The sequence below is a fragment of the Eleutherodactylus coqui genome, chromosome 2 (assembly GCF_035609145.1).
Source record: "Eleutherodactylus coqui strain aEleCoq1 chromosome 2, aEleCoq1.hap1, whole genome shotgun sequence".
NCBI lineage: Eukaryota > Metazoa > Chordata > Amphibia > Anura > Eleutherodactylidae > Eleutherodactylus > Eleutherodactylus coqui.
In genome coordinates this window covers 268,993,531-269,065,184 of record NC_089838.1, presented here as the reverse complement: position 1 = coordinate 269,065,184, position 71,654 = coordinate 268,993,531, and the positions used below count along the sequence as shown (strand labels likewise).

The following is a 71,654-nucleotide window of genomic DNA, read 5'->3' as shown; positions in this document are numbered from 1 at the left end:
GTTATCAAAAAGTCGAGAACAGTAAGAAGAGATTATAGTGGCAGACACAGACTACACAAAAGATGTTTGTAGTCTGTTACCATGGAGATGGGTAGGCCTGCATTAAAAACTGCAGACACAAAACTGTAGGCAGTTTTTCCATCAAGACTATTTGCAAATTTGCTTCATTTTTCATTCTATTGTAAGGCGTAGGCTTTAGGTGTTTAAATTACTCAATGCATTTAGAAGCGCCAAAGCCAACCTAGCCACTAATTAGCCATTTCATTTATTTAGACTCAATATAGAAAACAGCATTTACGAAGAGCAAGAAAGCATAGTGGTAGCATGCAACTCACATGCAAAGGGCTCAGTATCCTCAACGGCAGTGCAAATACAGCAGCAAAGCTGAACCTTCTTACTACATAATAATAGTAGTCTTTATTTGTATAGTGCCAACTTACTGCATAGTACTTTCAAGCACAGGAGAACGCAGACAAATACAGATTACAAACAGATTACATACGGTATACAATTAGTTTGAAAAGAAGGGGTGGGGGTGATACAGGAGGTAACGAGGGCGGGGAGATATGGTATGGGGGAACACAAGCAGTACGGGAATTACATGTGGAAATTAGTTATTAGGAAGCAAACGCGGTGGAGGCTGTAAGGAGGTACAGGGGTAGAGGTCATATGCGGTAGGCAGGGTGGAGGGTGGGGAGGGGCAGGGGAACTACGTCAGGAGATTTGGTATGCCTCCTTAAAAAGGTGCGTTTTTAGGGCGCGTCTGAAATTTCGTGCAGCGGGAATTGTCCGGATGCCTTGGGGTAGAGTGTTCCAGAGGATGGATGCTGCTCTGGTGAAGTCCTGTAGGCGAGCATGTGAGGTTTGTATTAGAGGGATATTTAGTCTGAGAGTGTTAGCGGATCGCAGTGTGCGGGTTGGGTGGTGTACAGTCAGGAGGGAGGTGATGTACAGTGGCATGGCGCGGTGGAGAGCTTTGTGGATGAGGTCGAGGAGTTTAAATTTCGTTCACCAGTGGATGGGCAGCCAATGCAGTGACAGGCATAGCGCAGAGGCATCTGAGAAATGGCTGGATAGGATGATGAGTCTAGCTGCCACATTTTGTATGGATTGGAGAGGGGAGAGTCTGGTGCGGGGAAGCCAATGAACAGCGAGTTGCAGTACTTGAGTTGGGAGTGGATGAGAGTGACAACAAGTGTCTTTAGCGTGTCTGTAGTGAGGAACAGACGGATTTTAGCAATATTTCTGAGGTGCAGGTGACATGTTTGGGCCAGAGATTGGATGTGGTGGGGTAAAGAAGAGGTCAGAGTCCAGTGTGACCCCAAGGCAGCAGGCGTGCTTGTCTGGGGGTTATGTTGGTGCCAGATACTGATATGGAGATGTTGGGGGGAGAAAGACAAGGAGGTCAGTGTTTGAGAGGTTAAGTTTGAGAAAGAGATAGGACATGGTGTTAGAGACAGCAGATAGTCGGTGATGTTTTGGAGGAATGGTGCAGATGTCTTGGGAAGAGGTGTATAGCTGGGTTTCGTCAGCGTAGAGATGGTATTAGAGGCCAAATTTGCGGATGATTTGTCCAATTGGGGCTGCATAGATAGAGAAGAGGAGGGGACCAAGGACCGAGCCCTGGGGAACCCCAACAGCGATAGGAAGTGGAGAGGAGGTGGAGCCAGTGAAGGAGACACTGAAAACGTGGTCAGAGAGGTAGGAGGAGAACCAGGAGAGAGCAGTTTCCTTTAGGCTTATAGAGCGGAGCATAGTGAGAAGGAGGTCATGGTCAACAGTGTCAAATGCAGCGGAGAGGTCAAGGAGGATTAGTAGGGATTAGTCGCCTCTAAACTTTGCCATCATCAGGTCATTTGATACTTTAGTGAGGGCAGTTTCGGTCAAGTGTATGGGGCGGAAACCAGACTGGAGGGTCGAGGAGAGAGTTGTCAGAGAGAAAGCGTGTGAGGCGGGAATAGACCAGGCGTTCTAGTAATTTGGAGATGAAGGTTTGAGATGGATCATTAGTTGACAGCATCTGTTGGGTCAAGGGTCGGTTTCTTTAGCTGTGGGGATATGATGGAGTGTTTGAATAAGGATGGGAAAATACCAGAGGTCAGGGAGAAGTTGAAGATGGTGGTGAGGTGGGTAATGACAGCTGGGGAAAGGGACCCCAGGAGGTGAGAGGGAAGGGAGTCGCTAGCGCAGGTGGTGGGGTGAGCAGCGGAAAGCAGCCTGGGGACTTTCTCCTCTGTCGCTGGTTCTAATATAGAAAGTGAGTGGGTGATCGATGCAGTGCTGAAGAGACCAGGATCGGGGATAGCCATGCAGTTTTTGGAGATTTCTTTTCGGATGCTGTCGATTTTTTTCTTTGAAACAGGCGGCAAGTCCTCCAACACTGAGATCCATCACAGGGCCTGTTCTTTGTGGCTGAGGAAGGAATGGAAGGTGTTGAAGAGTTGTTTGGGGTTGTGGGATAGAGAGGAGATGAGGGAGGTGAAATAAACTTGCTTCGCGTGGTGGAGGGCGAAGTTGTAGGTTTTAAGCTTGAATTTGAAGTGGAGGAAGTCTGCGGGCTGCTTTAATTTTCTCCACAGTCGTTCAGCGCACCTAGAGCACCGCCGGATGAAGCGCGTTTGGGACGTGAGCCAGGGTTGCCGTGGTCTGCGGCAGTCGGCTCGGGTCACGGGGGGATGCCACTTCATCCAGGGTGCACCTGAGGGTAGTACTTTGGTATTACTCTGGAGACATCAACAATTTCAGCAAGAACATCAATTTTTTTGTAGGACTTTGTTTGTGAACTATGTGTTTGCTTAGTATCCTCCATGCAGGAGCAATAGAAGACATCTATCATATGAAGTGTAAAGACAGTTAACCTGATAAAACCCATTAACAGTCTATTAGCAACAACTGTCAGTTCAGCCAATGAAATGAATCCTACAATTCTTAATGTTTCTTTGGTTCTGTATCTTATCCTTACTGAATCACTCCAAAACACAGACAGAGGTCAACATAAAGTACAAGAGGGCAGGAAGCAAAGACTAGATCAGCGCAGGTCTGTTAAATTACCCGGATGGAATAGCAACTGCCTCCTTAAACGTATTAACTGCGCTAATTAAAGGCTTGTTTTGTTTAGGACCCTCATCAATTAGAGGAAAGGACAAATTTACAGACTGTCTCTTCATCTGAAGGTCCCAGCATGTCAAAATTCTATAGACTATACATTAGGAAGTGTGTAATGCTTCATTTCTCCCGTAGAGGCACTGTAGGGGAATAAATGCTTTTTACAGGGTTCCGCATATATTACATTTAAAGGGGTTCTCTGGGTCTTTTTTCTATTGATGACCTATCCTCAGGATAGGTCAACAATAGTTGATTGGCGGGGGTCTTCCACACAGGATCCCCAGGCCAGCCGTCAGTACAGACAGCACTGTCTGCATGGCAGCAGCCCGGTTAGGTACTGCAGACAATGGGAGCTATGTCTATAGTGCCAAACCTGACTGCTGCAATGTTAACAGCGCTATCTGTTTCCAGCGTTGTCCGTACTGACACGGCGCTGGGGATTCCAATGGGTGAACCCAGGCCAATCAACTATTGATGACCTCTCCTGAGAATAGTAAAAGTCCTGAAGAACCCTTTTAATCACTGGGGTGAGGGCACATATGATGGTCTCCATGGACTGTATCCATAGCCATATAGCTACAGTATGAAATACATATTATATTTAGTGATCATTGCCTTGCCTGCTATAGGGGTTGGCCATGGCTTTCCTAAGAGACCACAGATTACTTGGGTTGGCACCAAATCATCCCTTACTACCGCACCAATTCCTGATTGTGTTCATTGAATGACCCAGGAACTGTAACCGAAGGCATCTGGTCTGGTCTCATATGCTGAGCTATTTCATTATAATGTAATTCCCTCATACAACTCGCTAGTAAATCTGCTAACAGTGCGAGCCCGTTATACAACAAGTTGTAACTTGCACCTTATATAGTCTGTCATCTACGGATCACTATAAGGAGCAGTCTATAGTCTGACAATATGGTGCCCTGGCATCTCCAACCCAGATATACAACTGAAGCTCCTTTTTGTTTCTGCAACCATCCCAAAATCTGCAATGGCGGTGGACTGTGAGAGACATCCAATTTCCAGGGAAGATGCATGGAGGGCATATGTAAGAGGGTGTTTTTTCTATATGTTATTACTACAGTGTATATGTTCCTTTAAAGCGACCCTCTGATCCCAAACAAGATGGCTGCACCGCTTCTCTGACTACCTGATGCATTCTGTGTATTAGTATGTATCAGTAGTCTAAGACATTACATGCCGATCTGACTGGCCAGAACTGCTCATGTGGGCAGCACTGGCCGATCAAAGCAGGTATAGAGTCTCAGACTAACAATTCATAGTAATGCATCAGGTAGTCAGAGAAGTGATCTGGCCATTTTTGTTTGTCCAGGACCGAGGGTCGCTTTAAGAGAGGAGGCTGTGCAGGTGGCTCGGACTAAGAGGACTGAAACGGAAGCACCGGAGGCGCCATCTTTATGGTGCAGATGGCGCTAGCTGAATGAGCAGATGTGTGGAGGGGACTCCTGTGTAGAAGGGGGCAAATACGTATGCTTAGGTTGTCTCTGTGGGCTACCATATGGGTACCCGCAGATCTCGTTGGAGGTCGTTGTACAGTGCCAGAGTACTGAATCTATTAAAGTCTGTACCTTAAAGATGTGTTTCCAGGCACAAAATGCAAATTCTGAAATCTAGGAGGTGCAGCTATATAGCAGCAACTTGTACATTATATCTGCCATTCCGGACCCTCTTCTTCATTCCATACAGCCGCTGATCTGCCACACTGTTTGCATGCATCACTTCTGCAGTAAACAGCGCTGCGGAATAAGTTGGCGCTATACAAATAAAGATTATTATTATTATTATTATTATTAAACGCAGCAACAGACTGTTACCTACAACTTCCAGCATGCATAGAGCCTGTTTCCCACCCAGCGCTGTAGCTCCGCCTACAACTCACAGGTCCTACAACTTACCAACACCAACCTCCCTCCCACTCAAAGAGACAGAGAAAGCTGTTGAAGCAGACAGATGGGAGATTTCGGCACTCTGAACTGCACATGGGCTGTACACTGGAGTGCTTCAATCCCTCTCTTCCCATCACGCACTGCTCACAGGATATTGTAGGTTATGGATAGTAGTGGGGAGGAAGTAGTAAATGTGGGCAGGATGTCAGAGGAGGTGGAGATATTCTTCAGGTGAAGGGTCCCGTGACATAGATAGAAAATGAAGAAAGTAGCTAGACTGGGTACAGTGAACCTTTTACACAATGACTAATTATGAGGATGTACATTATATTTTAAGATGTTTGTCTGTGTCCGGAACACCCCTTTAACTTCCAAGCCACTTGCTGCTTCCAAAGAAACTGAGTAGGCTTTGTACTGGTTCTGATTCTGAATCAATAGATCTGTTCAAGTGTGCAGCATGGAGCGGACAGGCCTGTCTGCTTCCATTATGACATTGTGTGTTCAGGTAAGATCAATTCCAGGCAGAGGCGCTATAGACAGAGGTCTGGTCACCACCAAGAAGAGCCCCCGTCACATCAACAGAGGCTCAGGATGGCGACAACTACAAGTAGGGAAAGAGTTATTTTGGATCTACCCCAAACTTCCAGTATGGAAGTCCCTCAGCCTATGCTAGACTCGATGGAGGTCATGCTGACCCCGGCCCTCTTCAACATAAAGGAGTACCAGGAGACAGTGCCCATTTTGACTTTACTATGCCCCCATCTGTTTAAGTCTCTATTAACGGTGCCAAATCGAGTCTATGGGCAGCTTTATCCTCACCATATAAAGTTAGACGTTGTAAAACACTTTGCAAACAATGATGCAGTTATGGTACAGTACGTGCCCGGCCAGCGATGGGAACACAACTCCTCAGTGCCAAGAAAGGGCATGCTTTAGTGAAATGAAATTGCGAAGGCGAGAGCTGTGACTTCTTGGCTGCACACGAGTTAAAGGTTGGAGAGAGAAATCACACGCTCTTTAAGTGCTGTGTGAGAAAGGAAGGGCTGTCGGAGCTCATTAGTTGTCAGAACTAACAATACAGAGCTGACAATGAAGGTAATTTGGAGCCTTTTGGCCATTAATCATTTTCGTGACAGGCCTGACTGCAGCGTGGAGCCTCTGCTCAGTTTAGGGTTACATGTGTGTCTGTTTATACATGTGCATGACGGATGCCGATCCTCATGTCAAGGAGCAAAAAAAACCTCATTAGTCAGGAATTCTGCGCTGTTAAGTGGAGTCGGTGACAAGGTCCAACAGTTGCCGCGGATGTCACAGTCAGACAGACAGAAGGACGGACTTAAAGGGTGAGCAATAATATGAAAACGCTATTACATAATAGGATGATTGACAGATCCTACCGGGCCGATCACCTCTACACTGCACTCTTACACGAGTCGGAACGCGTAAATGACTGCGGTTGTCAGTAAATAATGATAAACTGCTGATTACTAGGCTACCGATTTTGGCTTGCCACTCGTCTCACCTGCGGCGCATGGAGCAGCCCTACATCCCTCATCTGCCAACCACTACTGCAGATCTGCAGGGGATATCAAGTCAAGATCTGCACCATTGGAGCAGACGTGGAAAGTTTTGGATGGGGGAAATGCTATGGATTTTGCCCTGGATAAACGTGTGAACATACCCTTAGGCTACCTACACATGGGCGAGAGCGATATCGGGCCGGGAAACTCAGCCTAAGGGCTTATTTAGACGACCATATATTGGCCAGGTTTTCACGCCTGACCGATATACAGTGTCCCTCTCTGCAGGGAAAGGAACGCCTGGAACTTAGCTCTGCCCCCGTCTTGCCCCCTTCCATTGCAAATAGTGGCAAGGGGCAGAGAGGGGGCGGGAACTCAGTGCACTGCTCCGGACTCTTCCAGCCTCCTCCCCCTGCAGAGAGGGACACCGTATATTGGCTGGGCGTGAAAACCCGGCTGATATACGGTTGTCTGAAGTCGCTATAATATCGCACTTATGAACGTGCAATTTACTAGTGGATGCGAGGTGTTTTTCAGGCACCGCATCTGTGAAGTTCCTATCCTCACGCGTGATACAGGATCGGTAGTGTTTCCCATTGATTTCAAGGGGAAATCTTGAATCGCATGGCACGCGAGTCATTAAAGGTCCCATTGAAATCAATGGGCGCTGCGTTCCAAGGAAAGCAAAACCGGCCTTAGGGTACTTTTACACATAGTGGAATTGCTGCGGACTTTCCGTAGCTGAAAATTCCGCAGCACTTCCGCAAAAGACACAAAGTCAAAATCCGTACCATCAGTGCTTCTCATCTCCAAAGTCTTCGCACTCTCAGCGCTTCCTTCCCCGGCTACCTGGTGGCTTCTAATGAGCGCTGTGCCGCTGGTCAGGTGATGCGGATACGCAGTTGATTTTGAGTCAAAATCCACACCGATGCCGAAATGCTGCGGAATTTACCCTTTGACATCTTCCATAAGAGTGGGCTACTTCTCTGTGGCCCATCCTGTATCAAGGCAGTGTCACAGTGTGTAGGATCTGTCCTGGAAACCGCTTTTGACAGCAGCAATATATAATATCAGGCTGTAAATACAATGCGCTGCGAGGTTTATTAGCGCAGCTATTTATTTGCAAGGAGCAGGTTTTTTTGCACAGGGATTTAAGCACAAACCTTCCCGGCCCGTCAAGGAATTTGCACATTATACAGTATGTAAAACAAGCTAATAGTAAATGCGCCAGCGGGCGATTGTGTTAATGCAGCCTTCTCTCATTATTTCAATCACAGTCTTAGTACAGGGTTTACATTTAGGAAACTAATGATTCCTAAGCTGGAAAGTAATGCAAGGTATTAAAATTCTCAATGCAAATTCGAGCATTACCCTCCCCTAGACCTGATGGGTAATAGGTTCTTATCCTTATGAGTACAACTAAACTAACAGACAAGTGATCTTACTTTGTAATATAGTGTCTTCAGCTACAAGGGATAACCGGGGGGGGGGGGGGGGGGCGTGGCTTCAAGCCCATAGGTTGTTCTATATGGCAACCCTATATCTGCATAGATCCCTATGGATATAGCTATAGACAAGATGTCAGTCAGTAGTCTGCACAGTCATGATCCCTGTGATCCGTCTCTGGGACTGAATTGTATTACAAGTTATGTTTTGCTAGTACTAACACCGCACATTTAAAGGGGTTGTCCGAGATTTTTCCTACTGATAACTCCAGATAGGTTATTGATAACTGATTGGACGGGTCTGCAGTTTGGGATCTCTGCTGATCACCGGGCTGTTATCAGTGTGGACAGCACTGGAAGCAGATAGCGCTGTCTGTATTGCAGCAGCCCGGTTTGGTACTGTAGGCACAGCTCCTACTGAATTCAATGGGAGCTGTGCCTGCAGTACCAACCCAGGCCACTGCAATGTTGACAGCACTGTCCGCATTGACAGCTGGCCGGGTGATAAACTGATTGGTAGGGATCCTGAGCTGCAAGCCACTGCCAAACAACTATTGATGACCTATCCTGGGACCAATCGATGCAGATTTTAATGTGGATTTTTGAGCAGAATTCACCTCCTTATGTGAAGAAGTGGCATCTGTAACGCAAGTCTATTGCAGGATTTAAATTAAATGCCACATGTCAATTTCTGCATGGATTTGGGGCAGAATTTCTCCACGTGTGAACAACATTTTGAAAAAATCTCATTCGTAATGCTGCTACTGTAAATTCTGCAGATCGTAGCAGCATATTTTTGGCTGCACCTCTTTGTATCACCTCATAGTAATAGTGCTTGATAGTGCCCCTCAGTGACCTCCACGCACATTACTAATATATCCTGAAATAAGTCTGATACCAGCTCTACCCAGTAATAGTGATTACACTGCAGTTACCTTTGCTGATCACAGGTAGTGTCGTCTGATTGGTGTCATTCTCTTTCCCTTTTCTTCTCTATCTGGGTCCAGACTGCCATGATGATTTCTCCGGTACACACAGCTCGTCTCTGCAGGAATTGACACACATGTCTTTGGCTCTTTGCTTTTGCATCACCCTCCACGTGTTTTCCACACCTCTACACAATACATAACTCCCCAGATAGTAAGTAGGCCCAACACAGTAAGTGCCCTGTTTTATACCCATCAGTAATAATGCCCCCTTTTCTGCCCCTATAAGTAATAATGATGCTATTTTCTGCCCCATAAAGTATTAATGCCCCTTTTCTGCCTCCATAATTAATAATGCTGCCTCCCCCCCAGGCAATAAAACTGCACATAAACAATAATACCCCCTTTCTGCTCCCAGAATTCATTAAGTCGCCTTTTTTGTCCCCAAAAAATGCCCTTTTACAGCCTCCATAAATAATTCTAGATGTTTTCTATGCAACTACTAATGACTTATCCTCAGGACATCAATAGTTGATTGCTGGAGCAGATCTTCCGCTCAGGATCTCCAGCGATCCGCTGATCATTCAGCCCATTGTCACTGTACTGAGACTAGACATTACATCGAGGTCGGAGCAAGAATTCTAAGAAATGGCTTTGCTCCATTGAAATCAATGGGAGCGAAGCTGCCTACTACAGTGGTAATACCCCTTTTGTGCCCCTAGACAGTAATAATATCCCTTAAAAAGTAATAATGACCTTTCTAAATGCCCCTTAGAATAAATAATGCCCCTCAGTGCTCATTTATATATTAATGATTCCCCTCAGAGCCCCAATATACATCAAAGCTACTAATGCTTCTCAGTGCCTCCAAATAATAATATTGCTTCTCAGTACCCCCCATACATTAATACTGCCCTTTAGTGCCTCCTTATATAACCTTGCCCCTCAGTACCCCCCTATATATTAATAATCCCCTCAGAGACCCCTTAAGGCCTCTAGTGCCCCTATTATAAATTAATAATGTCCCAGAGGGCGCTCTTAAACAGTAATAATGTCGCTTAGTCCCCTTTACACAGCAATAGGTGAATTTTGTAAAAAACAATGTTCGTACTCACCTGTTTCGCTCTCCGAAGCTGCTCCAGAGTGTGTCGTTTTACTTCAGGGTAACCAACCACTGGTCTCAGTATCTGAGGCCAGGGATTAGTCAGCCCTTGTCATGTGTCCATACACATACCCGGGAGTAGGAAAAAGTTTGGAGTGGTTTTGGGGACAAAAAAAGTATGTCGGGTTTTTTTTCCACCAGCACAGAATGGGACATAACTGCATCTCACAGGTTCTGCCAAATGGCGAGAAACAGTGTTGGGAGTCTTTCTCAGCCCGCCGTACAGCGTGCAGTCGGAGGCCCACCTGAATGGTGTATATATTAGAGCCTGTTGCCAGATTTTCACTATTATGCTGCCACCATAGTGTTATCAATCATGTTGTATCTGTGCCCAAAGTCAGACAGTAAGCAGCAGACCACAATCAACTTTTGGGGCACTGTACGTAAATGCAAGGTCTTGAGTCAATCAGGTGGTGCCAAGAGCTCCATGAGTTACTGTGTCACGCCAGTCTCCACTCCCCATCCTCTCCATCGCTGCCTTCCCTGGCTCCTCAGTGCTTTTATCCCACACATTCGCCATGTGGCTCGCTCCCCATGTCTTTCAGCACATGTGCAGTTCAATATATATGCTTCATCTTAGTGCCAGCGTGCAATGCACATCACCTGCCCAATGCCATCCCTACAGTGAAGTATGGCGGTGGCAGCATCATGCTGTGGGGGTGTTTATCAGCGGATGGGACAGGGAGACTGGTCAGGGTTAATGGAAAGCTGAATGGAGAACAGCACAGAGATATTCAAAATGAAAACCTGATCGAGAGCACAAGGGGCCTCAGCCTGGACACAAGGTTCACCTTACAACAAGGCAATGACCCTAAGCACACAGTCAAGACAACACAGGAGAGTCTTAGGGACAACTCTGTGAATGTCCTTGAGTGGCCCAGCCAGAGCCCCAACTTGAACCCAATCGAACACCTCTGGAGAGACCTGAAAATGGCTGTCCACTGACGGCCCTTATCCAGCCTGACAGCGCTGGAGAGGATCTGCAGAGAAGAATGGCAGAAAGTCTCCAAATCCAGGTGTGCAAACCTTGTGGCATCATACCCAAGAAGACTGGAGGCTGCAATCACTGCCAAAGCTGCTTCCACCAAGTACTGAGTACCAGGCGTGAATACTTATGCCAGTGCAAAATGGTAGTTTTTCATTTTTAATAAATTTACAAAGATTTCTAACATTCTGTTGTCACTTTGTCATTATGGGGTACTGAGTGCAAAAACTTTTTTAATTTGTACAACAAAATGTAAAATAGCTGAAGAGTCTGAAGACTTTCTGGACCCTGAATAGGGTTGTGCGGCGATACAAGACGATCCATGGACAGATGTGGCATTGGGCATTGCTTCCTGAAAAAAAATAGACTTTTCCCTCTATCCTTGGGTGTTCCTGTTACACTCTAAAGGCTTCTTCAGACGACGGTATTTATGCAGGCAAAGAATAAAACCTATAAACCGTGACCATGCGAAGCATTGGATTTCACTGGGTTCATTCTCCTAAAAACGGAACAGAGAGATGGAAAGCCTGAACGGAGGGAAAGCGCTAGTGTGAACGAGCCCTTAAAGCTCGGGAGCCGTCGCACAATGCCATCCGCCGTCTCCGCCTGCTATACTAATTAGATTTCTAGGAGGAAAACAACTATAAAGTCATCCTTCATATCATTTTTTTGACAAAGAGTTTGCTAGCTTGCTCAGGATTTGAAGAACGTGAGCGATTATGGGTATTAAAATAGAAAATCTGTCTATTCATTTTGGTTCATGGAGCCGATATCTTCCATTTCGGAACGAGATGCAGACGCAGACATATTTCCTGGTGGTGCTATCCGGCATTGAGCACTAGTACTTAATTGCTTTGCTAACACTATATCACACAAGGGATGTAAGTGATAGCGATTTGTCTATATTCATATACTCTTATCTATGGTGTATCCAACAACAGCGCAGCCCCAACATGCCTTTGCTTGTGTTAATGATCTCTATCACTCCCGATGTGTCACATTAGTTCAGCGCCTTCAGTCACCTCACATTACTAATTGCTCCCGCTGGTTTGGGCGGCTGCGCTGAGAGACACTTTGTAAGTGCAGAATGACATTTTTATTTTAAATTAGATCGGTCTTTCAACGTGTCTTCTAATCCATTTTCTGAGAAGACTATTAGTCTCTGTCTGTAAGTTATGAATATCCCACTAAATTTAGGTGAACAGCTGTGATAAATGGACCAAAATGAAAAAAAAACAAAAAAAAACGTCGTCAATATATCCACCGAACGGCCACTTTATTAGACACCTGCCCTTTAACGACTCGAGTGTGCTTGTATGGAAATTAGAGCCGTCACCCCACAGTGTAGCATAAAATCAAGAAATCGGTTTCGCTGTGTATCCACAATACTGTAGGACGGGAGAAAACAAAAAATCAAGGATCCGAGTGACTTCGAACGCAGCATAATCATCAATGCTCGACTAGCCAGGGCGACGCTACTAAACACAGATCTGCGCGGAATCACATCAGAAATGTACGTGTGGATTTTGCCCATTCAGGCTGGATTTACACGGGCGAGCGCGGGTTTCTCTGCCTGATATTGCACCTGCCAATATGAGATTTTCATTTGGATGCAAGGTGTTTTTCATTCAAAAATGCCTCGTATCACTTCTGTGAAATTGCGATCTTCAGCCACATGTTTTATGCGAGTCGCAGGATCACAAGTGTTTCCCATTGCTTTCAATGAGAAACATCACATCGCACCGCATGCTATGCAATGTTTTTTAAAGTCCCGTTGAAAACAATCAGCGAGGCGTTCTGAAGGAACGCCACAAGATAGAACATGGTGCGATTTTCGGCATCACTGCAAAGGACAAAAAAAAATTGCTCATGTGAATGAGCCCATTCATAAGAATGGAGTTCATATTCATTTGAGTTTTTTGCGTCTTGCAATACACAAAACTTGTGCAAGATTCTCGCCCATGTGAATGTAGCCTCATAGGGCTAGGTTCACACGTGGATACGCAGCAAAACACGCAGATTAGCTACGGATTTCTGGCGCTGATTCTAGATGAAAAGCCTAAGTTAAGGACTAGAGATGAGCGAACGTACTCGTCCGAGCTTGATACTCGTTCGAGCATTAGCGTGTTCGAGATGCTCGTTACTCGTAACGAGCACCACGCAATGTTCTAGTTACTTTCACTTTCATCTCTGAGACATTAGCGCGCTTTTCTGGCCAATAGAAAGACAGGGAAGGCATTACAACTTCCCCCTGCGACGTTCAAGCCCTACCTATACCACCCCCCTGCAGTGAGTGGCTGGCGAGATCAGGTGTCACCCGAGTATAAAAATCGGCCCCTCCCGCGGCTCGCCACAGATGCATTCTGACATAGAGGAGGGAAAGTGCTGTCGCTGCCGGAGCTGCTATAGGGAGAGTGTTAGGAGTATTTTTGGCTTCAAGAACCCCAACGGTCCTTCTTAGGGCCACATCTAACCGTGTGCAGTACTGTGGAGGCTGCTTTTTGCAGTGTTGCACTTTTTTTTTTTTTTGTATATCGGCCGTGCAGAGCATTGCGCCCTGCAGTAATTATACATAGTCCAGGGCCAGTAGTGGTGGTGAGGCAGGGACAGAAGACATATATTGTGGGGCAGGGACAGAAGACATATATTGTGAGGCAGGGACAGAAGACATATATTGTGAGGCACGGACAGAAGACATATATTTATTGAATATAGGCAGTGGGCCTTTCCAAAAACATTTGGGAAAAAAAATCTATTTGGGCTGCCTGTGACTGTCCTCAGTGTACTGGGTCTCTGCTGGGGGTAGTTGTCCTCCTAATTCATACGCAGCCAGCTAAGTGTTACAGCAGGCTTGGGCAAAATTCTTTCCTGGCTCTGTGTTGGCTGTTACATCACCGCTGTATTCCAGTCCACAGTGCAACAGTCTGCAGTTATTTTACATACTCCAGGGCCAGTAGTGGTGAGGCAGGGACAGAAGACATATTTATTGAATATAGGCAGTGGGCCTTTCCAAAAACATTTGGGAAAAAAAATCTATTTGGGCTGCCTGTGACTGTCCTCAGTGTACTGGGTCTCTGCTGGGGGTAGTTGTCCTCCTAATTCATACGCAGCCAGCTAAGTGTTACAGCAGGCTTGCGCAAAATTATTTCCTAGCGTTCCGTAAGCGAAGTCAGCCTCCAACCACAGGCCAATAAGCGGCACATTTAATTACAGCGTTCTGTTTCTGCACTACTGGTAATACACCATGCTGAGGGGTAGGGGTAGGCCTAGAGGACGTGGACGCGGAGGCCCAAGTCAGGGTGTGGGCACAGGCCGAGCTCCTGATCCAGGTGTATCGCAGCCGACTGCTGCGGGATTAGGAGAGAGGCATGTTTCTGGCATCCCCACATTCATCTCACAATTAATGGGTCCACGCGGTAGACCTTTATTAGAAAATGAGCAGTGTGAGCAGGTCCTGTCGTGGATGGCAGAAAGTGCATCCAGCAATCTATCGTCCACCCAGAGTTCTTCGCCGTCCACTGCTGCAACTCTGAATCCTCTGGCTGCTGCTCCTCCTTCCTCCCAGCCTCCTCACTCCATTACAATGACACATTCTGAGGAGCGGGCAGACTCCCAGGAACTGTTCTCGGGCCCCTGCTCCGATTGGGCAGCAATGGTTCCTCTCCCACCAGAGGAGTTTATCGTGACTGATGCCCAACCTTTGGAAAGTTCCCGGGGTCCGGGGGATGAGGCTGGGGACTTCCGGCTACTGTCTCAGGACCTTTCAGTGGGTGAGGAGGACGATGAGACACAGTTGTCTATCAGTGAGGTAGTAGTAAGGGCAGTACGTCCGAGGGAGGAGCGCACAGAGGATTCGGAGGAAGAGCAGCAGGACGATGAGGTGACTGACCCCACCTGGTTTGCTACGCCTACTGAGGACAGGTCTTCAGAGGGGGAGGCAAGGGCAGCAGCAGGGCAGGTTGCAAGAGGCAGTGCAGTGGCCAGGGGTAGAGGCAGGGCCAGACCGAATAATCCACCAACTGTTTCCCAAAGCGCCCCCTCGCGCCATGCCACCCTGCAGAGGCCGAGGTGCTCAAAGGTCTGGCAGTTTTTCACTGAGAGTGCAGACGACCGACGAACAGTGGTGTGCAACCTTTGTCGCGCCAAGATCAGCCGGGGTGCCACCACCACCAGCCTCACCACCACCAGCATGCGCAGACATATGATGGCCAAGCACCCCACAAGGTGGGACGAAGGCCGTTCACCACCTCCGGTTTGCACCGCTGCCTCTCCCCCTGTGCCCCAACCTGCCACTGAGATCCAACCCCCCTCTCAGGGCACAGGCAATACCGTCTCCTGGCCTGCACCCACACCCTCACCTCTGCTGTCCTCGGCCCCATTCACCAATGTCTGTCAGCGCACCGTCCAGCCGTCGCTAGCGCAAGTGTTGGAGCGCAAGCGCAAGTACGCCGCCACGCACCCGCACGCTCAAGCGTTAAACGTGCACATAGCCAAATTTATCAGCCTGGAGATGCTGCCGTATAGGGTTGTGGAAGCGGAGTCTTTCAAAAGTATGATGGCGGCGGCGGCGGCCCCACGCTACTCAGTTCCCAGTCGCCACTACTTTTCCCGATGTGCTGTCCCAGCCCTGCACGACCACATCTCCCGCAACATTGTACGCGCCCTCACCAACGCGGTTACTGGCAAGGTCCACTTAACAATGGACACGTGGACAAGCACAGGCGGGCAGGGCCACTATATCTCCCTGACGGCACATTGGGTGAATTTAGTGGAGGCTGGGACAGAGTCAGAGCCTGGGACCGCTCACGTCCTACCCACCCCCAGAATTGCGGGCCCCAGCTCGGTGCTGGTATCTGCGGCGGTGTATGCTTCCTCCACTAAACCACCCTCCTCCTCCTCCTCCTCCAACGCAACCTCTGTCTCGCAATCAAGATGTGTCAGCAGCAGCACGTCGCCAGCAGTCGGTGTCGCGCGGCGTGGCAGCACAGCGGTGGGCAAGCGTCAGCAGGCCGTGCTGAAACTACTCAGCTTAGGAGAGAAGAGGCACACGGCCCACGAACTGCTGCAGGGTCTGACAGAGCAGACCGACCGCTGGCTTGCGCCGCTGAGCCTCCAACCGGGCATGGTCGTGTGTGACAATGGCCGTAACCTGGTGGCGGCTCTGCAGCTCGGCAGCCTCACACACGTGCCATGCCTGGCCCACATCTTTAATTTGGTGGTTCAGCGCTTTCTGAAAAGCTACCCACGCTTGTCAGACCTGCTCGGAAAGGTGCGCCGGCTCTGCGCACATTTCCACAAGTCCCACACGGACGCTGCCACCCTGCAACATCGGTTTAATCTGCCAGTGCACCGACTGCTGTGCGACGGGCCCACACGGTGGAACTCTACGCTCCACATGTTGGCCAGGCTCTATGAGCAGCGTAGAGCTATAGTGGAATACCAACTCCAACATGGGCGGCGCAGTGGGAGTCAGCCTCCTCAATTCTTTACAGAAGAGTGGGTCTGGTTGGCAGACATCTGCCAGGTCCTTGGAAACTTTGAGCAGTCTACCCAGATGGTGAGCGGCGATGCTGCAATCATTAGCGTCACCATTCCTCTGCTATGCCTCTTGAGAAGTTCCCTGCAAAGCATAAAGGCAGACGCTTTGCGCTCGGAAACAGAGCCGGGGGAAGACAGTATGTCACTGGATAGTCAGAGCACCCTCCTGTCTAAATCTCAGCGCGTTGAGGAGGAGGAGGAGTATGAGGAGGATGAGGAGGAGGGGGAAGAGACAGCTTTGCCCACTCCTGAGGGTACCCATGCTGCTTGTCTGTCAACCTTTCAGCGTGTATGGCCTGAGGAGGAGGAGGAGAAGGAGGAGGAGGAGAAGGAGGATCCTGAAAGTGATCTTCCTAGTGAGGACAGCCATGTGTTGCGTACAGGTACCCTGGCACACATGGCTGACTTCATGTTAGGATGCCTTTCTCGGGACCCTCGCGTTACACGCATTCTGGCCACTACGGATTACTGGGTGTACACACTGCTCGACCCACGGTATAAGGAGAACCTTTCCACTCTCATACCCGAAGAGGAAAGGGGTTCAAGAGTGATGCTATACCACAGGACCCTGGCGGACAAACTGATGGTAAAATTCCCATCCGACAGCGCTAGTGGCCGAAGGCGCAGTTCCGAGGGCCAGGTAGCAGGGGAGGCGCAGAGATCAGGCAGCATGTACAGCAGAGGCAGGGGAACACTCTCTAAGGCCTTTGACAGCTTTATGGCTCCCCAGCAAGACTGTGTCACCGCTCCCCAGTCAAGGCTGAGTCGGCGGGAGCACTGTAAAAGGATGGTGAGGGAGTACGTAGCCGATCGCACGACCGTCCTCCGTGACGCCTCTGCCCCCTACAACTACTGGGTGTCGAAGCTGGACACGTGGCCTGAACTCGCGCTGTATGCCCTGGAGGTGCTTGCTTGTCCTGCGGCTAGCGTCTTGTCAGAGAGGGTGTTTAGTGCGGCTGGGGGAATCATCACAGATAAGCGTACCCGCCTGTCAACCGACAGTGCCGACAGGCTTACACTCATCAAGATGAACAAAGCCTGGATTTCCCCAGACTTCTCTTCTCCACCAGCGGACAGCAGCGATACCTAAGCCATACGTAGGCTGCACCCGCGGATGGAAGCATCGTTCTGTATCCCCATCAAAAACGGGGACCTTTTAGCTTCATCAATCTGTGTATAATATTCCTCCTCCTGCTCCTCCTCCTGAAACCTCACGTAATCACGCCGAACGGGCAATTTTTCTTAGGCCCACAAGGCTCAGTCATATAATTTTTGTAAACAATTTTTATACGTTTCAATGCTCATTAAAGCGTTGAAACTTTCACCTGAACCAATTTTTTTTTTACTGGGCTGCCTCCAGGCCTAGTTACAAATTAAACCACATTAACCAAAGCGATTAATGGGTTTCACCTGCCCTCTTGGTTGGGCATGGGCAATTTTTCTGAGGTACATTAGTACTGTTGGTACACCAATTTTTTGGGGCCCTCGCCTACAGTGTAATCCAATTAATTTTTTGCCCACCTGCATTAAAGCTGACGTTACATCAGCTGTGTTGGGCACTGCAATGGGATATATTTATGTACCGCCGGTAACCCAGGAGAAGTGGCAGCGGAGTGTCATGCAGGCAGTGATTGTGCTTTGTTGGAGGTAGTGTGGTGCTTAGCTAAGGTATGCATTGCTAATGAGGGCTTTTCAGAAGTAAAAGTTGTTGGGAGGGGGGGGGCCCACTCTTGCCGCTATTGTGGCTTAATAGTGGGACCTGGGAACTTGAGATGCAGCCCAACATGTAGCCCCTCGCCTGCCCTGTCCGTTGCTGTGTCGTTCCCATCACTTTCTTGAATTGCCCAGATTTTCACAAATGAAAACCTTAGCGAGCATCGGCGATATACAAAAATGCTCCGGTCGCCCATTGACTTCAATGGGGTTCGTTACTCGAAACGAACCCTCGAGCATCGCGATAATTTCGTCCCGAGTAACGAGCACCCGAGCATTTTGGTGCTCGCTCATCTCTATTAAGGACCTTTTAGATGGAATGATTATTGTTCAAAAAATCATTCCAATGAGTGAAAGTGAATGATAAATATAATCGTTCAGGCTAAATGCAGCCGGACAATCATTCACTTTTGGTACGTCGTTCATTTTATGCAGGCATAAAAATCATCGCTCGCTCGTCCCTTAATTTAAATAGTGCTCATTCAGTCCTTCTCCTCCGCTTATACAGCGAATGATGGAATGATTTCTGGTTTCAACAAGCTGATGGATCTGCCTGTATAAACAGGCTGCCCGAATGAACGAGTGAACTCTGACATCATTCGCTATTTCAATCGATAGATCGGCTCATCTAAACTGACCCTTAAATTCCACCATACCTTTTCAGTACTCACAGGCCTGGGTGGAGCAGGGCATGGCTAGAGATGGTCTATGCCAGGGAGCCACACTACTCAATCCTCGGCTTGGGCGGGTGAATGGAGGTGCCAGCCACCAGCACTGGAAGAGGTGGCGTGACAGGGCTGGAGAGGAAGCACAGAAGGTATTAATATGTGAGTCTACTGGCCATGCTCACAGTCCGGTGGGACATGTGACCTCGCGCCCCATAGCAACTGGGTGGACCGTCTTCATTGGCGGTACGTCATTGATGCAAAGTTTATTGAAAGCTCAGTGACTACTGCAGGTGAGTTAGGCCAAAAGTATGAATAAGAGAACTCTATGGGCTTGTTAATGTATATGTCGGAACATTGCCCTAAGATATATATCAAAGTTTAAGATTTAAGGTATGTTTACAAGTGGCAACAATGTTGCAGATTTTGGCCTTGTTTTCATTAGTACCATTCTTGGGTATATATATTGTTTTGTAAAACTTTTATTATTTTTTTGGAAGGCAGAGAGAAAGCAGATCAATTCTGCCCAGTGAAACATCCCTCTTTACAGACAATCGTCACTGGCAGAGCCAATCAGGGTCTGCTAGGACCCTGCAGCTCTGCTGTAACAGGGGGCTCCCTACGGTCACGTGATCGCCGGGTTGCATAGTGGAAGTTAGACTTCTGCTTTCACTTCTTAGTACATAGCACTCGTTGAGCACTATGTACTAAGGCTTCTTCCTTCTCCTCCGGGTTCTCAGCTGTGTCTGACAGCCAAGGACCTGACCTGCTCCTGCTTGATTACAGAAGAAGAGACTTTAATACCGCACCATACTTCTACTATCGGCGGGGATTAAAGCCAAGGATCAAGCGCTTTAAAGGGGTTAAAGAAATTTCATCTACATGCTGCAGAAAAATATACAGTGTAAACTGACCTACAGTCCAGATTGTAAATTCACACCCTGCCAACCTATACTGCAGATTCTCAGCGGCGATGTCAAATGAGGGGATGAAATTGGTGTCAAAGCCTACCGATACATACTACATGCAGATTTTAATATATATAAATCTGTAGTGGACTGAGGAAAATCCGCTGTATGTGTGGAAGTAGCTTTAAAGCAACCATCTGGTCTGGGGACAAAATTCTGTCCAAGGGCCGGAGGATAAGTTATAGTACCTGTCGTTGGTCTTCTGTACCGTTCCAATCCGTTGGTTCCGGGTCCTGTTTTTGGTCATTCAAGTTGGCTGCCACAATCTTCTGACTACCTAATCGCCACAGTAATTTCAGACTACTGATGTACTAGATCTGCTCTCTGATTAGTCAGTGCTGTTCACATGAACAGCCAATCAGTGAGCAGGGCAATCCCCATTAGGTAGTTAGAAAATTGAGCGGCCATCATGGACAACTGGGATCAGCCTTTTTTATTTACAAGCTGTAAAAATCTTCCAGCAGTCCAGCACATTCCTAAAAGTTAAAGGGAACCTGTCGCCTCCCGACGGCACCACAAACTACTCTTTATACCCTCCCGCCCTCTAATTTCTGTGCTGCCACCTGCTACAGATCACATGTTGTATGGAAATCGGACTCTTTCAAATTGTCATGCGGCGGGCGATCTTCAGTGCAGAACAGCGCGGGATCGGAGGGAATAAAAGTTTTATACGTTTTGTCTCCACCGCTGGGGCGCAGTTCTTCTTCTCCGCACCGCCTTGTCATTTACAAGTATTGGATCTGGATTGATTGCATTGAAAATCGCATTAACAAGAGGCAGCCGTGACCGAAACCATTTTTTTCGCCCATTCAGATGGCCGGGCTCCGGCGTATATACTGTCGGCTGGGGGACGAGAGCTCAGGAAAGGGAGGGGGCAGGGCGATAGCGTAGCAGAGCTAGTCATGCTAAACTCCCTCCCTTCCCTTTTCTCACGGCTCTCATAGGAGTCTATGGGAACGGTCGTCGTATTCCCGCAAAAGACAGGTCTTTACCGGCGTCACGTACAAGTGGCCGGCCGGGATGCGCACCGTATGTGATATGTTTTCCGGGAAAATCGCCCTCCTGAACAGAGGCATAGGAATCCAATGCTTCAGATGGTCGCGATTTTCAGCCAGCGGTAAAATAGCCATGATAGAACGCTTGTGTGAAAGAGGCCTCATAGCGTAATTACTCAGCGTATCACGCATCTCCTAGCGTATTGTGCACGCATTTCGGCACTTTGGGTGCGCAGGAGAATAGAGCATGCTGCATTTTTTTAATGCAACCGGAATGCAGAGGGAAAATACGCGCTTGCGAAAAAATCCATTAAAATCAATGGGTTCTATTCTCTGCGTATCGTGCCCAAACATACCCCTGTAAAGGGAGCCAAAGGCCTGCGCCACGAGGACGTATTTGCGTGCACAATACACAGAAAATAGAACCCAGCGATTTCAATGGGTTCGTTCCCAAAAGCGTAGTTTACCTGCGCAGACCAGCAGTGCGTGTTTTTTACTGTAATTTTTGCGCACACACGCACAATTAAGTGTGCAAAAAGTACCGTAAAAAACAGTGTTGCGCACACAACAAATATGCAACATCTGAGGCGCAAAAACCCGGCGCAGATGGGCGTGCCAATACACATCCGCTCGTGTGACACAGGTCTATGGAGACAGCCATAGAAGAACACCAAATAAAAAGGCTACATATACACGGGGTGTTCTACCACTCTGGAACCGGCGGTGAGCCGGCCTGTCGCCGCATATAGCAGCAGTTTTGTACCGCGATTACCAGCGCACATCATGCACGCCGTCCTGCGCAGTCTTCCTGGTTTCATTTTTTTGTTCAAATTTCCCACATTGTCGCTTCGCAATGGAGCGTCTAAACGCCGGCCATACAATGTAATTGCGTATAAGTGGCATTGATTACATGTCCGTAGAGCACAATGGGCTCTATTGTGCATAATATGCGGCAAAATGAAACATGCTGCGTTCTTTTTTGGGCGTGTGGACACGCAATGAATATTCGCAAATGTGAATGGGTCAATGAAAATCAATGGGCTTGCATTGACTCCATTCGCAGCATAATACGGCCTAAGAGCGCGCTGCAAAATTACGGCTGTATTCACACGGGCGTGTGCGATGGAAGTCCGTGAAAAGCTGAGCCACAGCGCTCTCATTTTCTATCTCGCTGCGCCCATTTTTTTAAAATGGGGACGTAAAACAGGTGGCACGCTAAACACCTGACGATCCTATCATGTGCCTAAAAGCCGCGCCGGAGGAGCGCTACTTCACAGAATCGATGGGAGGCGTTTTTCTGAAAGTGCACGCTGGCGATATCAGGCCGCGTTTCGTGTAGGTAGCCTCAAAATGATTTTTTAAAAATCACACTTCTGTGAAATTGCGATCCTCGGGGAGTGAAGGAATCTCGAGCGTTTCCCATAGACTTCAGTGGGAAACATCGCAAGCGCACGGCCTGCGACAACCATGCGATGGCTTCTACGGTCCCATTGAAACACAATGGGCGACGCGCTCCAAGGGAACGCCCAAAGGTTAAACAGGCTGCCATTTTTTCCCTCATAGTGATAAAAATAATAATTTCAAAAGTATGGATTTCATATTCACGCATATTTTTTGCGCATCGCAAGACGCACTAATGTGAGTAAGCCCTGAAGTTGGGGAAAAAACGCCACTGCAAAAAGCGCTTTGTTTCCGGAGTGTTTCAGATTTTACAACTAACCTGAAAGCGACATTTTTTACCTCAAGAAAACACCAAAAGCCAAAAAAAAAGTAGTATTTTTGCAAAAAAACATTGTGTGACAGCGGCCTTATGGGAGGAAAACCTGCTTACAGGCATTGCAAAATGCCCTACCAGGTCAAATCTGCCCCAAAAGTCTAATAGTGAGCGTATAAAGTCACTGATACATTATAAGCTTATTACAAGCTCTGCAGGCCTCTTCATACACGTGCACTGCAATCTATAGCCTGTAGCACCACCTGCTGGTGGCTGACCAATACTACAATCACTACTAAAGAGCTACAAGCCCACAACAAAGATGGCCGCTGCGGCGCCGGGGCGTAGGCTGGTGACGTGTCTGTAAGCGACTCCAGGAAGTAGCTGAGCCAGGTGGTGGAGAAAGAAGCTTAGGATCAGACAGATCACAGTGACCTGGAGGTGCAGACAGTAAGGTCAGGCCTGGGGTTATGGGTGGCATGCTACTGGGGGGGGTATAGTGGTGGGTCCTTGTGAGGTGCCCCCTGCCTCTAAGGGCGTGTATAAGTCCATATGGAGGAGTTAGGGCGCCGTAAGGGGGTTATAGTGATGGTGGGCTGTATAGGGGGGGGATATATATCCTTGTATACGTTGCTTGGCCGGTATTTGCTTGCGCCGCATAACTTCCTGTTTATTTTTTTCTTCTCCGTAATATGTCACATGACTTGCGGTTTTGTGCCAGATGGCAGCTTTGCTCACAAAGTGACGGTTTTATTTGCTTTTACCGGAAGGCAAAACAAAAAATAGAAGTAATGGCGTATTTGACAGAGGCGACAACGTGCGAGCGACGTCATGCGGTGTGATTTCCCCGGGGGTGTCGGTCGCTGTGAGCAGATGACGCACATGTTACATCGTCATACATTGCAGACGTGTTCTGTGCCAGTCTGTGAGCGCGACGTCACCCTGAGCTCCTGCCACGTACCGCGGTGCCATCTGGTTCTGGCCTCAGGGCGCACGTACACCACTCAGTAAGGCGAGGACGGCAGTGAGTACGTATGGCGCCAAATCTGGAGATGTCTAATCTCTAGTAGAACTGCAAGATGATGTGGGCATCCGCAAGATCGGAAGATCGTCCAGCTGTGACATCCGGTCTGGTTGTGTCACCAGGTTCATGTGGCGCAGCCCTTACGTTGCCCATGGTACTGCAGGAGCCAACCGGACTATTGCAATGTTGACAGTGCTGGCCACGCTTAGGGCTCCTGCTCACAGGCGGATATTTGCTGCGGAATCCGCGTTCTGCGTCCACACTGCAAATCCGCAGCAAGTACCGCCCGTTACTTACTATGGAGATCCACTGCTTCCTCCACGTGAGCGAAAATCACTGGCGGAGGAAAAATCGCAGCATGCTCCATTGTTGTGCGGATTCCATACGGACGGCTTCCATTGACGTTAATGGAAGCTGTCCGATCCGTGGCCCGTCGGCAATGAGCATTGTGGACAGATCACAGATTCTGCGTTGTCGCCTACTGCGACGATGCGGCGCTGGGTCCATCCGCAGTACAGATTCTCTGATGACGGAGCAGGTACGTGCGGACCCTGCTGCTGGCAGAGCTGGAATCTGGCTCTGCAGGGGGCCTTACCAGTGGTAAGCGGGGATCTCTGCGCCAGGAACCCCTGCCCATGAACTATCTAGTAAAAGTCCTGGAGAATCCCTTTAATAAAGGCCCTTTTGGACAGAATGCTATCCAGAGGCGTAGCTTAGAGCTTCTGGGTCCCAATGCAAAACCTGTAGCAGGGCCCCCAACTCTAATGCTTTATTCATAGTACTGGGCTCCTGTATGGAGAAGAGAGACCTTATGGGCCCCCTAAGGCTCCTGGGCCCGGGTGCAACCGTATCACCTATAGTTACACCCCTGAATATGGGCTTGTCTAAAAGGACCCTAGGCCAATGCAGAGACAGAGGAGAAGCTGCGTAGACGGCACCATTTCATGCCATGCCATCTGGTGTCTGCAGTGGGCACTGAGGGTCCGACCATGCGGGACCAAGTAAGTATCTCCCCTCGTTGGACAATCCTTTTAAGGCCCTGTTCACACCGGTGGCATGGCGGATATGATTGATCTGTCTTGTAACCACTGTTGAGGGACCTCAGGGGCTGATAACAGTCCGACCCTCTTCTAAGGGTGCGTTCCCATGTAGCTTATATGCTGCAGATCCGTTGCAGATTTTCACCCCTTCAATTTGAATTAAATTGAAAGGATGAAATCTGTGTCAGATAATATACCCTTCCTCGCCCCCGACGGGCTAGCGCTGTGATAAAAGGACGGGTGCCGTCTTCGTGTGTTCTGGGATTGCCGGTGATGAGCCATTTCTGTATCTGTTCACCTCCTCACCTGCAAGAAGTCCCCGAGTCTCCAACCCCGTCCTTACTTCATCTCTGATCTACCTTTCCACATGTACCGCAAGTCCATCCTCCACCACGTTGTTGAGGCGGGCGCTCGTGCTTCATTGGAAAGCATCTTCACCACCTTCTCTGGTCATCGGGTCCACAAGGAGGAAGAGATTCCATCGATGGAGGATCTTATGCCTTGCTATGATACATACGACTCTTGGCACCATACCAGGACCCCTGGGCGCTCACCACCGGGTCAGATTCCACATGCGGGCGGCACTTTATTATACTGTGTATGACTGCGGAGACACGCAGGCGCTCATGTGCAGTATAGTTTTTTGGGTTTTTTTTGTATTTCCAGCGCTGTCGTTTCGCAATGTTAATTGTGTATGGGCTGCGGGTCGGACACCTCCATTGACATCAATGGGAGCCATCCACGCAGAATCTGCGGTAAAATAGAGCGTGCTGCAATTTTTCTTCCACTCGCAGAATACGCAATTCATATCTATGAGTGTGAATGAAAAATCGAAAATACAGACCTTTCAATGCCCACGTTTTACTGCGGAAAGTCTGAGCGGACGCCGATCGCGGAAGCTGCAATTCAAATCTAGTCGTGTGACACCGGCCTTAGTTTTCATCATACACCAGAATACTGAGTAATCGAAGGCTCCATCTACAGATACCGATTGGAGGAGGGACACCTTTTTCCTTTTTTTGTATCTTTACGCCTCTTTTACACGGGCCGGCAGTCTTTTCAGCAACTCGTACAGTGCTTTTACACTGAAAGTCCTACCGCCAGCTTGCGGACTTCTCATCCTCTTCTTGCTCCCTATGGGAAGAGCTGTGCTCCCTCCTGCCCCCCCCCCCTCCTCCACCACCACCACCACCCACTTTTTTTTTCTTCTTCTCCTCCCCTACCTTCTTTCACCTATTCTTTCCCCTCTTACTTCAATCTACTTTATAACTAATGTCTTTGTTCTGTCAGTGTTTTTTTCCTCTTTCTTCTTCTTTCCCCTCCGTTCACATTAATTGGGGTACTCGGACTTTTAGATCCAGCCCTATTTGGGGTCACACTGTAAGCTTTGAGGTCAGTCTCGCTGAGTGCAGCCTGTATACCTTCAAGATTACATCTCCCCACACTTCTTTCTTAGGCCGGGCTCACACGGACGGATCGTGTTCTGTGAGCATATATCCGCAGCAGAAGACCTGGGTAGGACCGCGGAAGTAAATTGTGTATATCGTGTATATGTACGGATTTTACAGCGCATTATCCATGCGGAAGAAGAACGAACGCATCAGAAAGTTGGCCAAGCCCCTGGAAAGCTCCTTCTATCGCTCCGGCGACATTCTCTTGTGCTATCGTAGTGAGTTGTTCTGAGAGCCTTCAGAACGGGATCCGGCTCTCCAGGCTCGGCTGGTTTATACTACTTTTTTTGGAAGTAGTATAAAGCGCTTAAAAAAAACCCCACTTGTGGACGAGCCCAGAAGAACGAGCGGGGGTTGTAGACTGTGTGGATGGGTCATAGTTTACGAATCGCAACATGCATTAGGATGCAGTGTGGCATGGCAACTCTGCAATATTTGGACATGTTGGCGTGTAGGTCTACTGCATCGGACTACAGAACTGTGATAAGCGGCGCCTATCTGTTCCCATAAGGAACTATGTGACAGCTGGATAAAGTTATTTTCTATCCTCTCCAGAGGCGCTTTTTTAAGATCACCATTACTAAATCTCAGAACGGCCGGCTGAGGGTCGCCCTGTGGCAGGTGGTGGCGCTGCGCCCGTCGCCTTATTCATTCTCTATACGATCAATAGGGACTGACGCCTCCGCTATTGATTTCTGGGGTTTTCTCGGCGTGTGGTTGTAATAAAGTAAAATAATGAAATGTAAAGTAAATCCGGCTGGGCGCATTGACGTATACGCCGCCAGCATGCCGCTGCGTCGGTCTTAATTTAACCCTTTAATTTAATGAGCCTCATATATATGATGTGTATTCATTGTGTGCAGTTTGGTAATCCTGCCATTCGTTTCCTCTCGGATCAGATGACATCTGAGCACTTAAATCAGAAATAAAAGCTGTGAATTGAGTTCTGCTCTGGCATGGCTGGGTGATGAGCGGTATAAAGGATGTCATGTCTGCCATATTGCTTGTCACCTAGCGCTGCCAGACTCCAAAGTGACAAATCAGCTTAATAATTATGCAGGGGGTATAGCCATGGCGGAGAAAGGGCATTAATGCATCATTGCTGGAGACTATAAGACTAGGATATGGGGTGGGGAGTATATTTAATCTCACAGTTGCATTACGTAAGTATGGACGCGCGTTGGATACATGTTAGTCCTCACTTACGTATCTTTTCCAGAAGGATGTCGCACATTGGAGCTCTAGCCGCCATAGGGGTGGCGTTGACTGCTGCTGCCCTGCTCTCAGCCATTCACAAGATTGAAGAAGGACATGTCGGGGTCTATTATAGGTAAGAGCACGCCTGGATAAGGGTCAGTTCTGTGTAGTCTTTTGGTTTTTGTGAGATGGGTGCATTTTAATTGCGGAATCCATTCAGTGAACCCGCAGCTCAAGCCGCCCATAGGAAAACGTGGGCGTCCGCACCTGAATTTAGGCATGCGGATCTTTAGGTGTGAAATTTAAATCGCAGCATGCTCCATTTCAGTGCGGTTCCCATTGAAGTCAATGGAAGCTGTCTGATCCACAGCTGACACTGCAGACAGGCTGTGGATTTTACAGGAAAGCAGGAGTTTGAAAGAAAAGGAAAATGTACTGCGGATCTGTGCCCGCCCGCACTTTTGCAGTACAGGTAAAATATGACCCAGACGGGTAAGCAGGGTCGCTGGCCGTGGGCTGATTCGGATTTCGCATGCAGGATCCAACCCGCTCTTGGACATGAGGCCTTAAAAACCAAATACATATATAATTACTGTACTATATTATATTGTAGCATGCTATAGATTAAAGGGGTTTTCCAGGCTACTGTTTTTCACAGTTGTGCCTGTAACTACCAGCGCTGGCCACTATACAGGGGTCGGAGCTATCTGCTTCCACCTCATTCCCTTGTGTGTTTTGCTGGTGGCTGTACGTGCCCAAACAGCTGATGGGCTGGGGTCTGCCGCTCAGGACCTCGAACTATCCTAAAGATAGGTCAATAATATGAATAGACTGGAAAAGCCCTTTTAATTATATTTACACATCTAGTGTCCCCTCAGTATAATGTACCAAGATAATCCAAAACTCTCACATGTTGTGAGTGAGTCGCGGTGTGCCAAGCTTGCCAAAATCAGAGCGGCTGATACACGTCAGCACTCCACGGGGGGTGCAAGCAGGGGACCCCCTCTGATGTCCATATCCTGATCCCAGGGATCTCTATATTAAAGGCCCCCGTGAAAGGTTACGATGTGGATGATCTGTCATGTTTCCGTCTGAAAGGGTTAAGATTGTTCCTCTCTTACAGTCAGGTGTCATAAACGGTGACGGGAATAGATTTACTGCTCGGATCCGGCAGGATATTGGCCGGGGTTCTTGACTTTTCTGGCATGACATGCAACACATCCGAGAAGATGCTGTAATTATTTGCCCTCATTTGCATGTCCTCAAACAAAGCTAAAATAACAGCAGTGTTTCCACGAAGTAGCGAGGGCGATACATGGGAGCTGGAACTGGTGGCCAACCTACATTCACCGGCCGAACCGATGGCATGCACAGCTTAAGAAGGGCTGCAGGCAAACTAAATGGGAAGACGTAACAGCGGAGGCACATAGAAGCCGCATTTGGGTAGAAGTCCCTGTGACTTGGGAGTACGGGAGCTTGGGAGTTTGCTTTTCTTTGCAGTGCAGGTTCCTGATGGGCAATTCCCTCTTATAGCCTTATGATTAGTCACTCCCTTTAAAAGCGTATTCACATCCTGTACCGTTATGCCATGTGATAACAATCTGTTGGAGTTCCACTTCAGGTACCTGCATCGATGATGAGGGAAAAAAAGGAAGTATCTTAGGCATTCAGCAGTTGCCCCACTTCTAGCTGACTTGCTGCAAGCTGAGAGTCATTCACTTCTGTAGAAGTCAACCTGCAGTACCAGCCCTTTCCACTGCTCAATGTACGGAGCTGTCTACTAGAACTGGGACAACTCCTTTAACCTTTTCCAATCTACCGTCTGACGACTTCCTACATTCTGATTGAAGCTTGTACAGCTCCAGTTTCAGAAGACGTTCGACAGGGTATTCTTAAGTCTATTGCCAGCCACTCTGCTGTCGGAGCCTCTCTGGCGCACACACACTGGCTTTAGTCAGCAGATGGCACCATTGTATAACAGCAAGAAGAGAAAGCCTTTTAGGACACACTGAATTCAAAATTGGATTGGAAAGGGTTAATCCCTGCAAGGTGGCACTTGCAGCCACCAGCTATACACCTCTCCATTCAGATGAATGGGCTGTTCTGCAGTTTCCTGCGTTGTGGATGAAGAAGCTGCCATGTTTTTAAGGGGTTTTTAACCATTAAAGACATTTAACCCTGTGACTGCCTGATTCTCAACGATCCTGGGAACAGCACACTGCAAATGCCCCATATGAATAGAATAATGGCGTGCATACACTTCTACGGAATGGAGGGAGATCGATCCGCTAGACAATTCCCATAGAAGTGAGTGGAGCGGCGGTCATGATTGTTCCTTTCACATGGGGCATTGGATCTTTGGATTGCTGGAGGGCCCGGCGGCAGACTGCCAGTCATCAGATATTTATGATCTAAATGCTTTTAGTGGAAAAATTGTTCTAAAGGGGTAGTACTAGAATTAGAGGATCACTCGCTGATAGGTGGGGGTCTCACCGCTGAGACCTCCATTGATCTCAAGAATAGGGGCCCCGTGTCCCCTCTGCCGCATGCTGTGGCATCTGAATGAATGGAGCACCAGCTGAGCCGGCACTATTGGCATTCATTTCAATGGGGCTGACGGGTATAACGAATCACTCGCCGCTCGGCTGTCACTGCAGTCTCATTGAAAGTGAATAGGGCGTTAGCGTGCTTGTGTGACCAGTGCTCCATTCCATCTCCTCCTCACTTTGGGGGTTGCAATAAGCCTACACGAAGAAAAGAGGGGACCCTAGACGTTCTGCTCCGTTCTTGTTCTTCTCACTCCTTTCTAGGATTTGCAATAAACCTGAACAATTCTCCTTTCTCTTTCAGGGGCGGAGCGCTGCTAACTTCCACCAGTGGTCCTGGCTTCCATTTAATGCTCCCATTCATCACCTCCTTCAAGTCTGTGCAGGTATGAATAGTCTCTGCAGCGTCGCTCCGCTACCTACAATGGTTTTTGAGAACTTTGTATTTTGAGTCTTTGCCAATCTATAAAAGTCTAGGCGGCACTTTTCTCACATTTCCACTTCAGTTGGTACAATTGATCTAAGGATGCGTTCCCACGTAGCAGAAACCCTTCTGTCTGGTACTCCGTCCAGAAGCACATTCTTGCCCATGAGATCAGCGAGATTGTGTGGCTATTGGCAGCCGTGCCTGGGCAGAGTCTCGGCCGCATCCGGGTTCTGTTATTTGAGAGCTCACCCTAAGATACCCAATGAAAGGATGGACTACTACACGCAATTAAATCAGGTGATCCCTCTCAGCCAATCAGCAGAGTGGAATGTGCTGTTATATATCGCGTACAATTGTAATATATATCAATCACAGATCCAAAACATGAAGGGGTGCCGCTCTCCCACTTCACGTGATGGGGAGCTGCGCTGCAGTTGGGTTTCCAGGGTATCTCTGTACAGGGAAATACCCTGAAGGGAAGCGGGGCTACACTAGTGATATATCCCCTTCATGATCAGGATCTATGGAGGCCTCAGAGGTTGGACCCCATCTGTCATTAATACCTTGATGTGGCCTAGTTCGTATTTAAGGATGAGGCAAGTCTTGGTGTTATCATCGTATGAGAGTGTTTTTGTTGTGTGGAGAGCTGTAGTTCTTATTGGTACCATGTTGGGATACATACTACCACATTTATTATGTTTTTTAGAAGGCAAAATGAATTAAAACCGCATTTTAGCGGTTTTGTTTTTTTTTTGTTTGTTTCTTTTATGAAAATGGGAAAACTGTTCAAAAACATTCTTTTTTGCTACCATATTTTTTTCACTTTTTTTTTACTCTGTAGGGGTCTTGAGCTTACTATCCTATGATTGCTCAGTTAATAAACTGCAGTACTTCTGCACTGCAGTGTATTATTTCTTTACTATGACAGTACTAGCTATGGCAATGCATTGGGACTCCAAGTTTGAATTGCTGAGGGGCGATGACATCACACCGGGACCACTCCCTCTGTTAACCATTAACATGCTGCAGTTAATAGTGACTATGACATGTAAGGGGGGAAAAGCAGGGATTAGAGATCTCTTTAATCTCCATCGTTGAAGCAGGGCCCTGGCTGTCAGTTACTGCCAGCTGCGGATGGCATGAGCTCAGCTCCTGAGCCTGCACCATTTCTACATGCTGGGCATCCACGGCATTTTGCACTAACTGCTTCCCTTTCATGACGTACATGTACATCACTGGGCAGGAAGGGGTTCAGTGATGGCATTGACATGTCCTAACAATGTGCCATTGCTTTATAAGATGGGAATACCCCCTTGTCAGCCCTGTCTGTATGGCACGACCAGAGGTGGCTGCGATTAGGGAAACGGCGAGCTGGATGATCTACACTGTTTCAGGACTCCCATTCACTTTTATGGAAGGCAACGAAACGAGAATGTTGTCCCGGTGACTCATGAAGTCCAGAGACGGCGTAGAACGGCAGCTCGACCGTTTCCACATTTTTCCTTCTACATCTCAGGAACAGGACGGACTCTACGTTAATGGGGTTATTCCTGGTGAGACCACCACTTTAAATATTGTGTGTGTGTGTATGTATATGTGTGTATATATATATATATATATATATATATATATATATATATATATATATATATATATATATATATATATATATATATATATATATATATACATACATACACTATTACACACATATATATACATATACACACATATATATATATTCATACACGCATGTGCTTTCTGCTTTTCTTTCCATGATGGTGAAAAGTGAATTACTAGAACATAATGCGCAATCAGACAGGAACTGAAATAAAGGAGTGGCGGTCTCCGACTTCTGCACCGCACTGTGTATATTGGCTGAAAGCATCATAATGTGATTTAGTTGACATTATTTCTACAGCTCGTTTGTGATGATTGGATTACCATAGATTAGTGGACGTTCACAGTTGCTGATGTAAATATTGAATGACTCTAATGTCCCATCTGTTCTGCAGAGCACATTACAGACAGATGAGGTGAAGAACGTCCCGTGCGGCACAAGGTGAGCTCATTAGTCGATGGCGTGCAAATAATGACATGAGGTTTGGCTCTCGGTTACCACACAGACACATGGAACGTAGTATTATCCGTTAATGGTGAAGGGGCAAATTGGTCATAATGTCATAATCGTTACTTGTCTTAGCCCACATATTAAAATGCACTCTTGTCAACCCCTTTAACACTTTCTCACCCCACATCCTGGCTGGGAAGGGGTTCCTGCAAATGGACATAAACTTGCATCTATGACTGGCAACCGGCCAACCGCTGTAACAGCGGGTATCGGTGTTCCCAGCAGTACACGATGTTAACACCTTGCATGCTGCAATCAGTGTTGATCACGGCATGTAAAGTGTTTGCAGAGGATGGGCGAGCACCTTGTGGCATAACCGGCCTTTTGCCATTTAATCACACAAGGCCAATTGGGTTGCTATGAATAGCGATCATGCATTGCAGTACAGAAGTACTGCAATGTATTATCAGAGCAATCATAGCTTCACAGGTTCAAATTCCCCACATGGACATAAAATATGTTAAAAAAAAATAAGAATGGTTAAAAACCATATAAAATTAAAAATAAAAAACTTTTGCGCTCTTTCCCCTCTTTGTTTTAAAACAAAAAAAAAACGTTTGGTATCGTCACATCCATAACCACCCGTACAATAAATTAAATACACTTCTTATTCTGCATGGTAAACCCTATTAAAAAAGGGGGGGAAAAAGCTGAGCCTCACAAAAAAACACAATAAAAGTGATGAAAACGCTATATGTACTCCAAAGTGGTACCAATAAAAACTACAGCTCGTCACACAAAAAAAAACAAGCCCTCACAAAGCTCCATGGATGAGAAAAATAATGAAATGATGGGACCTTGAATACAGCAAGAAATTTTTTTTAACCCAAATAAAAGGGGGTGATATTGTTATCATTTTGGTATTGTCAGCGTCGTACCAGCCCAGAGAACAAAATTAGCATGTCATTTATGCTGCATAACGAATGCTGTTAGAGGAAAAAAAAACATCAATTTTACAATTTTTTTTTTTTTCCCTGCCCTCCAAAAAAAATTGAATTATACAATACATTATATGTACCGAAATAATGGTACCAATAAAAACTACAGCCCACCACATAAAAAACAAGCCCTGATACGGCCGCGGCAATGGAAAAATAGAAAAGTTACGGCCTTTGAAAAGTGGAGTTGAAGATCAAAAAAAAATTATTGCGTCCTTAGGACCAAAATAGGCCTTGTCCTTAAGGGGTTAAAGTGACTGTCAGCTTCCATGATTCCCAAAAATTAATGTGTTTGGTGGAAAAATGGCGCAGGATTTAAAGGTGTGTTATTTTTGGACTTCTCACACTCTGGCGCTGTGCGATCACAACTTCGCAACTCCACAGCTTGCCACGCAGTACTTGGACACATGTTCATAATGAAGGGAACTAATGTGCAGCTCCCCAATAATCACAACTTCTGATGTGAAGAAAAGGGATCATTGGTGGATAGTCTCCTTTACGTCCTGTGATGATCGTTGGCGCGGTAATGTAGACTACACCGCGTAGAACAGCATGTTACACAGTAGACGCGCACCAGCGCTGGGTTGTCTGGGCATTTTCTTGTAATCCGGTCCTTATGGCTGGATGTACGCTGACTGCTCCCCGTGTACGCTGACTGCTCCCCGTGTACGCTGACTGCTCCCCGTGTACGCTGACTGCTCCCCGTGTACGCTGACTGCTCCCCGTGTACGCTGACTGCTCCCCATGTTCTCTTTCAGCGGTGGTGTCATGATATATTTTGATCGGATAGAAGTGGTCAATTACCTCATCCCTAACGCAGGTGAGTTGTGGGCAGCTGGACTTACACGGTCTTTCCTATCTCTACTCCTTTGTAGATTGGGATATGTTATACTATTCGTTAGGGGGGCTAACTATCATCTGTCCATGGTAACGAGCCCCGACTATCAATGAGCCCTCGATAATAAGGAGGAGGGGTGTATATTACCTAGTTTCTGTATCTGATGCATGGGTTCTAGTTCCAGTTTTCAGCTCAGATGGACGACACAATGTTCAGACTACCTAATCCTCAGTGTATTGCTAGACTACCGATGCACTATACCTGCTCTCGGATTGGTCAGAGCTGCTCACGTCTTCCGCACTGGCCAATCCAAGATTAGTGCACAGGGTGCATTAGAAAATTGCTACGACCATCTTGGGTGGCCAAAAACAGGACCCAGAAACTTGTGGATCGGAAGACCAGCAGAGGACAACTGCAGGTAATATACCCCCTGTATTTCCTCCTTCTGTCTTGGAATAGAATTTTGTCCCGAAACTGGAAAGTTACTTTAAAAGGATTTTGTCAATGCAACAAAACCCCGTCCACCTGCTCTGTTCGGCCTATGCTTGAAAGAAAAAAAAAAAAAAAAGGGCGTACTCGCCTCTCCTGGAGCCCTGGGAGGCAGCCTTCTGGGTTGATGGGCCCCGCGGAAGTCAGGTGTCGTCTGCTGCCAATCAGAGGCCACAGCGTAGCTGTACATATGGCACCGCACATGCTCCTAGTAAACATGTATGGTTGACGCTGGGGCCTCTAATTGACCGCAGGCAACACCTGACCAGGGCTCCAGGACAGGTGAGTACGCCCTCTTCTTTTTTTCTTTAGGCTGAGCAGGTGGATGGGCTTTTGTTTTAAAGACAAAACCCCTTTAAGGTTAAATAGTCATGAACATAATTTCTGAGGTTTCACTGCTAAGAAAACCCATCCTTGCCATCTGCTCCGTCCTCCTTAGAGCACTATCCTGATGGAATCTTATGTATGTCAAAGAGTGGAGAAAACCGTAGTTTATACAGCCTCGGCATCACTTAGGCCGGTTTCATATCTGCGTTGGAACTTCCAGACGCCGTAGATCCGTTTACAAAATATGAGTCTAAGAGCCAGGCAGCGGGGCAGAAAGCAGGCGTACCCTATTACAGTCAATGGGGCTCACCCGGCGCTGTTGGGTTCTGTCCAGAGATGGATTTGTTCAGCCGTGGGGATTCCCCCTGCTCCCTGAACAGATGATACGAAATTACCCTTATTCTGCCAGTTGTGGACTAATGCATAAAGCAACACTATTGGATTATGACTTTGTTTCAGTCCTTGGTCGACAAACACTCTAGCGTTACTCTCCGAGTGTGGGGTGTCTTCGTATTTTCTGGACAGTGACCCATTCTGATGTGAATGCTGGACAAACTAACCGCACTTTCCAAGCTGCATTCTGCCATATTTATTTTCTCTCCATCCTTCTGCAGTGTACGATATAGTGAAGAACTATACGGCAGACTATGATAAAGCACTGATCTTCAACAAGATCCACCATGAGCTCAACCAGTTCTGCAGCGTCCACACCCTGCAGGAGGTCTACATAGAACTCTTTGGTACGTATCTCTTGTCACATCCGCCCAGAATGTGAGTGCCGATGCCAGAAGTGGAGACCGTGACGCTGTGGTCTTTGACTGGCCGCAGTGGTTGTGGGACTTCTGCTGGGCCCTCTACCCACAAGCTGGCACTGGGGCTGTGGGCATGGCTCAGCTGCACTTCGGAGGTCCACGAAGTACGTGGCGTAGAACGTTTTGTTAACATGCCTCGTGCACACAGGTGAATGTTTGCCGTGGAATCCGGAGCAGGGCGTCTGCTTTCGGATTCCGCAGCAATAACCCTCCATAGCATGCTAAGGTAAAACGATTCTTCATGCACACGAGCGAAAACCAATTGCGGTTTCCGCTCACGGATGAAAAATCGCAGCATGTTCCTTTTTCCTGCGGCTCCCGCATGGGCGGCTTCTATTGATGTCAGTGGAGGCCAGACAGGCCACGGATTCCGTGGGGAAAGCAAGAGTTTAAAAAGATACATAAAAATCTGTACTGCGTATGTCCGTGCGGGCCATCTGCAGCACAGATTCAGAAGGCAGGTGCGTGCGGACGCTGCTGCCGCCAAGGAAGGATTCTGCTGCCGTATCCGTCCCTGCTGTGTGCATGCGGCCCAAGTGTCAGGTTAAACTTTGCTACATTTGTATTCCACACATGCACTGCAGTGATTACTAAAGTAATTGTAACATTAAGATGCCGCTATCATGAAAAGTGGTTCTTTAAAGAAAGGCATCTGTAAGATGCCTGTGAAGGGTTAAAGGTAGAGATGCAGATGGGACCGGGTTAATCACATCACTTACCACCCCGCCCGCACAGCCTTCTCATGCGGTCAGTATGAGCGGCCCTACACACGCTCTTCAGAAGGCCGGCTCTGTCATCAGATGACTCTTCTGCAATCACTATTGTCAGCCGAAGGCTCTCCAGCACTGATTGGAGGTGATGCACTCATATGACTGTCAGTGGAAAGCAGGGTTGTCTGATGGCAATGGCATGAGACAGGGACCTGCTCAGGAGGGATGTCCTCACTTCACCTGTGTCATACATAGACATTACATTGTTTGGAGATCCTGCTACTTTCTGAAGGGTCTCCAACAATTACACATATGTGAGTCTTGTATGAAAAGTAGCATCTTTTACTACTGCAGACAAAAGGCCAATTTAAATGATCACGTTTGAACGCACATGTACAAGTGTGTACAATAGTTGCTGTATATACACTATCCAACCAAATGTAATTGGAGACCTGAGCATCACAGACAGTATTTACTTACATATATTAATACTCAGTGGGGTCTCCTTTGGCCCTAATAACATTGGATACTCTTTACTAATGTCTAATACACTTCAGCTGGTATTTCCCTCCATTCATCCTGCAAATGTCTGAGTTTTCTAAAAAAAAAAAAAAAAAAAGGACGCTGTTCATATTTTCTGACATAATGATCCTGATCTTCCCAAAGATGTTCAGTAGGGTTCAGGCGAGACTTTGTGCAGCCAGTCCAGTCGTAGAACATCCATATCCTCGAACCAATGAAAAACTGCGTTGGATTTGTGACAAGGTGTGCTGCCTTGTTGGAAGTATGGCAGACTATTCCTAAAGTATGGTCACATTGCTGGCAACATTTTTTTTTCTAAAAAAGTCAAGGTACACCTCTGTGTTCATGGTCCTTGCCACTACCACCAACAGACAAAGACCATGCCACATAAATCCTCACAGACCATAATAGAACTTCAACCATACTTCATCCATCCGATTTGAAGATGGAGTTGTGTGATTCGTCACTGCATTGAATGTTCTTCCATTGTTCAACTGCCTAATGACGACGCTCCTTGCACCATTGTAAACGGACCAATGCATCTTCTTTGAGAGAACTGGTCAGACATTTGCAGGATGACTGGAGGGAAATGCCAGCTGAAGTGAATCAGACGTTAGCAGAAAGTATGCCACGGATAGCATCCAATGTCATTAGGGGCAAAGAACCCCCACTAAGTTTTAACATATAGAAATGAATCCTTTTTGCTTCTTGCTCATTACTTTTGGTAGGACAGTGCAGGTGAAGCACCTGAACGACTAGTTATAAACCGCTTGTTGATTTTGTGACTAGTGGCTTATGCAAGCATACAAATAGTAGTTGGTCATTATGACCTTGTGCAACGTAAGCATAAGTGTAGGTACACACTACTGTATTTTGGGGCTGTGTGCTGCTCATGTAATTCCACGGACAGCACTCAGTTCCATTATAGCCTATGAGGATGTGAAATCTCTAATGGCACACCCTTTTCCTGTCCGTTTCATGAGCAAGAAATGGGACCTGACTAGAGATGAGCGAACGTACTCGTTTAGGGCGATTTCGCAATCGAGCACCGCTTTTTTTTCGAGTAACTGACTTCTCGGGCGAAAAGATTCGGGGGGCGGGGGGTTGCAGAGAGGAGTGGGGGGGGGGGAGAGAGGGCTCCCCCCTGTTCCCCACTACTACCCCCCGCTCCACCACGCCGCCCCCCCGAATCTTTTCACCAGAGTAGTCAGTTGCTCGAAAATAGCGGTGCTCAATTGCGAAATCGCCCTAAACAAGTACGTTCGCTCATCTCTAGACCTGACTATGCATGTGAATGTGTTGTGTCCAATGCAAGCTCTGTGAGTCTTGTCGGGCCCAGCTTGCAGTTACAGCTAGTGTGCACTTAGCCTCAATCATTTACTCAACAGCCAATCAGCAACCAAAGAAGTTAGAGTAACATTAGGTCACTTACAGCAAGTGCTGATGTGAATATCTACTGCTGTAAATGGACCTATAAGGCCGGCGGCACGCGAACGGGTCGGAAGGCCGCACCGGAATCCAGCCCTGACTGCGGCTGGCGATCCTCCGTACCTACCTTCTGTCATCTTCATCTGCGGGTGGCCGTGGGCGCTCCCTGTTAGATATGCACAGTGCAGATTTATTTGTTTTAATCTGTATTTTTCCCGTGCCATCGCTGGGCGGAGACACAGGTACTCACGACCTATCTGCAATGTCAATTGCGGATGGGCTGCGGGTTGGACGGCTTCCATTGACTTTAATAGAAGCCGCACGAAAATAGAACATGCTGCGAGTTTGTTTTTTTTTCCTTTGCTTGCGGAAATCGCAAAGCGATTCATAGCATGTTCTGAAAGGTTCTGCAATACAGATTTGTTCGTGTGCCACTGGCCTAAGGATATGTAATGGCAGTACCCACAACTAAGGGCCGTTTTTCACAGGACAGCTGTCAAGTGCAGAAGCGCCCGACAACAAAGGCACAATGGCTCCTGTGCTTTTACATCATCGCTTTGTGAATAGAGGTAGAGCGGCTCGGCGATCGTTCCAGCCGCCTGCCTCGTTTCACAGTAAGCAGGCAGTCGTAGATGAATGACTGTTGACACAGGCCAATCGCTGTTTGATTTTTTTTTTGATTTTTTTTTATGCCTGTAGGATCTGAATGATATAATAAATTATCATTCATCGTTCAGATCGTGCATGCATTTACACTGAACGATTATAATCCCGTGATTTCCCGTGTAAAAGGGCCCTTATGGACAAAGCACAAGTGTTATCTGTGATTACTTTCTGACTTGTAGTAATGTGTCCTGTCTGCAGATCAGATAGATGAGAACCTCAAGCTGGCGCTTCAGCAGGACCTCATTGAATTGGCTCCAGGTTTAATCATCCAGGTAGGACCAGCCGGCGCTCAGAGCACGATAGCTTGGTTTAACTCATCAGACCATGTGGTCTTTTTTGCCATAACTCTTCTATGTTGGCTACCCTTGCCTAATCTAGGGTGCCTTCACACTTGAGACCGCTGCAATTTTTTTTTTTTTAACGTGAATGTCAATAGGACTTTCTAATGTTTAAAACCGCATCACACAAAAATCGCTAATTTGTTCTTTGCAATTTTTCTGTGTGTTTAATAACATTAGAAAGTCCTATTAGCATTTGCCTTTAAAAAAAAAAAAAAAATGCAGCGATTATCGCGACTGCAAGTGTGAAAGCACCCTTAGGGTGCATTCAGACGGCCGTATATCGGCCGGGTATTCACGCTGGCTAATATACAGCGTCTCTCTCTGCAGGGGGTGGAGGCTGGAAGAGCCAGGAGCAGTGCACTGGGCTCCCGCCCCCTCTCTGCCTCCTCTCCACCCCCCTGCACTATTTTCAATGAGGAGAGGTGGGGCGAGGGTGGAGCTAATTCACGGAACTTAACCCCAGCCCCCATCCCACCTCCTCTCCTTGCAAATAGTGCAGAGGGGCGGAGAGGGGGCAGGAGCTCAGAACACTCGATTTGCATAAAGTGTTAATGACCATTAATCATCTTCATTTGCATGTAAAAGGGCCTCCAGGAGCTGTTTGCAGAGCCCAGCTTGTGATTAATCGCACACCCAGCTGTGCACACAGCTGCATTGTTCTGCTCTTGGCTGATGGCAGATTACATTGTTATCCCGTAGAGACAACAGCCTGTGGTCTACTGAGAGATAAATGTGTTTGCTTTACCTCTCAGTAGATGAACTATGGATTTTAAGTTTACCCTAAAATCATCTTCCAAATGAAAACTGCAGGTTGGGAGTGTTTTGCATGTAACGATATCGCTCATTTTTGGATGTTTGAATGAATTTTGTGCAGTAATCGTTACGTGTAAATGGGCCTTTTAGTCTGGTTTCAAACAAGCATAATGTGATTGCATTTTGGTTGCTTAGTATAGCATAGAGTATTGTGATATGTAATCAATGTCAAAAGCCCTTCATTGTATGCATCATTTAAGAAGACCTCCTAATTGACCCTATGGCAGGGCTTTCCCAAGAAGGTTCACATCTATATAATGTACAGGGTGTCCTCCTTGCTGGCGGGCTAACTTACACATTTCAGTTACATTTAGTCAAAACATACCTTACCCAATAAGAATCGGGAACCCCTCCTAACACGCCTAAACCCAACACCTTATATTCCTGAATGTTTTGGTAAGCGTGTCGGGTGTCACTGCAGCAATTCTTGCACGATATTCCCTGAGAGTTTACTAGCTTATTACAGTAGGCTTTCCCCTTCAGGAGGCAGCACAGGCTACGAGATTGTTGGGATGGTGTGCCGAGCGAGACCGTCAGGCTAGCCATTCTCTCTGCCTTGCCAGTGACTGCTGCTGTGTAGATGGCGGTAGTCGGGTTATAGGGGCACCGTCGAGAAAAGTTATCCATCCCTGCCCCCACCCCCCACCCCCACTCGCCTTGATTGCTTGTCAAGCTCTGGACGTCTCCTTTGTGCATTGCAGTAACTTCAATGCAGTGCAGCCCCCCATCTGATACTTGTCAGGTACGATCTTGAGAGTGAGATTTTTTTACTTCCACTTTCAAATCAATCACATGATGCATCAGCACGATTCTATACCATTTCTGCCTGCTTGGGGGGTGGGGGGCAGTTTAGTTACCATCACCTTTTTATATCCCCCTAAATGGGCTACTAACCATAAGTGCACATTTAAGAGGATGAGCTGTGATCTCCTCCTATTATAACTGTGTGACAGGAGCTCTGCAATCATCATCAGTAACTTTGACAGGGGGGTCTGTGTCCCCTTCTAGGCAGTTTCTGTAGCAGGGGCTAAGTAATGTCCCAAAGCCGATTTAGAGGAATTGACTAGTTTCAGACAACATGAATCCAAGGAGATCTGAGCTGGTCAGAACTAAGATCACATGACCATCTGGGCAAAAAGAGGCCAGGACCTTCGGATAGAAAAGTGTGTTGTATGTATGTGTGTAATAGCCCTTTAAGGAGTGCTCGATGAACATGTTATACGGTGTTCCGGATTCTCATTGGGTAAGGTGCGTTTTGACCAGATGTCATTAAATGTCTTCTCTAGCGGAGTTATATCTGGCCCTCCAGCAGTGGGACATCCTGTACATTTGGCTTCTGTTCTAGAATAGATTTGACTATTGATCTTCGCTTTTCTCCTCGGCTCCTCTATGTCTAGGCTGTTCGAGTCACGAAGCCAAATATCCCAGAAACAATCCGCAGAAACTATGAGCTCATGTAAGTTGTGTCTACAGTAGTCGTGTGTAGTGGGTATTATAGTAACACGGGGTAATGTAGTTGTCACAGTAACTTCCGTCATTGTAACACATGCATGCGGTTTTATGGGGGTTTTGTAGGCAATGCCGCTGATGAGATGAGGGATTTCGTAGCCATTTTACCTCTTTCATGCCATGTGCTGTATATTTTTGTTGGTGGAAGTGTGCATGGAGTGTATATATTATATAGCTAACACCTACCTGCATTGACTTAGTGTTAGATATAGATGCCATGGTCAATAGCGATCATGGCATCTAAGCAATTAGAGCAAGGCAGGGGACTGAATCTGTTACCTTATTTGCCCTTTACCCTTGACTTGACTGATGGGTGCCAAGCGATTAGTCATGGCAGTCAGGGGTCTAGTGAAGGACCCCATACCTGCCATCTTTGTATTAAGCCTTTTTATAGGATAACGCAGAGGTACAATAAATTGCAGTACAGAAGTATTGCTGTGTAATATACAAGTAATCGAGTGGTAAAACTTTAATAAAAAGTATAAAGGCTTTTTGGGGGACTAAATTATTAATGACCTATCTGTAGGAGAAGTTCATCAGTAGTTTGTTGATGGATTTCACTGTTCAGGATCTACGCCAATCAGCTGATTGGAGAGGCCACAGTACACTGGTGAGTTCCCGCAGTGCCTTCTCAGGCTTGTGACACCAGGGTCATCAATGACCAGACCTGAGTGGTGAAGGCAGCAGTATGCAGTCCTAAGCTCTCGCTCGCAATTTGAAGGTTGCGAATTCAATCCCTGCTTGGTTCAGGTATCCGGCTCAAGGCTGGCTCAGCCTTCCATCCTTCTGAGGCCGGTAAAATGAGTACCCAGCTTGCTGGGGGGTAATAAATATATTACCTGAAAGCGCTGCGGAATAAGTTGTAGCTCAAACTAGTTCATGTGAATGGGACTGAGTAACAGACACAGCCATTATACAATATACGGTGTTATACCTGGTATGAACTGAAGTGACAGCAGCACCTGCCTGGGATCCCAAATGGCAGATGTCACCATTCAACTATTGAAGACCTCTCCTAGGTCAACAATCGTTTACTCCCAGAAAACCCTTTTAAGAATTTTTTAAAAAGGCAAAAATTTAAAAAACTTGAAAAAAAAAACCTCCTTTCTCATGTAGCACAAAAAAAATATAACCAATGAAAGAAATAGACGTAATTGGCATCACAATGTCCATAAAATTTGGTAGTTTTAAAAAAATAACATAATTTTATATTGTAAAGTGAACATGATTTGCAAAAGAAATTGCTGCAAATGCTGTTTTCTCTGTTAAAAATGCAACTTATCCTGCCCAAAACAGACAGGAAAAAAGATACGTTCTGGTTGTTGGAAGGAGAGTTTGAAAAAAAAACGAAAAAAGCTGGCTGTGGCGCCAATGTCACTGCAAGTATTGCAGCCTCCTGTACTGATTGAAGTCAGTTGCTAACCATGGCACAAGCGGGGCTGATGCAGTTCATTGCCAAAAACCACAGCAAGACCTAAAATAGTGCCTGTGCGGTAACACCTGAATCTGGGCCTATATGAAGTTTACAGTAAGTGTTGTATAAGTGGGTTATGCATGTCTCTCGTCTTTTAGGGAGAGTGAGAAGACTAAGCTCCTCATTGCTGCCCAGAAACAGAAGGTGGTGGAGAAGGAAGCAGAAACCGAGAGGAAGAAGGCCGTGATCGGTGAGACCCTTAAATCCCTACAGTACAGTTTTTTCAGTGTCGTCGGAGATGCTTTAGCATAATCCTATGGCACTGAAGACGGTAGCCTAGAAACTACGTTACGGGGCGTCCTGGCAGCGGTGTTTGATACTCTCCGGGCTCCCCGTCCAGCACTGTTGCCCCTGTGGGCTGACTCTTCTCAGCCGACTCCGTGCATGCACTCTGTCATAAAGATGAATGTGTGAACGAGCGCCAAGCCGGCTGAGTCACGCTGTGTGCGCGGGGATACAGTGCAGGAATAGGGCACACTAATATCGAACACTACTCTCCGGACTCCCATTTCCCTCGCGTTTGTAGTTTATGAGGCTTAAACATGACAACAGGTTCCCTTGCAGTGCAGTCCACAACACAGTCATGATAATAGGATCCAAATTACCTAGGGAAGAGTTGCCACCACTTAAGAGAGTTTCTTTAATTCGCTTCCCTAATTAACTCTACTTGTATAGAAACCGTTGCGGTCTGTTCACGGATTATTAATCTTCTCCTGTTCTTCTTGCCAAACAGAGGCAGAGAAGGTGGCCCAGGTTGCAGAGATTAAATATGGACAGAAGGTTATGGAAAAGGAAACTGAGAAGAGGATATCTGAGATTGAAGGTAACTTAGATGTGATCATGCAGGGTATAGTAATATGGTCCACGAATATCTTGACTTTTAATTTCTTTAATTAAGGGGCAGAGTGTTAAGGCAGCAGAATGCAGTCCTAAGCTCTCGCTCACGACCTGAAGGTTGGGGGTTTTATTTTGTCCCCCCCCAACCCTACAAGCATTGCTCTTGTGAGAGAATATTGTGCATTGCAGACTCCGTAGTGGTAAGCTGCCCATATATATGAGACACCTGAGTATTTGGCTGATGGTTCTGACTCCCAATCCATATACATGCATGCTTGGTTCTACCAAGCATATATGTGTCCTCAATACCATAGAAAGACAGCTCTGGTAGTGGATTATCCTCCCAAGAACAAAAGGATCAGGCATGTTAAAATCCAAAGCCCAAAATTGGCAGGTTTTGCCAATGTACATCTGATGTGTATGGCCAGTTTAAAGGGGTTGAACCACAATTACAAGCTATCCCCTATCTACCCTCCACCCCACCAGCTTAACAAGGAGACTCAGTGGAGCACTGGTCAGGTTATTGCACTAATGCTCCATTCACTTTCAATGTGATGGGCTTGTGGAGATATCTAAGTGGCACACGGTTGAATATTTCCACCTGCCCATTTGAAATGAATGGCGCTTCGAGCACGCATGCTTGGCCACCACTCTAGCCACAGTGACATCACTACGGGGGAAGAAGCAACCCCCACAGTGACAGGCAGAGGGGGACACGGGCGTCCCATTCTCTAGATCGGCAGGGATTCCCACTGTGCAATCCCCAACGATCAGCAAGTTATGCCTTGTCCTGCGGATAGGGGGTAATTTATTATTGTCGCAGAACCCCTTTAAGAGCAGTGACTCGTACAGCATATTTTAGTTTTTTCCACTTTTTTGGGATCTACGGGCAGTTATGTCATTGTATGGATGGGTTTATTATGTGACAGTTCTCACCTATTGGGCTTATAATAGTCAGTTAATAATGTAGTGTATGTAGCTGAAGTTACTCTGTAGAACAGTCTTGGACGCAGTCAGATGACCATGTTCCTGGTGCTTATGTGTTGTCTTGACCTCTGGACATATGGTTACATGTCCATCCCATGTGTCATATCTCCACTGTTCCCTGGCTCTCCCCCCTTCTCTCCTTCTATCAGAGAGATTGTGTTTCACATACTGAGCAGCAGAGGAGAGTCCAGTGAGCACGCGACCCCTATAGGAGAGTCCAGTGAGCACGCGACCCCTATAGGAGAGTCCAGTGAGCACGCGACCCCTATAGGAGAGTCCAGTGAGCACGCGACCCCTATAGGAGAGTCCAGTGAGCACGCGACCCCTATAGGAGAGTCCAGTGAGCACGCGACCCCTATAGGAGAGTCCAGTGAGCACGCGACCCCTATAGGAGAGTCCAGTGAGCACGCGACCCCTATAGGCGAGTCTCTGTATCGAATCTGTGTCGTGTGTGTGAAGACGGGAAGTCACTGCAACACTAATTTACACCTTGTGATAAAAGGGCTTGTTGTAAATGGAGGAAAGCGCTTTTAAGAAAGTAGGGTAATCGTGAAACCTGTAGTCCCTTACATTGGTAATTCCACCCATAACAAGTCCTGGCAGCATCAGAACTAAGGTGCTGGGCAAGGTAACAAAAATTAGGGCATTATCCGTTGAGCAGTGGGACTTTTTAGAATTTAGTTGTTTTTATGTATAAACCCCTTTTGTGAATACAAAAACCGAAAACCTGAAACTTGGGGTTTTTGAAAATAAACCCGTTCCAATAAAACGTGTCCATTAACGTTGCAGTACATCAGTTAATAACATGCTTTTGTTCCGCAGATTCTGCTTTCCTAGCTAGAGAGAGGGCAAGGGCCGATGCCGAATTTTACACTGCACAGAAACTTGCCAACGCCAATAAGGTAGAGTTGCAAATTTTATCTTTCTAGACTTTCATCACACTACATTATGGTGCACTCCTTAAAGGGGTAGTCTTATCGCTGCTTTTAATGGCTGAATTTGGAAAAGACAGCCCTCTATTTTTGACCACCTGTCAGAAAAAGCTGATGGATAGGGAAACGGCATAGCACAGCGTATTATACTGTTTTTGTAACGCCTTAAGTTATGGAAGCAGTGTAATATGCTGTGCTATATTGTTACCGTAGCTCCCATTGACCTCAATGAGCGTTACACAAACTCCTCTGGGCTGAAGCACTCGGCTGTTTCTGTAGCTACCGATCAGGTGGCCAGTAGCTATACCGGCGGTTTTCCATCTTTGCTATGAAAAGCAGACATGGGATTACCCTTTAATTTCTCCTTTCCATACCCTATCAGTGTAGTGTTAGGTCTCCTGTCCATGGGCGGATTAGAATTGCAGGACACCCGCATAGACGATCCGCAATGAAAGCCGCCCATAGGGATGCATGGGCGTCCGCAGCTTAGTTAAAGCACGCGGATTTGTTTTGCAGACCTTCTAGAATCATAGAATGGTAGAGTTGGAAGGGACCTCCAGGGTCATCGGGTCCAACCCCCTGCTCAGTGCAGGATTAACTAAATCATGCCAGACAGATGTGTTCAGCCTTTGTTTGCTTCCTTTAGTTTCCTAGGATGTAATTCATCTGGACCTTGAGACTTGAATTCATTTAGGTTAGCTAAGTGTTCCCTCACCATCTCTCTGATTATAGATAGCATACATTCTTTTATTCCCCCAATAGCACAGTGAAGATCAGTTGATGTTCCATCTACTTTCTGAGAGAAAACAGATACAAAATAGGAATTAAAATTTTCAGCCTTCTCAACATCATTTTTAACCAATTCATCATTTTCATCCTGTAAGCATCCAATAGCATCTTTGACTTTTCTTTTGCTCTTGACATACCCCCAAAATCCTTTTTTATTGCTTTTGGCCTCTGTTGCAAGCCTCAATTCATTATTAGCTTTAGTTTTTCTGACACTTGTCCTACAGTTTCCGCAGCCTTCTGGTCTGGAAAACAAATCGCAGCATGTTCTATTTTGCTGCGGCTCCCGCGAGGATTGCTTCCTGCTGAAGCAGTCAATGGAAGCCGTCCGGGTCGCAGATACTGCGAGAAAACAGAATCTTTTATTAAATTGTACTGTGCATGGTGTCCTTGGCCGCGGGCAGGGTCTGACCAGCCAGTGGACAGGAGACCTTACATTACTTCTTATCAGTTCTTTCTACACAATCTACTTGCTTATTGCTGAATGACTTTTGCTTCCTGCAGTCACTTTATGCATCTTCAAGCACTGTAGCCTCTTTAATCAGCTGTATGAATAAGTTGACAACTAGGTGTTTGTTTTTCTGCCCCTACAGAGTCTGGCATCTGATTGGACAGTGCCATAGTGTGCAGAGACACAGCCACAACACCCAGCTGTCAACCTATTTGTACATTTTTAGGAGAAATAACAGTGGAATGACACAATTCACACTTGTGATTGTTATTTCATGTAGACTGCAATGATTTTCTAAAACAGATCTGTTGGGAGAGGTGGTGACAGTTCCTCTTTTCAGATTGCAACCTGAGGCTAAAGGCCCATTTCCCATTTACGCGCAGAGATAATTGTTCAAAAGATGTTTTGAGCAATTGTTTTGCATAAACTGCTAAGCTGCTAATGGACATTAGTTTCCATTATCTCCTTCATTTGCATGTAATGAGCCTCCAGGACCTGTATGCAGAGAACAGGTGGTCTGTTTTCTGCATTAAGCTCCTTTTTTGTTTTGAAGCAGGGTGCAAGCTGAATGCAATGTAAGGAGCAGCTCCTGTGCAGAATACAGCACAATGGACAGCAAACGCAGCATGCGGTTTGTGTTATCTTCTCTTCGGCTGAACGATGGATTTTATGCACACCTAAAAATCATCGTTCGGCCGAAGAGTAAAAGATGAAAGCATTTACACACGATTATCACTCAAACGATGTCTTTTGAGTGATTGTTGCATGTATATGGGCATTAATTTCTTATAGCCGAGTGCGATATCAGGCCGTGCTTCACTGCCCGATATTGCGCTCGCCAAGATGCGTTGTTTTCTTTTTCCCGCAGATGCGAGGTGTTTTTATATCAAAACCGCCTCTCATTACTTTGGGAAAGTAGCGATTCTCCAGCCCGGCTAACAGCCACAGTGGAGGATCCCAGAGTGTCTCCCATTGTTTTCAATGGGGAGATCTCACATCGCACTAGCATGCACTTAGGACACGGTGTGTTGCTGCTGCCAGCCCCATTGCAAACAATGGGCGATGCAAGGGAACGCCCAAAGATAGAATGTGCTGTGATTTGTTTCTGATGCGGGGAAAAAAATGCTTGTGTGTGTGTGTGACCCCATTCGAAAGAATGGGGTTCATATTTGTGCAAGACTTGTGCGTCTTGCAACGCACAAATCTCGCACAATTTTCTCGAATGTGTGAAAATGCCCTAAGCGTACTTTTTCACAAAACGACTGTCGCTCCTGTACATTCACACGGAAGCGATAGTCGTTCAGTAAATGAAGGCTTAGTGCGCCAGAGATCTCTTTCGGCCTCCCACCTCCATTCACTGAGTGAGGGTCGCTTGTCAGTATCTTTGCTTTAAGTGATTGCTCATTCACATGGGACTGTTGCCTAAAGTTGCTCAATGTAAAAGTACCCTTCCTATAGTCGTCTAAGGTTACCCTACCTGCAGTCTCACCTGGTTCTCTTTATCTTCCTCTTGCAGCTAAAATTAACCCCTGAGTACCTGCAACTTATAAAATACCAGGCTATTGCTACCAACAGCAAGATCTACTTTGGGAATGACATCCCAAACATGTTTGTGGACGGCACAAGCAGCACCAGTTCCCCTGCAGCTGACGTACAGCCAGAAGACCCCTTTCTTCTTAAAAACTCAATTTTATCAGATGAACCGACATCGTGAGGACATAAGGGGAAAAAAAAATATTTGTTTTTATGGAAAAAAAGCAAAACCAAATCATCATTTTCTATCGCTCTACAGCCTCAATAATAAGAACTGACGTGGTTGTCTATTTTGGTTTTTTGTTGTGTTTTGTGAAAGTTATGAGTATTGTAGCTAAGTCTTCAGATCCTCAGGATGCTCAGTGAGACTTATAGATTCTTCCCACTGATACTATTAGTATATTGGACTGTCGCTGACTGCGGATTGATCGTCACTTCAAGATCTCCGCCTGCAAAATGCAGTATATAACTAGGGACCAATTATACGTCCTCTTTTGTAAAGTTTCAGGTTTGCTGCGGAGACCGTACAATGAAAACTGCAAGTATAAATACAGCGTGTGAATTGTTGGCTATTGCTCTTCGGGTGCTATCACATGAGCGCTAGCTGCAGCAAAGATGCAATCAGTCCCTGAACGACCATTTGCTCATTCTTCAGCTGATTGGTACATCACAGAAGGGGAAATATAAAAACAGTCAATCATTGAAAACGGCCATATACTTACGGACTCAGGAGGGCAAACATGTGCCCCACCTCAGCATGCAGGCAGCAAACTGCCAAATGAGGGAGCTAACTTACACCTGTGAGGGACACCGATGAAACAGCCACTCACACAACCTCCTAATATAGAGGGGGAGCTGCTTGGTGTATACTCCCACACAGAGAAGATACAAAGTGTCAGATCTTCTGATCCATGTAGTGCACCAAGCAGGCCAGCAACCTATTAATGACGCCATAATAGTTCGTTGGGTTACCCTGCACCTCAATAAGTGAACCACCTGCATGCTGCGGTGGTGCACATGTTTGCCTCCCTGAGTCAGTAAGTATATGGCCGGTTTCAGTGATTGTTTGTTCTTCAGCTGATTGGGTACAGCTTCACTTGGCTCGATAATTGGGCAAAATAATTGTCCTTTTTATATAGAGCCTAAACGGGCTCCTTCACATGGGCACTGCGCGGCCAAAAATCACATGAGCGAGAGGCGGGTGCATCTCCCATTTACACACCCATTCAAACGGCCTGGGTGCGGCGATTATAAGCCGAGTTCGGGATACCGTCAGGCAGGGGGAGAGAGATTTTAGCTCTGCTAAACTCCCTCCCCCTTCTCCGCCCTTTGCCAGCAAAGGGAGGGGGTGGGACAAGGCAGGAGCTAGTGTGCTAATCTCTCGCCCCCTCCCTTTGCCAACAGCCGGCAAGGGGCGGAGAGAGGGAAGGAGTTTAGCAGAGACGCTGCTAAACTCCCTCCCACCTCCCTTTTGTCAGCAGGAGTGTATGGGACCGGTCGCCGTATTCGGGCTGGAAGATAGTTCCAGAACTAGCTTTTCTGGACGGCATGTGCCCCATATGCGCTTTTTTTTCCGGCCGCCCGTTTTTACGCACCCGGCCACCTGAACTGATGCATTGGAATCCAATGCATCAGATGGTAGCGTATATTGGCCAGCTGTGAAAATGGGGCCGATATACGCTTGTGTGAATAAGCCCTGATGATCAGGCAAAAACGGACCATTATCAGGGTTGCCAAGCATAAATTCTCATTTTCTTGGACAAGGTATCCAGAAATCATTTTTTACTGATGCAGTTGAAAACCATACTGACTATAGCTCGGCTACAGATATCAGTAAATGCTGGTTAGACGTAGCAGATTTTCATTGTTTTGCAAAATCCTATTCAGATAGCCAGTCTACAATGGAAAAATCTGCAACAAATGACTACAGCGACTCTTTGCAATGCAGGGGACGAAATCTGCAGCAAAATCCGTTACTGCCTCCCCACTGAATATAATTTGTTAAGCTGTTTGCTTCCCATGCACGGTCTGCATATACTTGAGGTATTGCTTGGTGTCACATCATCTTGCTCCTTATGTTGGACTGCAGTGCTCATCATATATATTAGGGAAGGACTGGTGGAGCCTGTTATCTGGAGCCATGCTTGCCTAAGTCCAGTGGTACCAACATCTCCACTTATGGACTGATTCTGACGCTGGGTCACATGGCATAGATCATGTACCACCCACTTGGGTAAGTGTCATTGCATGGAAGTGGCGCACTGGCTTATTTCAATGACTTAGCCACCACTTCTTTGTGTCTACAATGACCATGAAAGAGAATGTGGTTGACTTAGATACTGAAATTAGCCAACTCTGGAGAGGAGTATGAAAAAAGCCCCACGCCACATGACCCGGTGGCGGAGCTGCTGAACCTGAATTTGATTCGGAGAAGTATGTGTTCCTGAATAACCCCTTTAACAACTCCTCAGACACTTCTGCAAGGTGGGCGCCGGTCCCCAGTACAAAAAACTTTTTGTTTTTTCTCATTCTTGCATTGTGGGTTTGACAACCTGAAAGAAACTTTATCTAACTGTTGAAGTTTGCTTTTACTAAAGTGACGGCACAAACCATAATTGAGCATGTGGACCAAAAAAAGTATGTAATTTCAATAACAAATTTGATAGATCTGTGAATCTCTGCAGTAAAGAGAAAATTACCTCTGTCACCTATTTCATGAGTTGCTGCACTTTTCGGGCTTTTTTTTTTTTAAATTTAAAGTTTGGGTTTTTTTTGTTTCTTTTTTTATATATAAAAACAAAACAATACTTGCCTATTCCTCCCTAGGCAGTCTCTTTACTGCATCTTCGCCTCTCTGATCTCCAGTCCCCCTGTCAACTCGCCACAAGCCGGCTGGATCCTCCTCCTCTTGTCATGGAGCATCCAGTCTCAGCAGTGACTTAGCTAGCGTTCACTGCCTAGCAAGGAAGGCCGATCTATTACCAAAACTGTGCATGCACGCTGTCCTGCTGCAAGTGTTCATATACTATACTGCAGAGAGACTGCATGCATGCGCAGTCTCTGCAATAGCTCAGCACTCCCTGCTAGGCTGTGAACGCGACGTCACTAGTAACGTAGCATACATTGCCCTGAAGGTAGGAGACTGCCGCGAATGGATGCTTCGTCCCCACGAGAAGAGAAAACGGCCAGCTGGTGGTGAGGTGACCCAGAGGACTGCAGGAGAAGGTGTGGTGAGAAGACTGATGGGGGAGGAATAGGTAAGTATAGAATTTTTTTTTAATGACTGAACCCCTTTAATGGCAAGATCTTTTCCATTTAAGAGTGAGGGAAAGAAGGCTGAAAAAAACTTTCAGAAACCCTATGGAGACCAATTGGATGACCAGCTATTTCCTATCTGTCACCATTCATCTGTCACGTCCACTTGACTCATTTTTATACGCTTTTCCATATAACACTACACACACTGCAGGCCATACGCACTTGGCTCTGTACGACCTCCTCCTAATGGTCGCTTCTAGGGGTCAATAATGCCCTATTACGATGCCGTATGCAGCAACACACCTAGCAAGGAGCCTTATTTGCCTCCGTACATCCTCCTGCATGCATGAGGCCTAAGTGTTCTTAAAGGAATTACCCTACAATGTACCTTTATTATCAGCTATCCCCAGCCTAGGTGATAATGTGGGCGTCCGCCACCACAATTACTAAAACGGGTTCCTGTCCCGAAGGCACTTGAATGTAGCAGTGGCCACATGTGAACCCTTTACAGTCTATGGGACTGAAGGAAATAGCTGTACTTGGCTTTCTCCGTCAGTCCCATAGACTCCTAGTGCGGGGGGTGTTGATAATGGGGGGACGATTATAGTATAGGGACTAATATACTATACCACTCCGTTTTAGATAATGTGAATAATGTATTTTCCATGTGTGAACGTTGTTTTCGGTCAACTAATGGATTCTATAAGAAAACTGTAAAACGCTACAATCTGTCGTATGTATGTACCACTGCATCTGAATTTTTCTAGACACTGATAATAAACTTTTGCTTTTCTGTATCACTCCTGAGTGGGGACAGATGACCATATTGGGGGCATTGCATTACTTTTCTTTACTCCCCCTTATAGCTGTAAGCATGCATGTCGCTTTTGCAAAGGAAACCTGGAAAAGTAGTCTACACTATCCTACCCGAGTATTTGGACTCCCCGTCCGTAGAATGGATCGTGTCTTATTAGCACATCCACGCTACGTACGATGCAGAACCTTGGAGGTCTCAGCCATAGTTTGCGACAGGAACTGCATGCTATTGGGTATACGGGTTATGCTGCTGCACGCAATGTGTCCATCATGAAGTGCAATGTATCGGTCCATCTGCAATGGTGCAAGGAGCGTCGTCATTGGACAGTTGGGCAATGGAAGAACTTCTCTGGAGTAACAAATCTCCTACCCTATCCTCAAGTCTGATAGATGTATCTGGGTGTGGAGGATCCTGGGGGACGCCTTTTGCCTGTGTGTTGTGCCAGCAGTTAAGTTATGGTGGAGGTTCTTTTATGGTCTGGGGATGTTTTACGTGGCATGGTCTCAGTCCATTGGTCAGCCATGAAGGTGTACATTAATGTCTAGAAGGTTTTACCAGGAATGGTCAGCAATATTTCTAACAAGACAACGCATCTTGTCACAAAACCAATGCTGTTTTACGTTGGTTTGAGAATAAGTATGTTCCATGATTGGCTGCACAGAGTCCCAGCCTGAACCTTACTGAACATCTTTGGGATGAACTGGAACATCGGGTCAGGAAATTTGAACCGCATCCATCTTCTTTGAGTGAACTTGCCAGACATTTGCAGGATGGATGGAGGGAAATACCAGCTGAAGTGTATCAGATGTTAGTAGAACAAAAGTCAGAGCAGTGCTGCTTTACTCCAACCCCAGTGTATTCTGGTGAGCGCTGAACTGGATAATCCCTTTAAGAGGCGTTGCATGGCAGGCAGGCCACATAAAATGAGGTGGCAGGCCGAATTCAGCCCGCAGGTCCTGTGTTTGATGTGTGTCCTACACTATTTCTTTGCTCTACTTTTGATTAAAGAGGTTATCCAGGTTTTAAAGCTATTTGAATGGATACTTGTGTGAGAGTTGCAGCCTCTTCAATACTTGCACACAAAAAAAGTGCGGTCACCAATAGTTTAGTCCCAGAAATCCCCTTTAATAGAAAACAATGCCACCCTATAGCCATGGAATCACACTTCAATATAACATCTACCATAAGAAGCAAAGTTTTGCACTTCAATTTGTTTCTTAGTAAGCTAACCCCAAGCAGGGATGGCCTTTGGAGTGTGTGACTGCATAGGGCACATCGCACCAGTAAGATGAAGGGGGTGCCACCCGACCCTGCTCCTAAAACTCCCATAAGTGGAAGGGGTTAAATTCAGCAACACACACTGCCTACCGTCTGCGTCTCTGTGCCGTCTTCCATAGCAGAGCTGCTTTACTCCTCGCCCTGCCTAGCTCCAGCAGTCATTGTACTCTGAGTACAGCAATGGGAGTTTTAGGAGCAGGACTCAGTTACCCTAAACATGTGCTGAGGCATTGAGACCCCTATTAGTAAATGGGGGCACGCAGGGTTCGCTCCCAAGATTCTCGGGCACACATCCGGGTGCTGCTTAATCCCAGCAGCCAGAGGACATTGCAAGTCCGACTCTAGTCCGTGTCATGGACCATAATACGATGTTACAATTTTCTGGTGAATGTGTGAAAAACCACCCGTGTGAATAGCCTAATTGCCTGTAAGGGGGTCCATGTGCTGCCTGTGACATACATGGACGGGGAATATACCCATGTGAATGGGCCCTAAGGGTGCGTATACATATAGTGGAGTTGCTGTAGATTTTTCACAGCAGACTTGGCAGCAAATCTGCCCAAAAACTTGTGACAAAATCTGCACCGAACTTTTGGGTTGTATTCTGCCAGATGGTGGTGTAGCGTCACAACAGATCTGACCCTTCAATTCCGCGTCTCCACCAAAATACATGTCAAGGGTCACAGAAAATGGTGCAGGTTTTGATGCCCATCTAATCTAAGCCCAGAATCAACTAGGTAGACACGCTTCTCGCAGTTTGGATAATGCAAGAAATATAGATCCTTTGCTGGAAATAACTTACTTCCAGCAATCGACCTACTGAAGATGTCTCCTCACAAGCAGCCTAGACCCCCAGACGAGCTCCGGAACACGTTGTCCTCCATTGGCCTTCTCTTTACCTTTGCCTATATTTATTTATGTTTTGTCTCCTTACCAATAAATCAGTTGAAATTGAAACCTCCCAGGACCCTTACGGACTCATTAGGGACGCACCTGGATTTAGACGAGCCCTTAGGTCCATAGGGCTCCTCTATGAAACAAGCTATGTCCATCAATAAATCTAGATTTCTTGCATTATCCAAATTTTAAAGGAGCGCAGTTTTTTTTACCTTGTTTGCTGTGTTCTTGACCACGGTCCTTTCACCTGTGGGCCCTTCCAGACGCTCCCCCCTAAGGATTAGGGATTCTGCTCTTCCGGATACATTCATAAAGCCTCCCTGGACTGACGGTCTGGATGCCCGTCATTGGGCCAGGTAAGTCCCATCTTTTGTATCTCTACACACTAAAGGCCCGATGATCACGCAAACAACAGTTTGAGTGACAGGTGTGAGCGATCATTTTGCATAAACTATTAAGTACTCAGCAGTACCAATTAAGTGTGCAAATGAAGCCTTAGCTGAAAGCAGTTAGTAGCCGGAGGGCTCTTATCTGCGCTGAGATCCTTTGTTCTCCAATGGGAAACAATGCTATCAGCACTCCCCGCAGCGAACTGCTGATGAGGCTGACAGACAATTTTTAGGTTGGCCTGAATTTAACGATCAGCTAGCAGTTTACAAAAAGTGTATGATGGGCGCACATTTAGATGCAACGATTATCGCTCAAACGATCGCCAATTAGCGATTTGTGAGCGATGGTCGCTCCGTGTTGATAGGCCTTTACATATTATTTCATAGTCAGCTTTTTGAAGGAATCCTTTAGATTGGAGTGCTAGTCCGCTGATTTTTTTTTTCATTTGTATTATCTAACCTAAGGCCGGCTCTGACCACAAGCTTTGAACATAACAAAGCTGTATGCACAGAGCCTATAACCATAGGCACACAAGTGTGCTGCCCTATAGCGCCTCTATACAGTGCTATATTGTAGAACAATCCTATTAAATAACTGGTGTGCCCAGGCATGCCCAGCAGTGACTACAAGAAGGGTTATGGCTAACGTGACAGAGAAAAGCGTGTTGAACTATTTTGCTGACTCTTTGTATCACCTTCGCCCTCTCGTTCAGGTTTCCTGCAGCCACATTCTCTAAAGCTAGAACGGCACCCACCAAGTGCTGAACCCCTTCATATTTGGAGTCAGTGAGGGCTTAGACCCCCCCCCCCCCCCCCCCAAACTCTTGGTTAGGTTTCTTACATGAATGCAGGCGCACAAAGATGCTGAATGGGGAAAACTTGGATCCTGATCATTTACTGATGTTTTACCGACAACCCTTGTAATCTGTGACCCAGCGATGTCACAGCTGACTGTAACCAGCTCTCCATTCTGGAGCATCCTCTATAATGGCCACGTAGGGCAGAGGTCCCCAACTCCAGTCCTCAGGGACCACCAACAGGTCATGTTTTCAGGATCTCCTATAGTAAGAACACCTGTGGTAATGTCTGAGGCATCGACAATAATTACATCACCTGTGCAACACTGAGGAAATCCTGAAAACATGACATGTTAGTGGTCCCTGAGGACTGGAGTTGGGGAACACTGATATAGGGTATATAGACAAGTCTTATCCTGATGGAACAATCCCTTTAGTCCTTCCACAATAATACCGCCAGATACGTCAGGGATGGAATCCTTTATTTTTCAACTATTGCAATGGAAGTTATTGTGACCTTTACCATTGTCTTTAAGTGGCAACTTGGGGGTAAGTGATCATCTGAGATGGTGTGCCCACTCCATTCTGAACAGCAAGCCCAGAGAGGAAACTGCGCGAGGAACTACTAGGTAAGACCTTTCTTCCCAGTGGACACTAAGCAAATCAAACCGCGGCTTGACCTGGTAACTAGCGGTGCTCGGCCAAAGTAGACAAAACTTCATATAGAACACAAGGCCCGTGGCTGAATCCGGATGACATCCTCATCTTACGTGGCCCGCCGGTCGTGCATCAAAACGACAGGCTTTACACTCACCCCACCTGCAGCTCCAGGCCGGCGGTAGCGACAGCTGAAGAGTAAGTGACCGCTGACATTCGCCTCGGCACAGATGCTGGCGGTGCAGGGCAGAGTTTGTGATACTAACCTCTCCCCACCGGCATCTGCATCGAGGTGAGAGGTCAGCGGTCACAGACTCAGCAGCACAATTTTGTGTGGGCTACGCACGGCCGGCTTCCATTGAAGTCAATGGAAGCCGTGCGTCCCGCGGCCAGTGTGCAATTATCAATGCAGAATGGTCCCGGGAGCCGCGTCATCTGTACTGCGCGTGTGCCATGGCTGGCACATCCACAGCACAGGAAGACGACGCCAGACAGATATGCTGGGGCCGACAGCCGGGCATTGGGTGAATTCCACTGTGCGATCCGACCCGGTCGTGTGCAGGTGGCCTAGAGGTCAATAGGGGGGTTGGTATTGGCCTCTGGTGGGCAGCATCCCTAGGCCTACTATGGGGGACACTGTTACTACTGCAGCCACTATAAGGGTTACTATTACGGCTCGTACACTCAGCCGTAAGTACGTATAATGAACTGAAAAACTGTTAAAAATTTTAAGTGCAGTGAAATAAAAAAAATAAAAAAACATTCCGCCATCTTTTGGGGGTCTTGTTTTAATGGCAAAAATGTGGGTCGGTACGATTACTAAGATACCAGATTTAGGTTTTTTTTGCGGTGCTACTCTCAAAAAATAAAATACCTTTGGAAAAAAATGAAATTATTTTCTGCCGCCGTCTTCTAACAGCCAGAACTTCTGTTTGTTTTTCCAGCAGCACAGTGGCTCATTTTGTGTGGCACCTCCCGCGGTTTCTATTGGCGCCATTGTGCGGTTCATATGCCTTTTTGATCACTTTTTATTACCTTTTTCCTTGGAGACAAAGTGACTAAAAAAAAGCACAATGTGTTTTTTCTGATAATGTTCACCCTGCAGGATAACGTGTTCATTTGATAGATCGGACCTTTAGGACACAGCAATACCAAATATGATTTTGGCATTTTTAAATATTGGAAAAGTCATTTTTTACTGTTATTACCTTTTTAGTAATAATTAATAAACATTTTCTTTACTCATTTATACTTTTTTTGCCCCCATATTATGCATATCATAGAAATGAATTACATTGAGTTCTGACAAGTAGTCTATCATGACAGCCATGTCTTGATAGGCAATCACTCACAGCAGCCCTGGGGGCTTTCAGGAACCCCCAGGTTGCAATGGCAGTGAAGTGGAAGTGAATGAGAACTTTGTCTGCAATACCAAGCCTGGCCACTGCAGAGAGCATGGAGCTGTCTGCTTCTTGCAGAAATCAGCTCAGTAGAGGAACCCACTGGCCCAGAGAGAACAGCAGATCAGCGAGGTTCGCTGGCGACAGACCTCCACTGATCTGCTATTGATGGTCTATACCAGGGTTCCCCAACTGCCGTCCTCAGGGACACAGGTGATGTAATTATTGTTGCTTCCTCAGACATTCCACAGGTGTTCTTACCATAGGATATCCTGAAAACATGACCTGTTGGTGGTCCCTGAGGGCTGGAGTTGGGGCCCCCTTGTCTATACTATGGAGAAGCCATTAATACTTCACAGCTGGACAACCCCTTTAATAGAATGCTTACAGAAATACAATATACTGCAGTTGTGAAGTACTGCAGTATATTGTATGAGTGATCAAAGGTCGCCAGTCCAAGTCCCATAGGGAAAATAAAAAAATAAAAAAAATACGTTTAGTAACGTAATATTTTTTAATTTTTCTGTAATAATTAAAAGTTAAAAAAAACGTTTTCCCATTTTTAACATAAAAAATAAATAAGTGGCCTCGATGCAGCCATAATAGCCTGATGTTTTCATATGATGTTCTGTATGATTTATCCCACATAATGAACACCGTCAGATGAAAAACACAACGCCAAAATTGAGGTTTTTTTGGGCACCCTGTAGCCAAAAAAAAAAAAGTTCTAAAAAGCTATGAAAAATTTGTATGTACCCCAAAATGGTGTCAATAGAAACGACGGGCAGGATATAAGCCCACAACACCCTTAATGGAAAAATAAAAAAGTTATGGCGGTCAGATAATGGGACAGGAAGGAATTTTTTTTCTAAAACAGCGAGATATTTTATTTTTTAAAAGTAGTAAAACAAAGAAAAACAACATAAGGCTGGATTCAGACGACTGTATATCGGCTGAGTATTCACGCCGAGCCGATATACGGTGTCCTCATCTGCAGGGGGGGGGGGATGGAAGAGCCAGGAGCAGGAACTGAGCTCCCGCCCCCTCTGCACTATTTGCAATGAAAGGAGGTGAGATGGGGTCGGGCTAAGTGCCTTAAATTAGCCCCGCCCCCATCCCACCTTTCCCCATTGCAAATAGAGGGGAGAGGGGGCTCAGTTCCTGCCCCCCTGCAGATGAGGACGACGTATATCGGCTGGGCGTGAAAACCAAGCCGATATACCTTCGTGTGAACCCAGCCTAAACCTGGTATTACCGTAACCGTAGCGACCCACAGAATAAAGCCGGCGTGTCATTTTTTCTGCACCATGTATGCCATAAAAACAGAACCCCTCAAAAGCGGCAAAATTGAGGGTTTTTTTTTTCATTCTATCCCACTGGAATTTTTTCACGTTTTTCCACACATTATATGGTACAAGTGAAAAATACAACTTGTCCTGCAGAGAAAAAAGCTGCGATGGCGACAGAAATGTTATGGGTTTTGTTTGTTTATTTATTTTTAAAGCTGGGTAAGAAAAACAAAAAGGAAAGAAACAAAAAATGGCTGGGGAATGAAGGGGTTAAATTCAATCCGTTTTTCACAGCTCAGAATAGACTCGTCTGATGAAGCCGCTTCGGCCGGCCGCACCGCCGCTTTCACGGACATTCCAGGTGTGCGATAGATGTGTAAAACGCATGATTTGCACTCGCAAACGGTACACTGAACGCAGTCAAATACGTTTAACCCTTTTTTGCCTGTGGATTCGTGCAGCGCTACGTTTTCATCTGATTTGAGTGTTGCAGGGATGATTCTATGCCAGTGTGGACCTTCTCACAGAGCAGCCTGCTGAGGGGAGTCATGCCCCTTTGCCCACTGCACCCACGTGCTCACCCTTCACACACAGCCAGGCTCCTCCCCCCAGGATCACATGGCCATGACGTCACCGCAGGTCCTTTAGCGCTGGCTCCAGGGAATGTGGAGGGCAGCGATGTCACAGGAGATGGGGAGAGCGCTCGGCTCCGTGCGGGAGAAGGTGCAGCATGCGGCGGCCAGGAGGGCCCAGGTGAGCGCTAGTAATAATGCTATACTGCTATGGTCGTTACTAGAACGGTCGCGCTTTACAGCCGCTGCTTCCCGGGGCATGCTGGGAGTTGTAGTTTCACGACCATGGCGTGCTACACCGTTCTCCCCTGTGAATCTCTCCTGCTACTGGGGGGCAGATTGAGAGGGAGCAATAACTAGCATCCGTCCGTTACTCTCCTGATGAAGAGTGGGCACTGCTGGCATACACTGGCACACATCATGTAGATGGGTATTAATCTAGAGACATGGGACCCTGTTGGTGAAACCCCCTGCGATCATTCCCATATCCTGTGAAAATTCTGCTAGAACCCCTTTAAAGGGATTTTCCAGACTTTTACCACTGTAAGGATAAGTCATCAATAGCTGATTAGTATCATCTGCCACTCAGGATCGCTGCCTATCAGCAGATCCTGGGCTTGCTGCCAGCGTGGACAGCACTGGAAGCAGATGGCGCCGTCTTTATGGCAGTGGCCTGGGTTGGTACTACAGGTACAGCTGCCATTGAATTCAGCTGGAGCGGTGCCTGCTGTACATAAAATGGCCACTGCAATATGGACAGCGCTATCTGCTTCCTGTGCTGTCTGTACCATTTTGGGCTGCAGACCTCTTTTTATTTAAAGAAAAAAAATTTATCTTTTTTTTTTCTTTGTATTTAGTCCCCAAAGGGACTAAAGACTTAGACTCAGTTGACCGCTTGTACGACGTATATCCCATAATGGCTTCGTAAGTCACCAAGCTAGCTCAGCAGCACCTTGCAGTTGCGACACTTTGTCCGTGGCAATTAACTAGTTAATTGCAGCCATTGCCGACCAGTGTCCGCTGTCAGAAGCAGCCGATAGCCGCCAGGCATGGAGTGGACGAGGCTCCTGATCTGACTCCATACGCTCTTCTGACCGCACGATGTAAGCTCACGGTTGGCGGTCGTCCCCACCACAGGCGGTTGTACGTTCCGCGCAGGATGTCTTCTCAGGGCTGCTCGGTGTTGTCAGCCGCCCCTGGGGTTTCATCTCTGCTACATAACATCCCTTCTACTGATGTCTTTTCAGAGCCTCCCCGCTGTCCAGCCCAGAGTGGTGGCCGTCAGTAAGACCAAGCCGGCCGACATGGTGATCGACGCTTACAGTCACGGCCAGCGCTATTTTGGGGAGAATTATGTAAGTCTGAGGCACGATGATTATCATTTGGTAACCAGAATTAGGGAAACTCCAGAAATCTATGCTTTCCAGATGTTGACCATCTCACCGCCCGCACGGAGACTTTGGTTGCAAGACATGAAGACTGCAGTGTCACATTGCTAGATGACCGCTAGTCCTTGTCAGTGTGGTTGTGCCACAGAACGCCACGTAATACGACCGCGACACAACTGTCAGCAAGTTGCGCATGAGTTTACCATCATGAGTCGCGGGCAGCTTCACTGCAGTCTGTCTCGGATCTAAAATAGGATAGTCTCAGGATTTCAATTGTTCAGCTCCATGATAAAAAACATTCAATGGAAGTGACAGAAGAGCCCGATCCGACAAGTGATGGGCATGAACGGTGCCGACAGACCCGTCTACTGTGACAGTACACTTACACATAGCAGAAATGCTACAAAACTTCCACAGCTGTTCTGCATCATCTGACCACTAGAGGGCGCCAGGTAGCAGGCAAAGACTCCACAGGGGAGTGCTGTGTCTTCTGAAATCAGTTCTGAGTCAAAATCTGCATCTCAGCCAATCAAAGCCCGTGCCTGATGAACCAATCACAACCATTCAATTATGTAATTCACTGAATGGCTGTGATCGGTTCATCACACCGGCTCTGATTGGCTGAGCCACCTAACTTGTGATCCAATCACAGCAATCTCATGCTGGAGGTGGGATAGTCAAGCCTCGTTACCAGGTAGAGAGTGCTTGCTCAGGGTAACTAGGGCTTATTTTCTGGGGAGGGGGGGGGGGTTTATTTCAACCCCCCCCCCCCCCCAAAAAAAGGGGGGATAGGTCTTATTTTCGGGGAAACACTAGTAACAACTTCTTGATGCAACAAGGTAAATGTTACATTTATGTTTACTTTTTTTTAGGTTCAAGAACTGGTTGAAAAAGCTTCAGATGCTAACGTAAGATATTCCTGTTTAATTATATTTTCACTTATTTCTATAGCAGCTACATTTTCCGCAGCGCCGTACACAGGGGGCTCACAATCCATAGTAACATAGTATGTAAGGCTGAATGAAGACAATGTCCATCTAGTCCAGCCTGTCTATCCTCCCGTGTTGATCCAGAGGAAGGCAAAAAACCCCAAGGCCAGAAGCCAATTAGCCCTTTTGGGGAAAAAATTCCTTCCTGACTCCCTAATGGCAATCAGACTGTTCCCTGGATCAACCCCTAATAGTTCCTACCTGCCTGTATACCCGGATTGACACTTCACCTAATATCCTGTAATATCCTTCTTCTCCAGAAAGACATCAAGTCCCCTTTTAAACTCCTCTATGGATTTTGCCATCACCACTTCCTCAGGCAGAGAGTTCCACAGTCTAACTATAGTAACATAGTATAAAGTAGAACGCGCTGCGCAGATGGTATGCCCTCAGCTGTCACTCTACCCCCCCCAGCAAGCTGGGTACTCATTGCACCGACCTGGGAAGGATGGAAGGCTGAGTCGACCCTGAGCCGGCTACCTGGCCTATGCGGGGTTTGAACCCGCATACTTCAGGTCGTGAGCGAGAGCATGGAAAGAAACCCTTACAAACTCCATGCAGATGTTGTCCTTGGTCAGATTTGAACCCAGGACCCCGGCGATGCAGGACCATAGTTCTAACCACTGAGAAGGCCCAGTCATTGTATAATGTAGTGTTACACGTTTTCTTAAACTGTAACTTAAAACTGTATTTTCTTAGACATTTTGACTGCAGAACAACCAATAAGTAATACAATAATTAATAACTCTTTCCCTACCGTGTAATGCAAATGTACGTCACATGGTCACAAAGGGTGTAGGGGGCGGGCTCACGGGCAGAATCTGCTTCTCACCTGACCTGCTATCAGCTGCTTCTGACAGCCACTGGCAATTGTTACAATAGATGTTGGCAGCAGTTAACTAGTTAGATGCCACGGTCAAAACTAAACAGTCAGGCCCACAATTGTGGTGTGCCAATGGGTTAGTATGGCAGCCCAGAGCCTAGTGTCACAGGGTGCCCTGCATAGATGTGTATAAAGCCCCACCTTAATATTACTGTATACGTCATTAAAAATTACAATATAGTGCAATACTGAGGTTTTGCAGTAGACGGTACAAGAGATCAAATCCTCACAAGTTCACATCAAAAAGCCTTTTCTCATAAACAAACCTCCATATTTGATATCGCTGTGTTCATAGAAGTCTGCACTATTTAAATATTATACCACACACTAAAAAAAGTAAGAAAAAAAATCATAAAATGCCATAACGACGCTTCTTTTGATTACCACGCCTCCTCAAAAATTGGAATAACTGATCTAGAAGATGTCAGAACCCCAAAGTGATGCTAATAAAAAACAACTCTCATACAGTCCGTTCAAAGGAAAAAATAAAAAAAGTCATGGGTCACAGAATGGTGACGGAAAACAATTATTACATTTTTTTTTGTCTTTGGGTCATTATATATATATATATATATAAGACTTAAAAAAAACCCACAATATAAATTTAGTATTCCTGTGCACATACTGCCCCCCACAGAACAAAGTTCACGTGTCATTTTAAGGCTAGGTTTTGCTGTGGAATTTCACTGTGGAAGATCCGCCTGCGACTGCTATTCCTGGGATTAGCCAGCCATGTGGACGAGAATTAGCAAAGTTCTGGTCCACACGGGGCGGCCAATCCGTCGGGGCAAAGCCGGGCGGAACCGGCGATGCAGTGCGGAATCAAAAGATGCAGCATGTCAGGTTTTTTTCTCTACTGCAGCCTCGCTCCTCTCTACGGGGAGAGAAAATTGCAGTGGAATGTTGGCGGCCGAACTGCTCCAAAACCCGCGGCGCAATGCTGCAGGTTTTGAAGCTGCTCTTTTCCAGCTGAATTCCCGTGGTTTTTCGGTGCGGCCAAACTGTGGGAATTCCACTGTGAACCCAGCCTTACAGCAACATGAATGTTGTAAAAAATAACCCCTGCATATTCCTTTTTCATTTCACCCTCCACTTAACAAAGCATTTCAAATAGTAGCATTTAAAAAAAAATAACGTGTCTTGCAAAAAAAAAAAAGTCCCCTGTGCCGACGTAAAGATCAAACAATCATGGTTCTTACAAGGCGGAGACAAACAAAACGAAGGGAAAAAAATCTGGTCATCAAGGGGTTAATATTGTTTTGCTCAGATTCCAGGCTTGCTGTTAGGCCTCCATCTTTGCCTCAGGCTTAACGCAGCGGAAAACCCACATCAAATTCGCAATGGCCAAATCTGACCCTAAACGGTGCGTATTTGGCCATGTTTTTAATTGCGGACCTTCCGCAGAGTTTCCCGTGTGTGAGGATGGTCTGGGGGTAAGTTCACGCAGATTCCACATACGCCTGCTAAACCAAAGCTGAAATCTGGGGCTGTGCCACAGAGTACCGCCATGGTTGCTGCTGTGCATGTAACCCTGTCAGTGGATCCCCATGAAGAAGTGACGTTGGGCTTTTGGGTTATCACATGGGGAGATATTCACTCTGTGACTTACTACTGATCTTCATTCTAGATCTTGTCTTCCTGCCCAGAGATTAAATGGCATTTCATCGGGCATCTACAGAAACATCACATCAACAAGTTAGTTGGTAAGTCAGAAGACGGACAGTTGGGTACTGAGCGGCCTGCGGTTATTACACCATGCAATGTACAAAGCTGTGTGGACAGACTCTGTGTGGCACCCAACAAGTCTGTATCCCGCCAGGAGCTCCCTTATACCTCCGGAACCTGACTTGTCAAAACTTTCCTTTTTCATTGAGGCACCATAGTGAGCTCAAAGACATTGCATGTTGCGCTGAGTTTCACTGCCCAATATCGCACTGGCCTGTGTGAAATTGGCCTAACACGCCTCTTACAATTGGATTTGCAGTTGCTATTGACTGGGTCATGTAAGGTATTCAACTGACAGAATCCAATGTTACTCCACTACTGGTGGTTAGAGCAGGAGCCTGGCCGTCAGTAGTTATGTGCAGGTATAAAGTCTATTAGTGAGGTCAGTAAGAAGGCATATTGGCCGTCACTAAGGGGTTAAAGGGGTTGTCTCGCGAAAGCAAGTGGGTCTACCTTAGTGCTCCTACTTAGTAAAATCATTCCTTTCGGAATAGGAGGCCATCTCTTGGGGGTTGCGGTTGAGGTGAACACATATCATTTCTTGCCCTCTGTAGTTGCAGACTCTGCAGTTTATATTGATGTCTCTCTTCTCTCAGCTGTTCCGAACCTACACCTTCTGGAGACCATAGATTCTGTGAAGCTTGCGGACAAGGTGAATGCTTCCTGGCAGAGAAAGGGGTCGCCGGAGAAGTTGAAGGTCATGGTACAAGTCAACACGAGCAGTGAAGAAAGTAACTGTGCTTCTTGCTGAACCCCTTTACTTTCCTGTGTTGGTCAGTCTACTGCCCATCACATCCATGGGTCTGATACGTTGTGTTCTTCCAGGCAAGCATGGCCTTCATCCATCGGACACAGTGGAGTTGATAAGGCATCTCCGGGAGAAGTGCCCAGGCTTGGAGTTTGTGGGTCTGATGACCATTGGGAGCTTTGGCCATGATCTGGCACAAGGCCCCAACCCGGACTTTCAGGTGAGCAGCTGAGAAATAATATCTGGCCTGATATTTAAAGTGGCCCTGTCATCAACTATAAGCAGCTTGAGCTAAGTTATGATGCTTATAGTTTAGTTGACGGGAGTCCAGAGAGCCTTCTTCTGTACCTACTCGGTCCCCCCTTTCCTGCAGTGTCCCCTAGTGACGTTGGCGCATGCACAGCAAGGCACACACTCCATTCATCTCTATGGGAGTGTGTACACATAGCCTTCTGAAAAGAGTCCAGCTGGTTGTGTGTGCGCCAGGGGGCACGGACAATAAATTGAAAACCCTGTTTATCTTTCACAGAAAAAAAAAGTAAAAAACTCCCCTAAAATATGGAGCCAAAATGTTTATTTTTAGAGATGAGCAAATATACTCGTTTTGAGTAATTACTCGATCGAGCACCGCGATTTTAGGGTACTTCCGTACTCGGGTGAAAAGATGCGGGGGGGAACAGGGGGGATCTCTCTCTCTCTCTGTCTCTCTGTCTCTCTGTCTCTCTGTCTCTCTGTCTCTCTGTCTCTCTGTCTCTCTGTCTCTCTGTCTCTCTGTCTCTCTGTCTCTCTGTCTCTCTGTCTCTCTGTCTCTCTGTCTCTCTGTCTCTCTGTCTCTCTGTCTCTCTTTCTCTCTTTCTCTCTTTCTCTCTCATCTTTTCACCCGAGTACGGAAGTACTCAAAAATCGCGGCGCATGATCCAAAACGCTGTATGCACCCCAAAATAGTAACAATAAAACTACAGCTCCTCACACAAAAAACAAGCCCTCAAAGAGCTCCATATGTGTAAAAATAAAACCATAATGGACCTTTCAATGCAGCAATGCCTTAAAGAAACAGTCAGAATCTGTATATATTTTTTTTCTTTCTTGCTACCCTCGAAAAAAATGTAATAAGTTATGCAATGCATCATATGTACCCAAATATGGTACCAATAAAACTGCGGCTCGTCATGCAAAAAACAGCCCTCAGACGGCCATGCTGATGGGAAAAATAAAAAGGGTACGGCTTATGGAGATGAAAATTTCACCCCCCAAAAATTGCTACATCCATGGGGCCAAAACGGACCGTGTTCTTAAGGGGTTAAAGGTTTTTTTTTTCAAGTTTAAACTATTGATGACCTACCCTTAGGTGAATGATAGTTGACCATCGGAGTCCACCAATCGGTACTCCAGACTATCATTTGATTGAAGTGACTCTTGGGTGAGTGTTGTGGGCGCCTCAGTCCATACCGGGCACAACGCTGTACATTGTATAGCAGCAGAGGCCCATTCATTTGAATAGGATTCAGCTGCTCCCCGGCCGTATGACCGATGACCGTGACATCACATCCTTGGGACTAGGGAGTGCTGCAGCCTCTTCAGACAGCTGGCCGGTGGTGACCCAATGCACTAATGATAGGTCGATAGTTTAGTTCCGGATAACCCCTTTAAGCCCATAAACCAATCCTAGCCCAGCGTTGGCACTAAGACAAGTGTAAGCAAGACTTTATACACTTCGTAATGCTGCCATGCTGTAGTAATGTCTGTTCTTCTGCTGCGCACAGCTGTATGCAGCTTGCCTATGGCCTTCTGCTCGCTTGGACTGGTCTTGGCTTTCTGGGGGGTTTTTTTTGGTTTTTTTTTAAGTGACTGAGACTAGAAATCTAGTGTGCCGGAGGCATTAAGCTGGTGACACCATTTGTTCCAATCCTGGATTAGGCACGGCAAGTCGCTCCACTGTTAACTCTGTGTTCTCGATCCCAATGCCAAGTATACATAGCATTGGAGTATAAATCATTGTACCCGGGGTTTGTTAGACAGAAATGGGCATACGGTGTACTACAGTGGACTGTGGGGCAGTTTCTTCTTCTTTTTTTTTTTTTTTTTCTTTGAGTAGTTGTTCTTCACCCCCCCCCCCCCCTCCCTCCCTCCCTTCCTGTTATACAGGTGTTACTAAAGCAGCGTGAAGAGGTATGTGAGAAGCTGGGGCTTCCAATGGATGCGGTGGAGCTGAGCATGGGAATGTCTGCAGACTTTGAGCATGCAGTGAGTATATACAATACAGGGGATCCTCAGCACTGTATACAGAGAGCACAATCCGTTATAAAGAACACTTTTAAGGCTCAGGTCACATCTGCGTTTAGGGCTTCGGTCTTAGTTCCATTTCTCCGCTCCGTTTTTGGAGCGGAGAAACTAAATTAAACTGATCTGTTTATTTTTTCCCATTGATGTCACTCAATCTTTTTCTTTTTTTTCTTATATATTTAAACTAAAGGCTTGCCATTTTTGCTTCCATTCTGGTAGGTTTCTGTTTTTCTAGAAATCTTGTTGAAATCAATGCAGAAAAAAAAAAACGAATCCGTTTTAAGTTAGTTTTTCTACTCCAAACACAGAGCGTAGAAATGGAATAATGAGTGAAGCCCTAACGCAGATGTGACCTGAGCCTTACTGTCCTCCTCTCCGGATACTTTGACTACACCCTATGTCTATATATTTCTCTACCCAGATTGAGGTGGGCTCCACCAATGTCCGTGTCGGTAGCACCATTTTCGGTGAGCGGGTCTATTCCAAACCAGTAAAAGGAGAAGCAAGTGCCAACTAGCGCAGAAGAGAAAGCGGGAAGCCAGTCTGTAGGAGCGCAGTGGGGTGCAGACGGTACCTCTTTACTGGACATCTAATTGTTTGCTACTGTAATAATGTCCAGAGATCCGGAATCATGCAAGCTGTTGATTGTATGTTAGTAGTAATGTGCCATGTGAATGTTTACTACATGCGTCATCAAACCTGCGATACAAGCACACCGAATTTGTAATTTCTTACCGGATCCTGTTGGCAGAGCAGCTGCCAGTGGCTTGATTGTTCTGGAGCAGCTAATGTATTGATATTTGGTGTATGGTCTTATCGGAGGACCGCCATCTGTTGACACTCTTATTTAAAGGGGTTGTAAACTATTGATGGCCTATTTTCCGGTTGAGCCATCAATAGTAGAGCAGCCGTCTAGGATCCCCACTGATAGGCTGTTCACAGAGCCAGTGTGCTCCTGTACCGAGCTGATTTCTGCAAGAAGCAGACTGCTCCATTTTCACTGCTGTGGCCTAAGTTGGTATTGCAGGCAAAGTTCCCATTCACTACAGTGAGAACATCTGTAATTACAAGACCCTCTTCCTGCAGCAATCGGCTTAATCTACTGTGTACAAACAGCTCATTATAGGTGGTATTGCACGGCAGACCCCCTGCCAAACTACTCTTAATGGCCTGTGGATAGGCCATCAGTAGTTAACAGCTGGGTAACCCCTTTAAGAGATATGTAATGTGGTACTCGCACCATTGTAATTGAACATATTGAAGAACAGATATACGCGTATTACAGCATCGTCAGAGGAACCAGGGTGAAGCACAACAGTTGGTCTGGCAATGATTCAATTAATTAAAAAAGATTGAGTGAAAATGTCCAGAAACAGCGCCCCAACAGTCCACAGGATGGCTGTGGTATTGTAGCAAGCACCTTTCACTTCAGTGGAACTGAGCTGTAATACTGGACACAACCCAGTGACAATCGTGGTGCTGCTCTGGAAGTTAATGCCACCTTTATACATATCTGGATAATCCCTTTTAGGGACTCTCCCCGACCTTTTGAGAAGCATTTCCCCCTTAAATGAAAAAGTAACCCCTCTTTGAGTTCTCCTAATACTCCGTTTAGCTAGTTCTTGTTTATAGCCATTTCTGGGAAAGCTGGGTGGCACTGAATTATGCCCATCGTTGGTGGTTGGTACAATGACATGAGGGAGGAGATGATGAGGCGCTAGAGCTGCCTTTCTGGAGTCGTAAGAAGCTCCACAGTAGTGATTCTAGCTTGGAACAGATAGAACTAATGGATGAACAGACTGGACTTTTAGGACTTGACATAAGTGAATGATCTCCACCTGCACAACCATTTTTCTTTTTTTTTTTAAATGGAGCAACTTTGCAAATAAATGTAATTAAAAATCTCCTACCGTTTTGTGTGTACAGCACCTCTGCAAACCTACCTGTCTCCATGGTAACAGACTACACATAAACCCTGCGTAGTCTGATCCTTCAGTCAGTTACACTACATTCAATATGTCCTGTAATGTCAGTAATAATGCCCATATACTTTCAACAACTGTCGGCCAAATGATCCAACAGCTGTAGCCACCGACTCCTCCGCACACCTCAGCGGTCATTGGTTTAGGGTGGTAAGCAGCAGCATCTTATCACTCTGGGGGGGGGGGGGGAGCTGGGAAAGGATTGGGTGTTTTAAAAGGCGTTTTAGGGCATTTACTGTTAGTGACCTGTCCTCAGTATAGGTAATAAATAGTTGATTGGCGGGGGTCCACCACTCAGGATCCCCGCTGATCACCTGATCCTCCAGCCCGCTGTTGGTGTAACTGAGCCGGACGTCCGCATTGCGGTCGGAGCTGAAAGTGTAATAGAAGGCTTCACTCATTGAAATTAATGTTAATTACTTTAATAAATATAAATCAAAAGTCCCTGTCTGTAGAGAACTGCTGTCTTATTTTTGTCCTCTTTTTGTACTGAACACCTTTTCTTGTGTGTTTAGTAGTACATGCTCTTTATTAAAACCGATGCACAGGAAAAGTGAGCAGTTGCCCATAGCAACCAACCGGACGAAAAATGAGTTGGAGCTGCTTGGTTGCTATAAGGTTACTACACCAATTTTTTGTAGCTTGATACTATAGTGATAAATTTAAAGGGGTTGTACCAGAATAGAGTTGGATCACCTATCCTATCGATCGACCAGAGTTCGATTACCAAAATTGTATTCTGGTACAACCCTTTTAATGAGGTTGTCATTAAAAAAAAAATTTAATGGCTGATGCTGGTGCTAAAATAACAAATCCAATGGTACTTGCAAGTCTTCTGTCCCGGCGATCCAATATTACAGCCCCGCCGTCCTCCTGGTGTTTGCCGTCAAAACAGAGGCCACGTGACTGCTGCAGCCAATCGGAAGCCTCAGGCTTGCTATTCTAAACTTGGTGGCCAAGATGTGAGTGCTGATGACAGGAGAATAGGCGCTGACGCTGCGGCAGTCATTTGGGGTCCGTTTAAATGACACAAACGAGGAGGACAGCGGGGCCGCAGCGCTGGATCGTGGGCACTGAGGACGATTAAAAGGTCTTCTAGTAACCAGCCTGCGCTCTTAAAGGGCTGTACCAGAATAGACTTATTTCAATTCCCAGCATGCCCCTGTGTCCTGGAGATGCCATGCATTTTTTTAAATTTTTTTAAATTACTGCAAATTTCATTCATTGCAAGAAGTGAAATCCATGGCGAAATCCAGGCTGCAACGAAATCGTGTGGATTTACAGCCAGAAATATTTAGTGAGGCGCGAACTCCTCCACAGTTTTGTTCGGTGAAGAATTGACTAATTTCACTGCGTATGTTGCGTGCATTTTTCTTGCATATATGCTTTTATAAAAAAAATTTTAAGTGACCATTTTATTTGCTCTTTACGTGTGCAAAAAAAA

At 46.6% G+C, this 71,654-nt stretch overlaps 2 protein-coding genes across 5 annotated transcripts; both read left to right on the top strand.

The window, feature by feature from the left end:
• Positions 1-22,983: 22,983 nt before the first annotated feature.
• ERLIN2 (ER lipid raft associated 2) lies at positions 22,984-52,916 on the top strand. Of its 4 annotated transcripts, none has more exons than XM_066592999.1 (12): positions 22,984-23,104; positions 27,384-27,494; positions 30,212-30,293; positions 32,350-32,396; positions 34,162-34,223; positions 35,672-35,797; positions 39,394-39,467; positions 41,747-41,805; positions 43,431-43,522; positions 44,066-44,155; positions 45,979-46,058; positions 48,842-52,916. In XM_066592999.1, exons 2-12 carry the CDS (start codon positions 27,388-27,390, stop codon positions 49,037-49,039), a joined length of 1,017 nt encoding a protein of 338 aa, XP_066449096.1. In that variant the 5' UTR covers positions 22,984-23,104; positions 27,384-27,387; the 3' UTR covers positions 49,040-52,916. The 4 variants fall into 4 exon arrangements, with proteins under 4 accessions (XP_066449096.1, XP_066449099.1, XP_066449097.1 ...); XM_066593002.1 differs by having other exon boundaries at positions 23,026-23,090; XM_066593000.1 differs by having other exon boundaries at positions 23,029-23,104; positions 27,387-27,494.
• A 7,346-nt stretch (positions 52,917-60,262) lies between these two features.
• Positions 60,263-70,654, top strand: PLPBP (pyridoxal phosphate binding protein). The gene is made up of 8 exons (XM_066592998.1): positions 60,263-60,393; positions 61,460-61,567; positions 62,473-62,508; positions 65,100-65,175; positions 65,794-65,928; positions 66,023-66,165; positions 68,091-68,189; positions 68,650-70,654. Exons 1-8 carry the CDS (start codon positions 60,304-60,306, stop codon positions 68,743-68,745), a joined length of 783 nt encoding a protein of 260 aa, XP_066449095.1. The 5' UTR covers positions 60,263-60,303; the 3' UTR covers positions 68,746-70,654.
• Positions 70,655-71,654: the final 1,000 nt, after the last annotated feature.

What these genes read in the sequence shown, in the direction of transcription:
- ERLIN2 (XM_066592999.1), top strand. Translation starts at nt 27,388, where the DNA reads ATGTCGCACATTGGAGCTCTAGCCGCCATAGGGGTGGCGTTGACTGCT. An exon ending in CTCCAGGTTTAATCATCCAG is followed by an intron (nt 39,468 to 41,746) that starts GTAGGACCAGCC and finishes CTCTATGTCTAG; the next exon opens with GCTGTTCGAGTCACGAAGCC. An exon ending in GAGGAAGAAGGCCGTGATCG is followed by an intron (nt 43,523 to 44,065) that starts GTGAGACCCTTA and finishes CTTGCCAAACAG; the next exon opens with AGGCAGAGAAGGTGGCCCAG.
- PLPBP (XM_066592998.1), top strand. Translation starts at nt 60,304, where the DNA reads ATGTGGAGGGCAGCGATGTCACAGGAGATGGGGAGAGCGCTCGGCTCC. An exon ending in CGGCGGCCAGGAGGGCCCAG is followed by an intron (nt 60,394 to 61,459) that starts GTGAGCGCTAGT and finishes ATGTCTTTTCAG; the next exon opens with AGCCTCCCCGCTGTCCAGCC. An exon ending in CTGCAGACTTTGAGCATGCA is followed by an intron (nt 68,190 to 68,649) that starts GTGAGTATATAC and finishes TTCTCTACCCAG; the next exon opens with ATTGAGGTGGGCTCCACCAA.